The 72,089-nt window shown below is 35.4% G+C and overlaps 2 protein-coding genes across 4 annotated transcripts; one reads left to right on the forward strand and one right to left on the reverse strand.

Annotated features, from left to right (window-relative positions):
- Positions 1-27,435: 27,435 nt before the first annotated feature.
- LOC139891888 (uncharacterized) lies at positions 27,436-31,829 on the forward strand. Of its 3 annotated transcripts, none has more exons than XM_071874911.1 (8): positions 27,436-27,539; positions 27,786-28,783; positions 28,868-28,949; positions 29,076-29,142; positions 30,308-30,493; positions 30,680-30,740; positions 30,959-31,112; positions 31,751-31,829. In XM_071874911.1, the coding sequence occupies exons 2-8, from the start codon at positions 27,799-27,801 to the stop codon at positions 31,797-31,799; spliced, it is 1,584 nt and encodes a 527-aa protein (XP_071731012.1). In that variant the 5' UTR covers positions 27,436-27,539; positions 27,786-27,798; the 3' UTR covers positions 31,800-31,829. The 3 variants fall into 3 exon arrangements, with proteins under 3 accessions (XP_071731012.1, XP_071731010.1, XP_071731013.1); XM_071874909.1 differs by lacking the exon at positions 31,751-31,829 and adding an exon at positions 31,199-31,420; XM_071874912.1 differs by lacking the exon at positions 31,751-31,829 and adding an exon at positions 31,199-31,254 and having other exon boundaries at positions 30,959-31,108.
- Positions 31,830-32,976: 1,147 nt separating this feature from the next.
- LOC139891890 (uncharacterized) lies at positions 32,977-37,745 on the reverse strand. The gene is made up of 2 exons (XM_071874913.1): positions 37,301-37,745; positions 32,977-33,232 (listed from the first exon to the last, which is right to left on the reverse strand). Exon 1 carries the CDS (start codon positions 37,683-37,685, stop codon positions 37,305-37,307), a length of 381 nt encoding a protein of 126 aa, XP_071731014.1. The 5' UTR covers positions 37,686-37,745; the 3' UTR covers positions 32,977-33,232; positions 37,301-37,304.
- Positions 37,746-72,089: the final 34,344 nt, after the last annotated feature.

A 72,089-nucleotide genomic window follows, 5' to 3' on the forward strand; every position in this document is an offset into this window, starting at 1 on the left:
TTTGATTTAAAAGTTGTTATTATGAGAAAATGATTTTTATTATGAACATGAAACTATATCCAAAAATTATGGTTAAACTCAAAGTGGAAGTATGCTTTCTAAAATGGTCATCTAGACGTCGTTCTTTCGACTGAAATGACTACCTTTACAAAAACGACTTGTAACTTATTTTTCTGACTATAAACCTATACTTTTTCTGTTTAGATTCATAAAATAGAGTTCAATATGAAACCATAGCAATTTGATTCACTCAAAACGGATTTAAAATGAAGACGTTATGGGTAAAACAAGATTGGATAATTTTTCTCAATTTAGCTACGTGAAAATTGGTAACAAATCTATTCCAACCATAACTTAATCAACTTGTATTGTATATTATGTAATCTTGAGATACCATAGACACGTATACAATGTTTCGACCTATCATGTCGACACATCTATATATATTTCGGAACAACCATAGACACTCTATATGTGAATGTTGGAGTTAGCTATACAGGGTTGAGGTTGATTCCAAAATATATATAGTTTGAGTTGTGATCAATACTGAGATACGTATACACTGGGTCGTGAATTGATTCAAGATAATATTTATCGATTTATTTCTGTACACCTAACTGTGGACAACTAGTTGTAGGTTACTAACGAGGACAGCTGACTTAATAAACTTAAAACATCAAAATATATTAAAAGTGTTGTAAATATATTTTGAACATACTTTGATATATATGTATATATTGTTATAGGTTCGTGAATCAACCAGTGGCCAAGTCTTACTTCCCGACGAAGTAAAAATCTGTGAAAGTGAGTTATAGTCCCACTTTTAAAATCTAATATTTTTGGGATGAGAATACATGCAGGTTTTATAAATGATTTACAAAATAGACACAAGTACGTGAAACTACATTCTATGGTTGAATTATCGAAATCGAATATGCCCCTTTTTATTAAGTCTGGTAATCTAAGAATTAGGGAACAGACACCCTAATTGACGCGAATCCTAAAGATAGATCTATTGGGCCTAACAAACCCCATCCAAAGTACCGGATGCTTTAGTACTTCGAAATTTATATCATATCCGAAGGGTGTCCCGGAATGATGGGGATATTCTTATATATGCATCTAGTTATTGTCGGTTACCAGGTGTTCACCATATGAATGATTTTTATCTCTATGTATGGGATGTGTATTGAAATATGAAATCTTGTGGTCTATTATTATGATTTGATATATATAGGTTAAACCTATAACTCACCAACATTTTTGTTGACGTTTTAAGCATGTTTATTCTCAGGTGTTTATTAATAGCTTCCGCTGTCGCATACTTAAATAAGGACGAGATTTGGAGTCCATGCTTGTATGATATTGTGTAAAAACTGCATTCAAGAAACTTATTTTGTTGTAAAATATTTGTATTGTAAACCATTATGTAATAGTCGTGTGTAAACAGGATATTTTAAATTATCATTATTTGATAATCTACGTAAAGCTTTTTAAACCTTTATTGATGAAATAAAGGTTATGGTTTGTTTTAAATTGAATGCAGTCTTTGAAAAACGTCTCATATAGAGGTCAAAACCTCGCAACGAAATCAATTAATATGGAACGTTTTTAATCAATAAGAACGGGACATTTCAGTTGGTATCCGAGCGTTGGTCTAAGAGAACCAGAATTTTGCATTAGTGTGTCTTATCGAGTTTGTTAGGATGCATTAGTGATTCTGGACTTCGACCGTGTTTACTTGAAAAATGATTGCTTAACAAATTTTGTTGGAAACTATATATTTTTAACATGTGAATATTATGTGATATATTAATCTCTTAACGCGTTTGATATTATGTGATAGATGTCTACCTCTAGAACAAGTCCCATTGACTCACCTAATAATAATGAAGAGTCAAATGTAAATTGGAATGATTCGTGGACAGATTCACAAGTTCCCGAAGAGGAACCGGAAGAAGAGTCGGAACCGGAAGAAGAATCGGAACCGGATGAAGAAATAGAACCGGTGGGGGAAATAATAAAACGGTTAAGTAAAAGAAAATCCTCAACCAACCGACCAAGGTTAATTATGGTCAATGGTGTTTCCGCCAAGGAAGCAAAATATTGGGAGGATTACCAATTCTCCGATGAATCGGATTCCGACGAGAATTCCGATGATGTTATAGAAATTACCCCAACTGAATTTAAAAAGGCAAAAGAAAATAATAAGGGAAAGGGCATAAAAATAGAGAAATCTAATTCCAACCCCGATGAACTTTATATGTATCGTCAACCCCCGAAGCCCTTAAGTTGTAACAATGACCCGGGAACCTCTAAACCACCAGGTTTTTCTAAACCGTTGTGGAAAACGACAGCTCGTGTTAGGGGAACATCATATATCCCTAGAAACTTGGCAAAACGAACCAAAACCGAAGAAGAAGAAACGAGCGAGTCGGAATAAGATAGTTGTATTCGTGTGGTGTAATATATGTAATATAGTGTGCTTATGCTTTATGATATATGTAAAAATTGCTTGTATTAATAAGTATTTTTTTTATTATGAATCTAACTCTTGTCTATTTTACAGTATAAAAACACAAAATGGATAGACAACCCAATATTTTAAGAGACCTACCCGGAGACATGATTGATGAAATCTTGTCTAGAGTCGGTCAGAATTCCTCGGCACAACTATTTAAGGCGAGATCAGTTTGTAAGACATTCGAAGAACGTTCCAAGAATGCCTTGGTTTATAAAAGGCTTTCGTTCGAAACATGGGGGATATCACATTGGGAAATCCATAAGTTACGATGTGTTTACTTTGACGCATATATTGCGGGGAACCCAAATGCTATTTTACGCAATGGGTTAAGAAATTATTTTGACTCAATATATCCGAATATTGGACTTCGTGATTTAGAAAAAGCGGCTAACATGCAACATAAAGAAGCATGTTATGCTTACGGATTAGTAATGTTCGCTTCTCACCAAAGTGAGAACAAGAACATCGGGCTACAACTATTAAACAAAACGTTCCTACAAGTGACGGAGTCGGTAATTGGGGTAAGAAATGAGGTTTTTAGATTGTTACGGGACTGTTGGACATTACGTAACCCTCGTCCCTTTGACGACGTTACAACACGCTATCTTATCAACGGCCATAACGGTTATGTTCCACAAGACCAAGGATGGGAAGTAATCCTAGTAAAACCAGAATGCATGACTTGTTTCTGGACGTATGAATTACGTGTCTTTATTGCCTTTGCTGAACGACTTGTGTACTAGCTAGAATTATCTTCACAACCATCTTGTATCAAATTTATTGTGTGCTATATTTCATGCTATATGTAAAATAAGCGGTATTGTAAGTTTGTAAAATATTGTGTAAAAGTTTGAACGCGAAATATTATTATAATCAGTTTTTTTTATAGAATTGTAGTAGTTGAATTGTATATTAGCTACTAAGTATGAACTTAACGGGTAGGTACTACCTGAATTTAAACTTATAAAACGCTAATATGAAGAAAAAGCTTTTATAAATGAGTTCATATTATGCTACGAAATACTATTAACTACTCTTAATATTCTGTATAATTAACTTGTTCCATTTGATAATTTTGAAGGAAATGGCACCGACTACTCGACACACCGTGAATATGAATGAAGAGGAATTCCGTACTTTTCTAGCTTCAAACATAGCCGCAGTACAGGCTGCGCTACATACCAACAATAACCTTGGATCTAGCAGTACAGGAAATCGTGTAGGATGCACCTACAAAGAATTCACTGCCTGCAAACCTTTGGAATTTGATGGAACCGAAGGACCGATCAGATTGAAACGGTGGACCGAGAAGGTCGAATCGGTGTTTGCCATAAGTAAGTGTACTGAAGAGGACAAAGTGAAGTACGCTACGCATACCTTCACAGGTTCTGCGTTAACATGGTGGAATACCTATCTAGAGCAAGTGGGACAAGACGATGCGTACGCACTACCGTGGTCAGCATTCAAGCACTTGATGAACGAGAAGTACCATCCCAGAACCGAGGTCAATAAGCTCAAGACAGAACTTAGAGGGTTACGAACCCAAGGATTTGATATTACTACGTACGAAAGACGATTCACAGAATTGTGCCTATTGTGTTCGGGAGCATTCGAAGATGAGGAAGAGAAGATCGACGCGTTTGTGAAAGGATTACCGGAAAGAATCCAAGAAGATATAAGTTCACACGAGCCCGCCTCCATAAAACAGGCATGTAGAATGGCTCACAAACTAGTGAACCAGATTGAAGAAAGAATTAAAGAACAGACTGCTGAAGAGGCCAATGTGAAGCAAGTCAAAAGAAAGTGGGAGGAAAACGGTGATAAGAATCACCAATACAACAACAACAGCAATTACAACAATAATCGCAACAATTATCCCAACAATCGCAACATCAATCGCAACTACAACAAATGGCCCAACAACAACAACAACAACAGTAACTACAACAATCATCCCAACAACAATAACAACCGCAACAACAACAACAATCAGAAGCAGCTATGCCAAAGGTGTGAAAAGTATCACTCGGGGTTCTGCACCAAATTTTGCAACAAGTGTAAAAGAAATGGTCATAGCGCGGCGAAGTGTGAGGTCTACGGACCAGGGGTTAACAAAACGAAAGGAACAAATGGTGTCGGAACGAGTAATGGTGGAGCAAGTAGTGTCGGAGCAAGTTATGCCAATGTAGTTTGTTATAAATGCGGAAAACCGGGCCACATTATTAGAAATTGCCTGAACCAGGAGAACACGAATGGACAAGGCCGTGGAAGATTTTTCAATATTAATGCGGCAGAGGCACAGGAAGACCCAGAGCTTGTTACGGGTACGTTTCTTATTGACAATAAATCTGCTTACGTTTTATTTGATTCGGGTGCGGATAGAAGCTATATGAGTAGAGATTTTTGTGCTAAATTAAGTTGTCCATTGACGCCTTTGGATAGTAAATTTTTACTCGAATTAGCAAATGGTAAATTAATTTCAGCAGATAATATATGTCGGAATCGAGAAATTAAACTGGTTTGCGAAACATTTAAGATTGATTTGATACCAGTAGAGTTAGGGAGTTTTGATGTGATAATCGGTATGGACTGGTTGAAAGAAGTGAAAGCAGAGATCGTTTGTTACAAAAATGCAATTCGCATTATACGAGAAAAAGGAAAACCCTTAATGGTGTACGGAGAAAAGGGCAACATGAAGCTACATCTTATTAGTAATTTGAAGGCACAAAAACTAATAAGAAAAGGTTGCTATGATGTTCTAGCACACGTCAAGAAAGTACAAACTGAAGAAAAGAGCATCAACGATGCTCCCGTCGCAAAAGAATTTCCCGATGTATTTCCGAAAGAATTACCGGGATTACCCCCACATCGATCCGTTGAATTTCAAATAGATCTTGTACCAGGAGCTGCACCAATAGCTCGTGCTCCTTACACACTCGCACCCAGCGAGATGAAAGAACTGCAAAGCCAATTACAAGAACTTTTAGAGCGTGGTTTCATTCGACCAAGCACATCACCGTGGGGAGCTCCTATTTTGTTTGTCAAGAAGAAAGATGGTACATTCAGGTTGTGTATCGACTACCGAGAGTTGAACAAACTTACCATCAAGAACCGCTACCCACTACTGAGAATCAACGACTTATTTGATCAACTACAAGGCTCGTCTGTTTATTCAAAGATTGACTTACGTTCCGGGTATCATCAAATGCGGGTGAAAGAAGATGATATTCCAAAGACTACTTTCAGAACATGTTACGGTCATTACGAGTTTATGGTCATGCCGTTTGGTTTAACTAATGCACCAGCTGTGTTCATGGACCTTATGAACCGAGTGTGTGGACCATACCTTGACAAGTTTGTCATTGTTTTCATTGATGACATACTTATTTACTCAAAGAATGACCAAGAACACGGTGAACATTTGAGAAAGGTGTTAGAAGTATTGAGGAAGGAAGAATTGTACGCTAAGTTTTCAAAGTGTGCATTTTGGTTGGAAGAAGTTCAATTCCTCGGTCACATAGTGAACAAAGAAGGTATTAAGGTGGATCCGGCAAAGATAGAAACTGTTGAAAAGTGGGAAACCCCGAAAACTCCGAAACACATACGCCAGTTTTTAGGACTAGCTGGTTACTACAGAAGGTTCATCCAAGACTTTTCCAGAATAGCAAAACCCTTGACTGCATTAACGCATAAAGGGAAGGAATTTGAATGGAATGATGAACAAGAGAAAGTGTTTCAGTTATTGAAGAAAAAGCTAACTACGGCACCTATATTGTCATTGCCTGAAGGGAATGATGATTTTGTGATTTATTGTGACGCATCAAAGCAAGGTCTTGGTTGTGTATTAATGCAACGAACGAAGGTGATTGCTTATGCGTCTAGACAATTGAAGATTCACGAACAAAATTATACGACGCATGATTTGGAATTAGGCGCGGTTGTTTTTGCATTAAAGACTTGGAGGCACTACTTATATGGGGTCAAAAGTATTATATATACCGACCACAAAAGTCATCAACACATATTTAATCAGAAACAACTGAATATGAGGCAGCGTAGGTGGATTGAATTATTGAATGATTACGACTTTGAGATTCGTTACCACCCGGGGAAGGCAAATGTGGTAGCCGATGCCTTGAGCAGGAAGGACAGAGAACCCATTCGAGTTAAATCTATGAATATAATGATTCATAATAATCTTACTACTCAAATAAAGGAGGCGCAACAAGGAGTTTTAAAAGAGGGAAATTTAAAGGATGAAATACCCAAAGGATCGGAGAAGCATCTTAATATTCGGAAAGACGGAACCCGGTATAGGGCTGAAAGGATTTGGGTACCAAAATTTGGAGATATGAGAGAAATGGTACTTAGAGAAGCTCATAAAACCAGATACTCAATACATCCTGGAACGGGGAAGATGTACAAGGATCTTAAGAAACATTTTTGGTGGCCGAGTATGAAAGCCGATGTTGCTAAATATGTAGGAGAATGTTTGACGTGTTCTAAGGTCAAAGCTGAGCATCAGAAACCATCAGGTCTACTTCAACAACCCGAAATCCCGGAATGGAAATGGGAAAACATTACCATGGATTTCATCACTAAATTGCCAAGGACTGCAAGTGGTTTTGATACTATTTGGGTAATAGTTGATCGTCTCACCAAATTAGCACACTTCCTGCCAATAAGAGAAGATGACAAGATGGAGAAGTTAGCACGACTGTATTTGAAGGAAGTCGTCTCCAGACATGGAATACTAATCTCTATTATCTCTGATAGGGATGACAGATTTATTTCAAGATTCTGGCAGACATTACAGCAAGCATTAGGAACTCGTCTAGACATGAGTACTGCCTATCATCCACAAACTGATGGGCAGAGCGAAAGGACGATACAAATGCTTGAAGACATGCTACGAGCATGTGTTATTGATTTCGGAAACAGTTGGGATCGACATCTACCGTTAGCAGAATTTTCCTACAACAACAGCTACCATTCAAGCATTGAGATGGCGTCGTTTGAAGCACTTTATGGTAGAAAGTGCAGGTCTCCGATTTGTTGGAGTGAAGTGGGGGATAGACAGATTACGGGTTCGGAGATTATACAAGAAACTACCGAGAAGATCATCCAAATTCAACAACGGTTGAAAACCGCCCAAAGTCGACAAAAGAGCTACGCTGACATTAAAAGAAAAGATATAGAATTTGAAATTGGAGAGATGGTCATGCTTAAAGTTGCACCTTGGAAAGGCGTTGTTCGATTTGGTAAACGAGGGAAATTAAATCCAAGGTATATTGGACCATTCAAGATTATTGATCGTGTCGGACTAGTAGCTTACCGACTTGAGTTACCTCAACAACTCGCGGCTGTACATAACACTTTCCACGTCTCGAATTTGAAGAAATGTTTTGCTAAAGAAGATCTCAATATTTCCGTTAAATGAAATTCAAATCAACGAAAAACTTCAATTCATCGAAGAACCCGTCGAAATAATGGATCGTGAGGTTAAAAGACTTAAGCAAAACAAGATACCAATTGTTAAGGTTAGATGGAATGCTCGTAGAGGACCCGAGTTCACCTGGGAGCATGAAGATCAGATGAAGAAGAAATACCCGCATCTATTTCCAGAAGATTCGTCAACACCTTCAACAGCTTAAAATTTCGGGACGAAATTTATTTAACGGGTAGGTACTGTAGTGACCCGAACTTTTCCATGTTTATATATATTAATTGAGATTGATATTTACATGATTAAATGTTTCCAACATGTTAAGCAATCAAACTTGTTAAGACTTGATTAATTGAAATATGTTTCATATAGACAATTGACCACCCAAGTTGACCGGTGATTCACGAACGTTAAAACTTGTAAAAACTATATGATGACATATATATGGATATATATATATATATATATAGTTAACATGATACTATGATAAGTAAACATATCATTAAGTATATTAACAATGAACTACATATGTAAAAACAAGACTACTAACTTAATGATTTTTAAACGAGACATATATGTAACGATTATCGTTGTAAAGACATTTAATGTATATATATATCATATTAAGAGATATTCATACATGATAATATCATGATAATATAATAATTTAAAATCTCATTTGATATTATAAACATTGGGTTAACAACATTTAACAAGATCGTTAACCTAAAGGTTTCAAAACAACACTTACATGTAACGACTAACGATGACTTAACGACTCAATTAAAATGTATATACATGTAGTGTTTTAATATGTATTTATACACTTTTGAAAGACTTCAATACACTTATCAAAATACTTCTACTTAACAAAAATGCTTACAATTACATCCTCGTTCAGTTTCATCAACAATTCTACTCGTATGCACCCGTATTCGTACTCGTACAATACACAGCTTTTAGATGTATGTACTATTGGTATATACACTCCAATGATCAGCTCTTAGCAGCCCATGTGAGTCACCTAACACATGTAGGAACCATCATTTGGCAACTAGCATGAAATATCTCATAAAATTACAAAAATATAAGTAATCATTCATGACTTATTTACATGAAAACAAAATTACATATCCTTTATATCTAATCCATACACCAACGACCAAAAACACCTACAAACACTTTCATTCTTCAATTTTCTTCATCTAATTGATCTCTCTCAAGTTCTATCTTCAAGTTCTAAGTGTTCTTCATATATTCTACAAGTTCTAGTTACATAAAATCAAGAATACTTTCAAGTTTGCTAGCTCACTTCCAATCTTGTAAGGTGATCATCCAACCTCAAGAAATCTTTGTTTCTTACAGTAGGTTATCATTCTAATACAAGGTAATAATCATATTCAAACTTTGGTTCAATTTCTATAACTATAACAATCTTATTTCAAGTGATGATCTTACTTGAACTTGTTTTCGTGTCATGATTCTGCTTCAAGAACTTCGAGCCATCCAAGGATCCGTTGAAGCTAGATCCATTTTTCACTTTTCCAGTAGGTTTATCCAAGGAACTTAAGGTAGTAATGATGATCATAACATCATTTGATTCATACATATAAAGCTATCTTATTCGAAGGTTTAAACTTGTAATCACTAGAACATAGTTTAGTTAATTCTAAACTTGTTCGCAAACAAAAGTTAATCCTTCTAACTTGACTTTTAAAATCAACTAAATACATGTTCTATATCTATATGATATGCTAACTTAATGATTTAAAACCTAGAAACACGAAAAACACAGTAAAACCGAAATTACGCCGTCGTAGTAACACCGCGGGCTGTTTTGGGTTAGTTAATTAAAAACTATGATAAAATTTGATTTAAAAGTTGTTATTCTGAGAAAATGATTTTTATTATGAACATGAAACTATATCCAAAAATTATGGTTAAACTCAAAGTGGAAGTATGCTTTCTAAAATGGTCATCTAGACGTCGTTCTTTCGACTGAAATGACTACCTTTACAAAAACGACTTGTAACTTATTTTTCCGACTATAAACCTATACTTTTTCTGTTTAGATTCATAAAATAGAGTTCAATATGAAACCATAGCAATTTGATTCACTCAAAACGGATTTAAAATGAAGAAGTTATGGGTAAAACAAGATTGGATAATTTTTCTCATTTTAGCTACGTGAAAATTGGTAACAAATCTATTCCAACCATAACTTAATCAACTTATATTGTATATTATGTAATCTTGAGATACCATAGACACGTATACAATGTTTCGACCTATCATGTCGACACATCTATATATATTTCGGAACAACCATAGACACTCTATATGTGAATGTTGGAGTTAGCTATACAGGGTTGAGGTTGATTCCAAAATATATATAGTTTGAGTTGTGATCAATACTGAGATACGTATACACTGGGTCGTGGATTGATTCAAGATAATATTTATCGATTTATTTCTGTACATCTAACTGTGGACAACTAGTTGTAGGTTACTAACGAGGATAGCTGACTTAATAAACTTAAAACATCAAAATATATTAAAAGTGTTGTAAATATATTTTGAACATACTTTGATATATATGTATATATTGTTATAGGTTCGTGAATCAACCAGTGGCCAAGTCTTACTTCCCGACGAAGTAAAAATCTGTGAAAGTGAGTTATAGTCCCACTTTTAAAATCTAATATTTTTGGGATGAGAATACATGCAGGTTTTATAAATGATTTACAAAATAGACACAAGTACGTGAAACTACATTCTATGGTTGAATTATCGAAATCGAATATGCCCCTTTTTATTAAGTCTGGTAATCTAAGAATTAGGGAACAGACACCCTAATTGACGCGAATCCTAAAGATAGATCTATTGGGCCTAACAAACCCCATCCAAAGTACCGGATGCTTTAGTACTTCAAAATTTATGTCATATCCGAAGGGTGTCCCGGAATGATGGGGATATTTTTATATATGCATCTAGTTATTGTCGGTTACCAGGTGTTCACCATATGAATGATTTTTATCTCTATGTATGGGATGTGTATTGAAATATGAAATCTTGTGGTCTATTATTATGATTTGATATATATAGGTTAAACCTATAACTCACCAACATTTTTGTTGACGTTTTAAGCATGTTTATTCTCAGGTGTTTATTAAGAGCTTCCGCTGTCGCATACTTAAATAAGGACGAGATTTGGAGTCCATGCTTGTATGATATTGTGTAAAAACTGCATTCAAGAAACTTATTTTGTTGTAACATATTTGTATTGTAAACCATTATGTAATGGTCGTGTGTAAACAGGATATTTTAGATTATCATTATTTGATAATCTACGTAAAGCTTTTTAAACCTTTATTGATGAAATAAAGGTTATGGTTTGTTTTAAAATGAATGCAGTCTTTGAAAAACGTCTCATATAGAGGTCAAAACCTCGCAACGAAAAATCAATTAATATGGAACGTTTTTAATCAATAAGAACGGGACATTTCACAGGAATCTGATCAGATCCTGAAAAACAGTTAAACAAGTGCTCCGGTGGGGTTCTTGGTGCTTGATGCTCATCACGGTTCTCATCCTTGATGTTTGTAAGCTTCAAGTGTACAAATCGTTGATGGGTTAGCATCACCTTGACCAAGATTCAACCATAAACACACAATATGTTAAGGCCAAGTAAGAACACAATTCATTTAAGAGTCTTAGATGGATGATGAACCAAGGTTACATCATATCCTTAATCTTAACACAATTACAAGTTCTATTTACAACTAAAGCTACAAACTTCACTTTAATCAAACAAGTATGAACACAATCTTAATCAATTAAAGTGATGGAACCCTAAGCTAGAGAGCTTGGATCCTTTTCACACAAGTTATGAGATTACAAAGCTAGAAAGCTTGAATCTTTGGTGTCCTTGAAGACCTTGAAGCATAAAGCTTAGATCTTTAAGTTACATGAACACCATAAACACAAGTTTTGATCTTTATAACAAAGTAATGAGATCATAAGTTAGAAAACTTAGATCCAACAAAAGATATGAAGATTCAAAGCTAGAAAGCTTGAATCTTGGTTGTTCTTGAAGATCTTGAAGCATAAAGCTTGGATCTTTAAGTTACATGAAGATTACAAACACAAGTTTGAATCTTTATAACAAAATAACAAGATTAAAGTTAAAAGATTTAGATCTACAAAGTAGGTGAAGATTCAAAGCTAGAAAGCTTGAATCTTCCATGTTCTTGAATGATTCAAATCCATGTTTGAATCTACAAGATGTAATCAAGATCAAAGCTAGAAAGTTAGACCCTTAGATGATGATGATGATTTCGTGAAAGGCAAGGGAAGAAGAAGAAGAAGAAGAATAAAAATCAAATACTTACACTTTTTAGAGAGAGAAAGACTAGAGAAAGAATTGGAGAGTAAGTGTGTGTGAAATGCAAATGAGAGCAAGTGTAAAATGGATGGAATAAGGCTTGTATTTATAGGTGGTGAGGATGTGGGGAGGGGTACATGGCCATGGGTTATGGGGGGACAAGGAGGGACACGTTTTTGCATTTTGGTTAATGGTTGTCTAAAGTTGGTGCTTATGTTAGAATCCCATGCAACATTAAGGATAATACTTGACAAAAATGCTAGTATGTTCCCTCTAATAAATGGGCATTTGTCTTACTTATTAATGGGTCACTAGTTAATTATAATTGGGCTAATTTAATAGTCCACTAGCTAGTGTAGGGTGGGCTAAAGTCCAACAAGGTAGAAAGTCCAACAAGACTAACTAGTGTGTTCTAGTAATTTACTAAGCGTAATTAAGCATCCAAATACTCAAGTAATTGTTATTATAAAATAACAATTAGTATTACGTAGTCATAATATTTCGATTATGACCAAAGTTACACGTGTACCAAGTACATAGCTCGTTTTAAATGTCAAGTGACACCAACAGTCGTAAAAGTATTCGGGGATCAAGTTAAGTGATTACACATTTAATAGCACGTTGTAAGGTATTAATGAAAGTAATTAATCATTATTAAGATCCCAGAGCATAAACTAGCTCAGTACACACATATACGCAGTTTCGTGAAAGCACAAAGCACAAAAGCAAGTCAAAAAAAGCCGGGTCGTTACACGATGTAACACCATTCATCATCAGATCATACAGCTATGATCTTTGCTTGAATAACATAGAAACCCGACTGAAAATTTAATTCATGCATAAGTAAGTAATTAGTAATAACGTGGTAGGGATATCAAATGTTATGAATTTTGTATAGGATAAGAATGGGTTAGAGTATACGAAGAGAGCTTACATCACAAATGATTAAGTCATTACAACCAACGCAACTGACATTTTTAAACCAACCATCTAGTTGATGAGTGGGTGGAGTCAAAGAAGGAGCCAATGATGTCATCAAGTCATCGTTTGCATGAATTTGTAGAAGACTGTAAGATATGTAATGTAATTTGTTTCAATATATAAAACAATGTATTATTAGTAGAGTTGTATACCGTATCCTGAAGTCTTCAACATTTGGTAAAGCAACATCAATTAGTATGTTAGTGAAGTTCCAGTCTGTAGTTACAGTAAGTTGGTCTACAAATTGAAGGTCGTGAAATTTATGAGTTACTATATAGTTGGCATGGATTGAAAAATACACGGAAATAGTGTGCAAAAAATGTTGTTTGATGGTATATGTAACGACCCTAGAATTTCCAACATTTATTTATTAATAATTACTATTATTAATACGTATGATTAAACGAATGTATGTTATTACATTTACATTTTGCATTGATTGCCCGTACTTGACTTTTAAGAGCCCGAAACGTCTTTGTGACACCCGGAACTTTCACGAATAATATTTTTAGATATTATTTACATTCATGATTAAATTTATTAATAATTTTAATTAACTAAGGCTATTAGTTAGTTACTTGGGCTTTAATTGGTTTAACTTGTGATTTATTTGAACTTGGGCTTTGTTAGTGTAATGGACTCATGTTATTGGACTTCCAAGCCCACCCTACATTATTAATGGACTTAGTTAGCCCATGTCCTACACTTGTAAGTATCAATTAGATGGAGACTACTTAGTTTAATACTTGAAAAAATCTAGTTAGCTTGTTATCCCCATGCATGACCATTCATTAACCACCTTTATGAAGCTTTACATTCTAGTGACCACAAAACTTCTCCTTTCCCCCCATTTTCTGCTGAAAAACTGCAGCCCCTAAGCTCCCTTTAGGAGTGTTTTGTTTCATTTTCTTGTTTACTACTTCACTCACAAATCCTCTCAAAAACACACACAAAATCCTCTCAACTTTTCCTCTCTTTTTCTCTCTAGATTGTAAGCATTATGAACTTCTTTTCTTCCTTTTCTTTTCTTACAAAACTGAATTTATACACCTTAAATCATCATCATCTTTGTTGTTTGATTACTTGTTAGTTATAGTTGTTTACTTGTTGTTGTTACATACTTGTTACAAGAATCAACTTTCTAGTTAGATTCTTCTTTTATCTTGTAATTGCAAGAACACTCAAGAACATAGCTTACTAGTTATGATTCTACATATACTTTCTTAAAAGATTGCAAGTTCATGTGTTGATTAAACTCATACTTGAAGTTCATGAAGTAAACTTTAAAGTTTACTTTCTAAAGATCAAACTTTGGTTTGAATCTTTAAAGTATGAACAACCATGAACAAACTACATGTTTACTTAGTTACTTCTTCATTTATTGCACTTTAATTTCATGTAGTTAGTTTATTTTCAAGTTTAGAGTTCAATATTTCTATTATAGTTCATGTAAGTGTCAAACCTAAGACTTTGATGTAACTTTGGTTCATCAAACTACATGCAACTCTTAAGTGAGTTGTGCTTCATGTCTTAGACTTGCACTAGGGTTATGATGGTCAATACTTGGTTAAGATGATGTATATACATCAATGAGTTATACACTTGAAGCTATATGCATCAAGGATGAGAACCATGATGAACATCAAGCACCAAGACCACCGGAACCCCTTTTAAACTCACTGTTCTGTCCAAAACCTACTGACCTGATGATTCTGGAACAGACCAGTAGACCTGGGCTGTTCTAACCTTGATTTTTAGATAGAACTTTTCTAGTAGATAACTTTTCATATAAGACTCATCTTAATCCGAGTTACGGTTTAGAGTCTACGGCCCTCCGAGCGTCACTATGTCCATTTACTTTTCTGTTTTCTGTGTACAGTTTCTGTTTTTCTGGTTTCTGTAACAGACCAGTACACCTGGGCTACTGTAACCTTGATTTTCAGATAGCTCAGTTCGTGTAGATAACTTTTCATATAGGACTCATCTTAATCCGAGTTACGGTTTAGGATTTATGGCCCTCCGATCGTCACTATGTCCTTTAATGTTGTGCAGAAATTTCTGACCTACTCGCACTTAGACCGTCGCCACGGTCAAACCAAGACGAGTTTGCTTCTGTAAATTTTACCACACTTAAGGAACTCATAGACGGAGCCATGGCCACTGGTCTCACCTTAATTCAGTAAGGGTAGAGGCCGTGGTGACTGACTGAATTCAGACTTTGTTGAAAACTACTTTCATAAACGAAACTTACTTTACGCCTTTTGTTTAATGATGATTGATGATGACCCTTAAGACCTTAAATACATACTTTTAAACCTATTAAGACGATTTACTGACTTAGTACTATTTGACTTAGATTGAGGACTTCGGACCATTTACTTGCACACCTTTCCCGACTACTACTTTACCGCTACATATCATTGTGAGTTATAGCATTCCCTTTTTACTTTAACTTATTTTGGGAACTGAGAAAACATGCGGATTTTATGTTTTACATACTAGGCACGAGTACTTAAACTTAGATATGTGTGGGTTATATAACGGCAGAAACATTCCCTTTAGCTCGGTAACGTTTAATCATTGGTTTATGAACCGGTGAACGCGAATCTTAGATATGGATCCATAGGGTTTGACATCCCCACTCGGGCTAGTCGCGCTAGCAGTCAACGAGTGTTTAATACTTCGTAAACATACGCACTCGCCAAGTGTACTTTCAGGGGGTATTTTAAACGTTAAGTTAGTTACCAAGTGCCCACGGTTAACATATACTTTATCATACTGTTTTGAAACGCTCTTTGTAGCACTGAAATCTCGTGGCCTACCTTACATACTGTTATACTTAAACTATAGCTCACCAACCGTTGTGTTGACATTTTTAAGCATGTATTTCTCAGGTGCTTGAGGTTGCTTCCGCTATGTACTAGTCGTGCTGTAGAACCCGCTGCTTAGAGTTGTCCACGCATGAACTACTTTACTTTGCATTCAAGCATTCGTACTTTTGAACTTTGACTTGTAACGACCATTGTGGTCACATACACTTATTATTTGCTTCTACTTAGTGAAGCATGCTTTTGAAATGTAAAACATTTGATGTCGGTTATGACATCACCTTTTTATCATGAATGCAACTTCTTTAATTACAGCATATAGTACTTAACCTTGTAATGATCCTGTTGTTGATGATTCGTACACGATGGTTTTGTGCGGGGCATCACATTTGGTATCAGAGCATTGGTTGTAGGGAATTAGGTTGCATTAGTGAGTCTAAGACCGACCCGAGTAGGATTCACTAATAGGACTAATCTACAACTTGCTAGTTTACGTGTTTCTGCGGAACTTGCTGCATGCTGCTGCTTACTGTTACTGCTATATGCCATATGCTATTACATGATTTCACTACTGCATGATGCTACTTGCTTTCGATTGCATGCTACTTTCATACGAATTACTGTTATTGCCATGCTAGTTACTGTTATACATGATTTAAACTGTTGGCCTATTATTTGCTTGCTTTATGACATACTGACATGGAAAATTTATTTTTCCTTGTTCAGATGTCGGATGTTCCACCTGCTGGCATTTCGGGCAGTACAGACTCAGACCCCGTTGCCCTACCTACTTCTACACCTGCTGCTGCTACTGCCGATACACCGGCCCCGACACCCACTAGTGATCCCGGCGCTTCTACTTCCGGAGTTGGTACTAGTGCACCTGCCCCAGTGTCTGCTCCCGGACCCTCGAGGTCACAGCCCCGCATTGGTGGTATTGAGATCCCCGTGGAGTTCGGGGAAGGGCCGTTTCGTAACCACATGCGCACGCCTTACCGACGCACTCCCGACGGACGTTTAGTCGTGATTCCGCCAGGCAGACACAGACAGATATTGGCCGCCTTCGAACGCTTCGGATTACCAGCTCAGCCACCAGTGTCACCGCCACACGATTCGGATGACTCATCATCCGCCGATTCTTCATCATCAGACGACTCCAGCGATGATGAGGATCCTGCTGATAGACCTATTCAGGCACCCTCCACCCCGCCGAGGAAGCGGTACCGTTTTGACGGCACCGTCATTCCAGGGGTGAATGGAGGTCGTGCTTTTACTGACGCATTTGTCCATCGTCGTAGGGTTACTGCTCGTAAACGAGTTGTGCCATACCCTGCCGACCCACAGATACGTAAAGTTCCCCGTTACGTATTGACTATTCCTGGAACCGTACCACCTAGATTTAGATACGGACCACTTACATCTAGGGACGTACCGTCTACATCCGGAGCCGGACCATCTACATCAGCACCACCCGCACCACCCGCACCACCCGCCCCACCCGCACCGCCTGCCCCACCAGCTCCCTCTAACGAGGAACTGATGAGGGAGACTGAGACTCTCCGAGCTCGAGTCACTGAGCTCGAGGAGCAGTTGGCTCGAGGAGCAGTTCACCCGCCTTCACCATAGGACCTTGTATTTAGATTTCATGATGTAATCTAGATATAGTTTCATGTATTTCACATGTATTGTACGAACTTATTCAGATGTATGAAACTTATTATTATTAATGAATGGAACTTTGCATTATTTAATTCTTGCACGGTGTTCTATTTACATTACTGTACGATGATTCTGTGGTATTTGTACCTAGATGCATTATTTAATAACATGTGATGTTTTGATTTCATGTTGGTTACAATGTACTATATTACTACATATCGAATGCTGGATTTTGACTTGGGTCAAAATTTTTGTTTAGAATATCATGGCTAACGGAAGATCCACACCTACCGCCGCCCAGATTGAGGACATGATCAACGAACGGGTCACTGCAGCCCTAGCAGAAAGAAATCTCGAAGCTCCACCGCCACCACCACCTGTTATTCCACCCGTTCGAAATGGGTGTACATACAAGGAATTCCAGAGATGCAAACCGCATAACTTCAGCGGCACCGAGGGACCAGTTGGTCTCACCAGATGGTTCGAAAAACTTGAATCAGTATTCCGAGTTAGCAACTGTTCGGAGGACAATAAGACCAAGTTTGCATCTTGCACGCTATCAGACGGCGCGCTAACGTGGTGGAACACGTTAGCTCAAGCGAAAGGTATCGATGAGGCGTATGCTACGCCATGGGAGGAATTCAAGGCGGCTATGATTGATGAGTATTGTCCGAGAACCGAAATTCAGAAGATGGAAATTGAATTCATGCAGTTGAAGGCCGTAGGGAACGACCTTAACAGTTACAATCGTAGGTTTTTGGAGTTAGCACTGATGTGTCCGACCATGGTCACCCCCGAATTCAAGCGCATGGAGAAATACTTCTCGGGACTTCCTAAGTCCATCAAAGGAAATGTCACCTCATCCAAACCACCGAATGTTCCCGAAGCAATGCGCATGGCGCATACTCTCCTGAATCAAATCATCCTTGACGAGCCGGAGAAGGCTAAGTTTGAAGCCGGTAGTAGTGAAAAGAGAAAATGGGACAACAACCATAACAACCACAACAACCACAACAACAATAACAACAACAGGGGTAGAAACTATGATCAAAACCCGGCGAAGCGACATGAAGGGTTCAAGCAAAACAACAACAACCTCAACCCCAACAACAACAACTCCAACCCGAACTACAAGGGCACGCTACCACAATGCAAGAGGTGCTACAAGCACCACACCGGATATTGTAATGCAGTTTGTGAGAAGTGCAAGAAGAGCGGGCACATCGGTAGAGACTGCAAGACTACCACAATGACAGGGAGGCCGAACACCAACGAGTCGAAAAAGTGTTACGAATGCGGACAGACGGGCCATTTCAGAAACGAGTGCCCGAACAAATGAAAGGATGGCGGACCACCGCATGCTAGAGCTTTTAATGTTAATGCAAGGGATGCACGCGATAACCCCGACTTGGTGACAGGTATATTCAAAATCAACAATCTTTTAGCTTCTGTCTTGTTTGATACTGGTGCGGATAGAAGTTATGTATGTAGACATTTTTGCGATAAGATTAATTGGTCATTAGTCCCGTTAAAAGAAAGTATGCTTGTCGAGGTCGCCAATGGAAAACTTGAAAAGGTTGACCATATTAGTCGTGGAGCTATTATCAACATAGCTGGTGCAGATTTCGAAATTGATTTGATACCTATCAAACTGGGAAGTTTTGACGTGATCGTCGGTATGGATTGGTTGAGCAAGGTAAAGGCCGATGTTATTTGTGGAGATAAAGCACTTCGCATACCACAAGGAGATGGCGAACCACTGGTTATCTATGGAGAGAGATGTACCTCGAAGTTGAACCTCATTAGTTGCGTGAAAGCGCAAAAGATTATGAAGAAGGGACGCTTTGCTGTCCTAGCACATGTGAAAGCGGTATAAACTGAGGTGAAGAGCGTGAACGACGTTCGAATTGTGAACGAATTTTCTGATGTCTTCCCAGAGGAATTGCCTGGATTACCACCGCCGAGAGTCGTAGAATTTCAGATTGATTTAGTGCCAGGAGCTGCACCTGTAGCTCGCGCACCTTATAGACTCGCACCTTCCGAGATGCAAGAATTACAGAGTCAACTACAAGAGCTGTTAGATCGAGGGTTTATCCAACCAAGTTTCTCGCCTTGGGGCGCACCTGTTCTATTTGTGAAGAAGAAGGATGGATCCTTTCGTATGTGTATCGACTACCGTGAGCTCAACAAATTGACTATCAAGAATCGGTATCCTCTTCCACGAATTGACGATCTTTTTGATCAACTACAAGGATCGAGTGTCTACTCAAAGATCGATTTGCGATCCGGCTATCACCAGTTGAGGGTGAAGGAAAGTGATGTGATGAAAACTGTATTCAGGACCCGTTATGGTCATTATGAGTTTCTCGTAATGCCATTCGGCTTAACAAATGCACCTGCCGTGTTCATGGACCTCATGAATCGTGTCTGCAAGCCTTACTTGGACAAGTTTGTTATCGTCTTCATAGATGATATCCTCATATACTCTAAGAGCGAAGAAGAACATGAGCAACACCTCCGATTAGTGCTTGAACTCTTAAGACAAGAGCAACTTTACGCCAAATTCTCCAAGTGTGAATTTTGGTTGAAGGAAGTACAATTTTTGGGTCATGTTGTAAGCGACCAGGGTATCAAAGTTGATCCCGCCAAGATTGAAGCCATCAGCAAGTGGGAGACCCCTACTACTCCGACGCATATTCGCCAATTCCTAGGTCTCGCCGGTTACTATTGAAGATTCATCGAAGGATTTTCTCTGATTGCGCGTCCTTTGACCGCGCTGACTCACAAGGGCAAGAAGTTCATTTGGGAACCCGCACACGAATCAGCATTTCAAACTTTGAAGAAGAAGTTAACCTCCACACCTATCCTATCACTTCCTGAAGGCAGTGACGACTTTGTTGTTTATTGTGATGCATCGAAGAGTGGTTTTGGTTGTGTACTGATGCAACGATCAAAGGTTATTGCCTATGCCTCCCGCCAATTGAAGATTCACGAGCGGAACTACACTACACATGATCTTGAACTTGGAGCCGTTGTCTTTGCGCTCAAATTGTGGAGACATTATTTGTATGGAACTAAGAGCACTATTTTCACCGATCACAAGAGTCTCCAGCACATCTTCGATCAGAAGCAACTGAATATGAGACAGCGTCGATGGATTGAGACGCTCAACGACTACGATTGTGAACTCCGTTATCACCCTGGCAAGGCCAATGTTGTAGCTGACGCTTTAAGCCAAAAGGAGAGGACGTCACCTCTTCGTGTTAGGGCTCTGAACATCACCATTCATTCGAACCTCAACAACCAGATCAGAGTAGCCTAAGTTGAGGCTCTCAAGGAGGAGAACATATCTCACGAACATCTGAACATACTTGTCTCTCGATTCGAGGTTAGGGAGTCTGGACTCCGATGTTATGCCGGAAGAATTTGGGTACCTTATTATGGAGATCTACGAAAACTGATACTTGATGAAGCACACAAATCGAGATATTCGATTCATCCTGGAGCGGGCAAAATGTACCACGACCTTAAAGAACAGTATTGGTGGCCGAATCTTAAGAAAGACGTTGCAACTTATGTTGGGAAGTGTTTGACTTGTTCAAAAGTTAAGGCCGAACATCAGAGACCTTCTGGGTTACTTCAACAGCCGGAAATCCCACAATGGAAGTGGGAAAGGATCACAATGGATTTCATTACTAAGCTGCCGAAGACAGTGGGCGGATGCGATACTATTTGGGTTATTGTTGACCGCCTTACCAAATCTGCACACTTCCTAGCGATGAAGGAAACTGATACAATGGAAAGACTTGCTCAGCTGTACATCAAGGAGGTTATATCTCGTCACGGTATACCTTTATCGATCATCTCCGATCGCGATCCCCGTTTTGCTTCCAGATTTTGGCGTTCTTTGCAAGAAGCCATGGGAACTCGTCTTGACATGAGTACTGCTTATCATCCTCAGACTGACGGGCAAAGTGAATGAACGATTCAGACCTTGGAGGACATGCTGCGTGCATGTGTCATTGATTTTGGAAAGGCCTGGGAAAGACATTTGCCACTCGCCGAATTCTCGTACAACAGCAGTTATCACTCTAGCATTAATGCTGCACCTTTTGAAGCATTGTATGGCCGTAAGTGCCGATCTCCTATTTGTTGGGCCGAAGTAGGCGAAAAGCAAATCACCGGACCCGAGGTAGTCCACGAAACCACGGAGAAGATTGCTCAGATCCAAGCTAGACTTAAGACTGCCCGTGATCGTCAGAAGAGTTATGCCGATCTTAAACGTAAAGACTTTGAATTCAACGTTGGTGATCGTGTAATGTTAAAGGTTGCACCTTGGAAAGGTGTGATTCGTTTTGGAAAACGTGGAAAGTTAAACCCACGATACATTGGTCCTTTTGAGATCTTGGAACGTGTTGGACCCGTTGCTTACCGAATAGATCTACCAGCACAATTGAGCTCAGTTCATCCTACCTTCCATGTGTCAAACTTGAAGAAGTGTCCTGCTGCACCTGAACTTATCATACCACTTGAGGAACTTACGATTGACGACAAACTCCACTTTGTGGAAGAACTAGTTGAGATTATGGATCGTGAGATCAAAACTTTGAAACGCAACAAGATTCCGATCGTTCGAGTACGATGGAATGCCAAACAAGGACCTGAGTTTACTTGGGAACGAGAGGATCAAATGATGCAGAAGTATCCTCATCTTTTCCCGACTCTTCCATCTACCTCAGCTTAAATTTCGGGACGAAATTTTCTTTAACAGGTGGGTAATGTAACGACCCTAGAATTTCTAACATTTATTTATTAATAATTACTATTATTAATACGTATGATTAAACGAATGTATGTTATTACATTTACATTTTGCATTGATTGCCCGTACTTGACTTTTAAGAGCCCGAAACGTCTTTGTGACACCCGGAACTTTCACGAATAATATTTTTAGATATTATTTACATTCATGATTAAATTTATTAATAATTTTAATTAACTAAGGCTATTAGTTAGTTACTTGGGCTTTAATTGGTTTAACTTGTGATTTATTTGAACTTGGGCTTTGTTAGTGTAATGGACTCATGTTATTGGACTTCCAAGCCCACCCTACATTATTAATGGACTTAGTTAGCCCATGTCCTACACTTGTAAGTATCAATTAGATGGAGACTACTTAGTTTAATACTTGAAAGAATCTAGTTAGCTTGTTATCCCCATGCATGACCATTCATTAACCACCTTTATGAAGCTTTACATTCTAGTGACCACAAAACTTCTCCTTTCCCCCCATTTTCTGCTGAAAAATTGCAGCCCCTAAGCTCCCTTTAGGAGTGTTTTGTTTCATTTTCTTGTTTACTACTTCACTCACAAATCCTCTCAAAAACACACACAAAATCCTCTCAACTTTTCCTCTCTTTTTCTCTCTAGATTGTAAGCATTATGAACTTCTTTTCTTCCTTTTCTTTTCTTACAAAACTGAATTTATACACCTTAAATCATCATCATCTTTGTTGTTTGATTACTTGTTAGTTATAGTTGTTTACTTGTTGTTGTTACATACTTGTTACAAGAATCAACTTTCTAGTTAGATTCTTCTTTTATCTTGTAATTGCAAGAACACTCAAGAACATAGCTTACTAGTTATGATTCTACATATACTTTCTTAAAAGATTGCAAGTTCATGTGTTGATTAAACTCATACTTGAAGTTCATGAAGTAAACTTTAAAGTTTACTTTCTAAAGATCAAACTTTGGTTTGAATCTTTAAAGTATGAACAACCATGAACAAACTACATGTTTACTTAGTTACTTCTTCATTTATTGCACTTTAATTTCATGTAGTTAGTTTATTTTCAAGTTTAGAGTTCAATATTTCTATTATAGTTCATGTAAGTGTCAAACCTAAGACTTTGATGTAACTTTGGTTCATCAAACTACATGCAACTCTTAAGTGAGTTGTGCTTCATGTCTTAGACTTGCACTAGGGTTATGATGGTCAAGACTTGGTTAAGATGATGTATATACATCAATGAGTTGTACACTTGAAGCTATATGCATCAAGGATGAGAACCATGATGAACATCAAGCACCAAGACCACCGGAACCCCTTTTAAACTCACTGTTCTGTCCAAAACCTACTGACCTGATGATTCTGGAACAGACCAGTAGACCTGGGCTGTTCTAACCTTGATTTTTAGATAGAACTTTTCTAGTAGATAACTTTTCATATAAGACTCATCTTAATCCGAGTTACGGTTTAGAGTCTACGGCCCTCCGAGCGTCACTATGTCCATTTACTTTTCTGTTTTCTGTGTACAGTTTCTGTTTTTCTGGTTTCTGTAACAGAACAGTACACCTGGGCTACTGTAACCTTGATTTTCAGATAGCTCAGTTCGTGTAGATAACTTTTCATATAGGACTCATCTTAATCCGAGTTACGGTTTAGGATTTATGGCCCTCCGATCGTCACTATGTCCTTTAATGTTGTGCAGAAATTTCTGACCTACTCGCACTTAGACCGTCGCCACGGTCAAACCAAGACGAGTTTGCTTCTGTAAATTTTACCACACTTAAGGAACTCATAGACGGAGCCATGGCCACTGGTCTCACCTTAATTCAGTAAGGGTAGAGGCCGTGGTGACTGACTGAATTCAGACTTTGTTGAAAACTACTTTCATAAACGAAACTTACTTTACGCCTTTTGTTTAATGATGATTGATGATGACCCTTAAGACCTTAAATACATACTTTTAAACCTATTAAGACGATTTACTGACTTAGTACTATTTGACTTAGATTGAGGACTTCGGACCATTTACTTGCACACCTTTCCCGACTACTACTTTACCGCTACATATCATTGTGAGTTATAGCATTCCCTTTTTACTTTAACTTATTTTGGGAACTGAGAAGACATGCGGATTTTATGTTTTACATACTAGGCACGAGTACTTAAACTTAGATATGTGTGGGTTATATAACGGCAGAAACATTCCCTTTAGCTCGGTAACGTTTAATCATTGGTTTATGAACCGGTGAACGCGAATCTTAGATATGGATCCATAGGGTTTGACATCCCCACTCGGGCTAGTCGCGCTAGCAGTCAACGAGTGTTTAATACTTCGTAAACATACGCACTCGCCAAGTGTACTTTCAGGGGGTATTTTAAACGTTAAGTTAGTTACCAAGTGCCCACGGTTAACATATACTTTATCATACTGTTTTGAAACGCTCTTTGTAGCACTGAAATCTCGTGGCCTACCTTACATACTGTTATACTTAAACTATAGCTCACCAACCGTTGTGTTGACGTTTTTAAGCATGTATTTCTCAGGTGCTTGAGGTTGCTTCCGCTATGTACTAGTCGTGCTGTAGAACCCGCTGCTTAGAGTTGTCCACGCATGAACTACTTTACTTTGCATTCAAGCATTCGTACTTTTGAACTTTGACTTGTAACGACCATTGTGGTCACATACACTTATTATTTGCTTCTACTTAGTGAAGCATGCTTTTGAAATGTAAAACATTTGATGTCGGTTATGACATCACCTTTTTATCATGAATGCAACTTCTTTAATTACAGCATATAGTACTTAACCTTGTAATGATCCTGTTGTTGATGATTCGTACACGATGGTTTTGTACGGGGCATCACAGTATAACTTACCGCCTAACTTCTTTGTTTTACCAAACTGAATTATCAAAACAACAGATCCATTTTCCTTTGTTGTTTTAATATAATCCAAAAAATACAGCATATGGCTTGCCCACAAAGTGCAAGACAACAGATTACCACTGACAATTTAAAAAGTTTAACAATAACGATAACTACATTTATAGGAGGCAGCCTATTATTAAAGTTGGTGATAAAAGAGGTATTCAAAATAGTTAGGTTAGAAATTACTCCAAATCCTTCATATCCAAAGTGATATACTTTTTTTAGGATCATCCTTGTTTCTATACTGTTTGATTTCACTGTATTGCACAACTCTATTAATGACATCTGGTTCAATGTTATACTAAAAATGAATTAATAACTGGCAGGTGAATATATAATTGATAGATTGATATTTACTTGTGGTATGATTGCATTACCTGCCGTAACTCCTTCTTCTAATTGGCAGGTGATTAAATCAATGAATGGTATGAATCTGAAACCATCATTGCCATTCCACTCATTTGAATCAAGACAGGTGATTTATGATTGATCATCAATTTAGCATCATGGGAAAAATGTATAGTCTTACCCTTAAATAGATTATTTATGACAAATCCATTTTTAAGGATGTAGTGATCTTGCTTCTTCAAAAAATTCTAATACCTAGATTTCTGAGCATTCTTGATTGTCAGACATATTCTTTCACCATGTTGTTTATTTAGAGTTAGTTTTAAGTAATGTATTATAAACATAAACATTAAACGTAAAAGAAAGATGAAGTTAAGCATGATTACCTCCTCGTCTGAGATTATTAGATCCCAATAAGGTTTTCCACCATCAAAGTTTTTTGTGGTCATGGTCTCCTTTTTGAGTAACTTAAAACGTAAGTTAATGTTTACCTTTAGTGGATTGATACCTCTAACCAAAATCATGTTTGAAGTCATTTAAGGAAAAAAAAAAAAAAACAGGTTTAGAAACACAGTTTAGGGAGAATAGAGAGAAATGATGTATATGATATTTTCAATCGTGGATGCATCTGTATATACAGGTAAAAAAATCACAGGATAAAACGGAATCAGTTATTTAAGGATAATTTAAATTTGATTGAAAATCAGCGGGAAAACAGTTGTGAGTAAGCAAGATATTAGGTGAAAAACGTTGTATACACGTTTTAATTGAACGTGATTACCAATCTTATCCAAATTTAAAAGATTGAAAATATAGTTGTTGTATTTACCTATTATTTGGGGTTTAATAACATTGAATAATTTCATTATTATACATAAATGATATGATTTAACAGAGCATAAAAATAAACAAATATACAGAAAACATCCATTATTATTTGGGTTACATAAAAATACAAACATATTTGATTTTCAATAGTACCGAATACTAAACATTATTTGTAATATCATAAATTTGATGGAAATTGATACAGCGTTCCTTTAATTTCATGATTTTGGACCAAATAATCGAACTTGAATCATCAATTTAGGTATTTTGTCGATAACATGGGACTTTTTTGTTTTTTTAATGAATGAATCCCAAATTAGATTGTGTTTGGTTTTTTCCGACAGTATCATTTGCGATTTAGGGTTTGTATCAATGGGTAAAAGAGACGAAGAACATAGGGATTTAGGGTTTGAGTCGACGAAGATATGGATTTAGGTTTTGCGTTAGGTTTGGTTTGAACAAAGCACGAAGGAGAGTTCTGATTGAGGAAGGTTTTTTTTCTTTTGTTTGTCCAGCGTGGCATACTTATTTGTTAATGATAATTAGTCTATGATTAACATGTCAGCATCTTAGATTAGATTAGGATTAACTTAATGACTGCCACGTAGGATTTTTTTTTTTTTTTGGATTTATAAGACGTAATAGATATATTTGGGATAGAAAGAACATATTATGTAAAAATGAAGGACCTACATGAAACAATACTTTTGCAGGCTACACAACCTTCGGCCTGCCTGGTTTCTAAGCCCTAAACAGTAAACACCATTGTTCCCTGAGCTCCGCCATAACAAGGTTGCCGGAAATCAAAAAATTGAAATTAGGTATGCTCTCACTAGTTTTACAATCCTAACTTTAACAAATTTCAAATAATTTATCGTTTTCATTTACATTTATTATTTACCTTCGTTAGCTTGTTTGTTTACTTGCTACATTGATAGATTAAATTTTACTCTAATTTACGGTTTCTTATGTTAAAACATACATTAATACGTTTGTTTTAACTTTTATTTTAAATAAATGTTGCATTGTATGTATAATTTGTGACCTTTGTAAATTGTTGGTATCAGAATTGTAGATAGAATGGAAGCAAACATATCATCTTCCGTTAACGAGTGTTTAAGGGTGCAAAATGATGTAGCTGATACTGCTGTTGCTGTTGTTGTTAAGCTCACTAAATCACAAAAAAAGAATAGGAGAAAAAAGCTAAAGAAAAAACTTAAAGCCGATCTTGAACCAATCGACAAACCGAAAGATAAGGAAAGTCCATTAAATGATAGTTTAGCTACTGCTGCAACTTGTGTTGATCAGAAGATTACGGTTTCAAGTACAGCTGCTATCGGTGACACAAAGAGTTTGATTTTGGGGACCGAAAGTGATAAAGGTAATGGTGCTACTAAGCTCAGTAAATCACAGAAACAGAGAATGAGAAAAAAGTTAAAGAAAATGGAAAACAATGGGGCGACTACTAATCGTAGCGTGAATGGGACGAAAGAAAAGGAAAATAAGCCGAACTTAAGTCAAAGTTTGAATCCTCAATACTTGGAGAACTCGAAAGCTGCTGCAGGATTAAAAAAGAGAAAGAGGAAGAAAGATGACGATAAAGATCCAGATGTGAGTGATGTTATGAAAACTTGTGAGAACACGCTGGCTAACGTAGTTGCAAATACAAATCTTAATGGTCTTGTCACCGAAAATAAGAAAGGAAATCAGGAATCGATGAACGATAGGACAAATTTAGGTGAATTTTTGAATCCTCAAGAGTCGCAGGGCTTAATTTGTGAAAATAGTGAGACGGGTTCAGCTACAAATGCAACAGATACCACAGTATCAAAAAAGAGGAAGAGGAAGAAGATGAAGAAAAAGGATGTAGTCACAGGTTGTATTTTGAGTACCAGCGAGGGCCCACATGATACCGTTGTTACTAACAAAGGCTCAAGTGGAACAGTTGGGTTGGATACATTGGGAAAAAAGCTTCTTATTATTGATGTGAATGGGTTGCTTGCAGACATTGTTTACGGCCCACCAAAGGATATAAAAGCTGATAAATATATCTTAAGACGAGCAAGTACGACTAGGGGTGATAGTTTCAAACTTAGTTTTGTTATGTATAACCATGAATTATTGTTTAACAAGCTTAATTTTGGTGCAGTTTTTAAGAGACCCTTCTTGGATGATTTTCTCAGATTTTGTTTTGAGAGGTTTAACGTTGGCATTTGGTCTTCAAGAACCAAGTACCGTTTTCTTTTTTCTTTTCTTTTTTTTTTTTCTTTTTTTTCATTTTTTAATATATTTGTCTCTTGCTCATTCTCTCATTTTCTCATGTGTATGAACCCTGTTCTCTTTTTATATATTTGCAGAAAAATTTTGGACCCTGTGGTTGACTTTCTTTTGGGGGATTTTAAAAAGAAGCTGCTTTTTTGCTGGGTAAGTTCTTTTACTTATGTATGGTCAAAGTTAAAAAAAAAAAACGTGATTACTGGAAGGAGTTATAATGATCATACACATTTAGGTTTGTTGCCACATTGTTTCAGTTATCTTATATATGGTTTATATTTAGGGTGAAAGGATCTAGAGAGAACTTGACATAGGAGAGAACCCATAGCACCATGTTATTTCACTTCCATGCCGAGCCTTTCTTAGCACCATGTTATTTCACTCATATTAGTAAGGGTATTTTCATCCTATCGCATCAATTCATTCCTAAACATAAATTAGGGTTTAGAAATTAGGGTTTAGGGTTTAGAAATTAGGGTTTAGGGTTTAGATTGAGTTTTTAACACGAACTGTTTAGAGTTTAGGGTTTAGGGTTTAGGGCTTAGGGACTAAACCCAAAACAATAAACCCTAAACCCTAAGCCCTAAACCCTAAACTCTAAATCGGGCTAAATTTTGAAAAAAATTCGGAGAAAAAAAAATTTGCGAATTTTTTTTTTGTTTGAAAAAGTTTAATTTTTCCACGTCAGCATGCCACATCAGCAGGCTGATGCCACGTCAGCACAGACTGACTGCCACGTCAGCACAGACTGAGCCACGTGTCAGTCTGTGCTGACATGGCAGTCAGAGCCTGGCTGATGTGGCAGTCGGCCTGATGACGTGGCATGCTGACGTGGAATTAAAAATAATTTTGGAATTTTTTTTTCTAGAAAAAAAAATTCCTGGAATTTTTTTTTTTATATAGGTGCATATGGTAGGTGCTTGTACATAAATATGTGAGTTCTCTAGGTTCTCTCCCTACCCAAGTTCTTCATGGATCCTCACCCTATAGTTAGGTTTACTTGCCTATATTAGGAGAAAACAAGGTCGATAGTGATATTTCATTAAGTTATATATTATATATGACAGTTTAGACCCATCATAAATGAGTGGGTTGGTTTGGGCGGTGTTTGATATCGCAGAGTTAAATCGAAAACTTTAGATAAAAGAAAGAACGGGTCGAATGGCTTGGACAAAAAGTAGACAAAAAGTATGTATTTGTCAACCCAAACTGACCCTGCCCATGACATGGGTCAGCTCAAATGACATATTTCAACCTGATTCTGTTTTGACTGGTTAGCCAAACTATCGTAATATGAGACATGTATGGAATTTAGGATGCTTCCAAATGCACCAACTCAGGGTTTCGAACGCTTGAAGATAAACATAAGTGCATAGTCTTCAAGGATCTAAGTAAGATTTGGAACCAAAATGGTCCTGGTAATTCTTGGGTCAAAGGATCTTTTCATGAATCAAATAGATTGTTGTTGGATGATTCTCCATACAAGGCGTTGCTCAATAATGTAAGACTATCTATCACTTTGTATTAAGCTCATTATTTTACTCATCTTACAAAATTTGAAATTCATGTACCTGTATCGTTTTTGTCACAATATAAAACAGGACAATGTTGTGTTCAACTAACAACATATCGTATAAGTTATAACCTCTATTTTTGTTGTTTAATTAATATTTTTTTTATCTTGCAGAAGCATACAGGAATATTCCCTGCTTCTTACAGCTACAAGGATAAGGACGATGACTTGTTAGGTGAGAATAAAAGTAGATGTTTCAATTCTAAAGCATTAATATTAGAACGGGTCAAGTTGTATTTTGTTTGATAAGATGTCAAACGGCTAAAAAAATTTAACTGGCCCAACTCATTTTGACCCCTTAGTAAACCTTCATGACCTGCATGATTTGCCATTCTCTAAGTGGAAGTGAATTGCATATCACAATTGTGAATGGTGTTATACTTGTTACTGCAGGTCCTAAAGGCAAACTACGATCGTTTCTTGAAGGTTTGGCAGCTGCTGATGACGTGAAGACGTACGTAGAGCAACATCCGTTAGGTCAAGGTGCTATAGATCAAAATAGCCAAAATTGGGCTTTTTACTCGCGTGTTCTCAAGAGTCAATGTAGGTAATTCTTGTTATCAAGCTAAAGCAGCATGCTGTATAAGTCAGAACTGAGGGTTATTTATTATTTTCTTTTACATGCGGCTATAGCATCCACATGAGTAGGAAACAAAATCAGAAAAACAAGAACTTTTGCGAAATTTCAGCTTTCAAGAAACTTCAGATTAAGCTTTCTAGTTGTAGTTTTAGGAATCTCAAGTATTTATAGTATCCTGTGAAATGAACTTGATGTACCATGGTTTCTACTATGGAAAGAAGTACGGAATTTTTTGTAAAGAAGGATGAACATGTAACATGTAGATGTTGCACATTCCAAACTCTATGACTGCTTGAAGCATGTTTTTTTAGTTTTTTCTTTCTTTTTTTTTTTTTTTCTTTGATTAATTTATCAACAAGTGGGACGTACTTTACTTAATTTTTTTTTTTTTTTAATTTTTTTTTTTTTGGCTAAAGTAACGGATACTATTAAAAATTACGTTTAAGATTGAGTTTGTGGTTAAAAGAATATTATTAAAATCCTGCATTATCACTTTGATTAGTTCTGCATGTTTGCCGGAAATCAAAGTTTAACTAAAAATTTCAATCCGAACTGAGGATGGGTTTAGGAGCATCCTTATTGGCTAATCACCATTGTTATTTCAGTGGTTGCGGCCGACATCTTTGCAAGAGGTCTCAGGTTCGAATGAATTGAATCTTGGGGTGCTAGGGAAGGATTAGAAACAGTGAGTAATCCTTCTTAATCCTGATGGGCTGTGTACAATAGAGTATGGAGTTGAATTAATCGTCCTTTCAGGTAACCTGAATAGGGAAAATCTTAGAACGTTAGAACTTCTAGTTTACTTTTATGATACCTTGCGGCATCAACCACACTTGGTGATCTGTGGTGATCTGTTCTGAGGATTCGGCTCCACTGAATGGGCTTCAAGTGAGGGCTACATTCTTGAATAGAGTATCAACGTATGCTTACTTGTAGACATAAGATCATCACTCTCTTTTGTGACTGAACCATACTTTTGAGAATCAAGTCTTAGAACCATGTTACTAAGAGCAATAGGATCTCAATAATCACCTTTCATGCACTTGTTTTCCTTAGTCGAGTGTGCAGTATACTTGGGTCGCAGACACTCTTTTCTTCCCTATCCTCAATGCTTCGTCAACGTTTAACTGTTTCAGAAACAAACATGTATACCAAACAGAAGTTGGTGAAAACTCACCAAACAGAATATGGTGAAAACTCCTGCATCTCAATCTAAAACTGAAAATAATGCAAAAAACTATTACCCTGTCATATTTGTTTAGTCCAAAATTTTGCTCCAATAGTGAAATTTCAGTTCACCAGATATTTCCTTTTCATTAGGACTATATATACCTACCATCGGACGACATGAACCATGAACATCGATCCGACTGCTACACCAATTGAATATTACAGATGATAGCAATCAATTCGCTTAGCAAGGCTTCATTACTACTGCTTAAAATATTGAAGATTACTTAAAAATATTGATGATATTCACTTAATTCAAAAAATTGTATCGCACCTTAAATACTCAAATATATTGATGATTACTTTCTCAATAACAAATTATCTCCGTTTATAAAGAGAGAACAATTCTCCACACGAATTCACAATGACATCAGCCAAGAAACATCATAAAGAGAGAAGATGAGCAACCCTTTTATTATCGATGATTGTTGACAATACGAATATTTACGACTTTGCAGAAATGCAATTGCATGGAGCTCACTTGGTGAATAAACTTCTAGAGTCGTCCCTAAGGGTGCGTTTGATTGGATTTTAATTGAATTGAATGGTAAATGATGTATTGTTCAACATTCATTCAATGTGTTTATTTGTGACATCCAAATGATAAATGTAAATGATGTTGGTTATTTCAAGGAGTATTAGGATACAATCATTGTACATTCAAGTTTCAACAACAGCGTTTAAAAACAGAGGTATCAAGAGATAATTTCTTGCATAAGTTGTATGAAGACATCGAACCACATACAAATGAACAGGGTAAAATAAATAAACAGAGCAAGTACACAAAACAAACACTACTCCACCAGAAACATTTCAGGGGTGAATCGGCATGTGGATCCATAGTACCGCAAGATTACCTGGCAAGACAACATATAATGATATAAATAAATACAAGTATATGATTATAGAGAAAACATAGATGGTTGAATGTTGAACATTGAACAGTTACATCACCAATTTATGATAAAATTATACTCCGTAACAATGTTATGCCATATATAAGCCAAGAGGAGTGAACACGCCTGCTTGGTTCTAGACTTCTAGTATCTGCATATGGTTTTCCCGACCGCAATAACTTGGTTCTTACGGCTCAATGACACTTAATAGAAGATAATAAACTAACTCTCTATAACTGTAATTATAAGTCAGGACGAAAAAAAATAGTGAGTTCAAATATACTGAAACAGCATTTATAGGTTTAGTTGACGTGATGCCATAATGGTATTACTTACTTAACATCAACTCCTTCACGATCGAGCTTCATAAGTGTATGTTCCTAACAATTTAACCAATGAATTCCCGAATCCTCGATGGTAAAAGGAACTCAATCCTTGCCGAAACAAATAACATACACATACATCTAAATCTTAATACTTAAGGGGTTGTTTACTTTTTTCTGAATTTGCCTTTTTTTTCAATTTAGCTCTTTATGGGAAGGGGTGTCTGATTCTATGTCTCTTAAAAACGAGATCAATTTTCAGATTAAGTAACAGATTAAGTGACAAGGAAAGATCAATTTTACCTACTGAATTAAACAAACAGATCATTAAGTGGAAAGTAAACAGACCCTATACGTATGCAGTACACCTTGTCCAAGTAATACATCCTCCAGGCTTAAATTGCAATTAAACATCAAAAATTGTATTACAAACTATTGTCCTTCGGGACATCTAAAGATGCCACATGAAATATAAAGTATGAGCCTCACCCCCATTGCAGACTTTGACCCCATTATCTTATTTATTGTGTACATATACGTAATTTCCATCACAATATTTTTCTTATTATTGAAGGGCAATCATCAAATCTCATGAAAAAGAACAAAACAGAAACCTGAAGAGAAAAAGGGAAAATGAAACCCTCCATACCATAATAATTTAAAACCTGAGTCAGAGGTAAGTTTTATACATTTTGGTAAAGGTTATTGATCATTTAAGTCGATGGGATGATGATCCATGTATAACAGAATTAATACCAGTGGGTGCCTAAAAGCTAGAACTATAGATATGCAAATTTAAAGGTCTGAAAAGCAAGTTTAGTTTAATTGATAAGAGCCAGTCTATTAAAAAAATTGAAATACTATGTTCCGCTAATATACATGATAACATACATAAAACAAAATACCATGTTTCACTAATATGATATTGCATTCATAGTACAGACGATACTAGTGTCAATATTACAATGGTCTATTTCAATTCCTAAGCAGAATAGTGTTGCAGAAATCAGGATCAATCAGTTTATGAGAAGGGGTCCAATGCCATTAAACAAAATCGGTCCAAAATTTGGTCAACACTGATTAATAGGTAAAACTATCGATTAATCGCTCAAAGAAGGTGTGCCTTTAAGAAGGATATTAAGATCTAAAAAGAAGATAGAGAACTCATCTACATATATTAATATTTACAAAATTTATTATTTATATGTAAAAAGTAAAATACAACTAATCCCTGATTAATTCTTGATTTGACCGATTAATCCATCCAAGGTACTGACCGATTAAAACTCAATTAGAGATGTTTTCAACCTTGGCAGAATTATTTTATCTAAAAGAACTTAACAAAAATACTACTGAGACTATTGAAGATAAAAACATTGTTCATTTCACAAAATTCACGACATAAACTTACAGTTAATAGAAGGAAAAAAAAATAGAACATGGTCATTAAACTTCTATTTTGACAAGATGACACCCTCGGTCCCCCACTATACCAATCATTTAGAAAATGGAGATAAAGCAAGACTGCTACATTTGCTTTCGGCATTTGTCAAAGGGGTAATTATGTAGCTTAATCAGTTTATTGAGAACGCACTGCATCCTCTAATGAAGCACAGGACGGTTAACAATGGAAAGGGGATCCTAATATTGCTACATGTGACATTAGTTAATTACTTCTCCGACAACCAACAATGATTGAATGGAAACATACAACTTTATTAAAAATATATATATATATATATATATATATATATATATATATATATATATATATATATATATATATATATATATATATATATATATATTTGACATAATATAGTGAACCAATAGCCAGTTCACCAGCTCAGGCCCAAACCTATGTATACATTGTGATACAAAAAACTTAGACAACTGAATTTGTATAAAGTGAGTTGTGTGGGTCTGCTAATTCAAACCTCTGACAAATAACTGAGGTATAACACGGTAATATCAATACAAACTCCGCCCGCACCTCTGTTTCCTTTCTAAATTTATCCTAATTATTCACATAACACTATGTTTGACACTAAGATACTTCCTGTACAAAGTTTCATACAGTAATATATTACGTTCATATTCTGTCCTTCAATGATTTTATATAACGAGACAGGTCTGGGAACTTGATTAATGGAGGGTCTATGATCAACATTCAATTACCTAAACTGTTATCTACATGATAAAACAAGGTTGTAAAAGTCGCTAGTCGGTGACTAGTTGGTCCTGACATGTCAGGAACTAGTCGGTCAGGACATGTTGGTAAGGACCTATTGCGGACTAGCTGGAGACTATTCGGACATTGTCCAACTTTGACTTTGACTGTATTTGATCGACTTTTTCCGATGTTCACCAAATAAATTCATCCTTTAAATAATAAATCCCACTTTGACAGACTTAATTGGACTTTTGACCAACTTAATTAGGCTCTTAACCGAATAAAACTAATAAATATGACTTTGACCAACAAAATTAAACTTTTGACCGACTAAATTAAACATTTAACCAAATAAATCCCACTTTGAACTAATAAATCTGACTTTTACCGACTAAATTGAACTTTTGAAAACTTTGACAGAAGAATCTACCAAGTCGGAGACTAGTCAAGGACTCGTCAGAATACTTCAAAACCCCGAATAGTCGGGGACTAGTCGGGAGACTTTTACAACCATGATTCAAAATTACAAAAAACTTGTCAGGCTTGCTAATAGACAAGTAGGTAGATGTGGACTCGAATCTTAGCCAAAAAAGATTGTGTTTTTGACAAAAATATGTTAAAAATGATGTATTCTATTGGGATTTGAGTAAATAAAAATTGTACATCTCAAACCATGTGCATATGCCACTCATATTTCAAACATTATACAAGGATTCAATTGCCATCATTTCTAAGGTTTAGAATTGATAGTTAAGATAACCACAAGCAGTGGCGAAACTACTAGGGGGAAGGGGGCGCCTGCCCCAATGGAAATTTTTTTTTTTTCAGTGTAAAAATTTTGGGTTTTTCGACTTTGCCCCAGTAGAGTTTTTTTTTTTTGCCGCAAAACCTACATATTTTGCCACAAAACCTTCAAATTATACCCAAAAACCTTCAACTTTTGCCCAAAAACCTTCATAATTTGCCTAAAAACCTCATATTTTTGCCCCAAAACCTCCATATTTTGTCCCAAAAAATGCTACGGTTTTAAATATTTTTTTTACCTGGTGAAAAAAATCCTAGTTCCGCCACCAACCACAAGAACCTAATCCTTTACAAAATACACTTCCATAAGCCATATTAGCTATCGGTGACAAACACATAATTTCATCAATTCCCTTTTAGCCCATCTTTAGACAAATAACATGTTGCTCGATGGACATATTAAGTTGTATCACATCCAAGCAATGTCTATATTAGGGTTGTTAGTACTGTAAATCTCTACCGAACCAAATAAAAGTTCATTCTAACAAAGCTTATTATTGAGATAAATGTAAAATAGCTTTAACTATCCTTCCTTTCAACAATTCACTACCTAATATTCGATGTACTTAGCCTCAATTTTGCTTGTAGCAACTATAACTACAAATGATTCAATGGCCATTGCAGCAACCAATCCAGATATGTTCAGAATTAGTCAGAATACCTAATTACATACCAAACCCTAACTAAACTCAATTAATTAATTAAAAAGAATAGGGTCGAAATACTGACCATATTACTTAACATAACCGCCGCCACAAGCATTATAATCTTGTTCATGAGCATCAACCAAATAAACCGGCGGAAAATCAGAAACATCAAATGATTTCTCTTTCATCGCTTGAACGACGTCGTTCTTCTTCAGAATAGTACGCCGGATGGGCGGGCGGTTACGTCGTTGATCTCGAGGGAAATATTTGATATCGAACACGGTTTCTGGATCGGAGGTTGGAACGATTGCCTTCGCCGGTTCGGTGGCCGGACAAAACGGACGGTAATCGGCGACGAGAGGTAGTGCAGATTTATATTCTGGATCGGCACACGGACCTGTGATCTCCCAGGGTTTTTTGATGTAACGCCTTAGATTTTGAACCACGGATTTAACTTTTGAAGCCATGAAATACGATGTGCAGGAAATGATAGTGATAGAATGATGATGTTAGGTTTTAGTTTATGGATGGAAGAAATTGCATAAAACAGGTGGTTATGAAAGTTTGAGGGTGTAAAATATTGTTTACTAAAACTAAAGGGTGTGTACCGAAAACTAGTAAGCTCGAACAACTAGTTAGACCATCCGTTATGATGGTATGAATTGATAGTCTTCGGCGTTTATAATGTGAACGTTAACATTCTTCATCTTGGTCTCAATTTATTTTCTTCTCCAACATTTTGGGATCACACATGTGGATTACACTACCCATGTGATGATCGTGTCTCACAGTTGTATAACTCACTTTCAACTGCTGTCTTAGATGAAACTCGAACTAATTCGAGATTATGCCCGATAAAACATCTCTCGCTGCTATCCCGCAATGCGATGTGCGAAAAGCGACTTTGAGTGGATTTCAAAATCAAGAGAATATTCTTGTATGCAATGTTGACACTCCAGAGAATCGAAGTTCCAACCTCTAACAAAGAGGTATTTCTTGAGTCTCGATCATCCCAAAAAAAAAAAACACAAATAAAAAACGATTGAATGTAACGAAACAAGTCATACCGATAACTCGATAAGGTTATGGATAAAATTTAGAATACATATTGGATGGCTCAGAAAGCATTAATCAATTAGAATTTAATTTAATTGGTTAATAAAAGGAAAATGCTAAACATAGCCTTAAGGGAAGGCTACGTTTAAGCATTAATTACAAAGTTAATATTTTTATTATAAAACTACATATTTTTATAAATAAACTGACCCCCTAAATTTAAGTATGGAAAGTAAATACAATAACAACAACAACACGCAATCTCATATGTGTAGGGTATGGGGGAGGTGAGACGTAGACAATCCTTCCTCTACCCTAGAATAAAGAGAAGTCGGTTCTCCTCCCGAGTGAAACACTCCAGTACGATATAATATAGAAAATTAACACTTCGTAATAAATGCTTAAAGGTAAACCCTAGGGCTACGTTTATCATAACCCAAATGGCAAGCTAATGATGTGGGGAAAGAAAATGAACATTTACCATGTTAAATGTTACGAAATTAACGAAATTAGCTAATGTTAGTAGTGGGTTTAAAGTTGTGTATTATGTATATAAAGTCATAGACAATCAATATAAATACGAATGGATATAAATATTAATGGAGGTGGAGGTCGGTGTTTGGAGTTTCAATTGATAACAGTTGAATGTTTATGTCTGTTTGTGTTGTTTTTCTTTAGTGATTGCTTAAGATTTCGAAGACGAAAGTTTTGGGATTTTTAAAATTTTGTTGTTTGTTGTGTTTATTGTTTGTAATAGTATCATTTGTTGGTCAGGTTCAATTATTGTTATAATTGTTTTCAAATACATCGTATGCATTTAAGGATATTTATTCGACATGTCTGTTGACAATCCGATTCTTCATATCTTTTTAATTTTATTATACATTTGTTAATTTAATCACTTTTTCATACAAGATAACTTTACATCTATTTTTTATACGAAAGAGGTGAACCTCAAAGGTTTTAAACTATTGAGTAGAAAGATAAGCAACAACATCAACAACAAAATAAAGATGTGAATAACAATTCAAAACAAGATGGAAAATCATTTGTTGAAGTCCTTATGACGATAAAAACAAGTCAATGATTCAAGATCTGACTCTAAACCCCTCTGAAATTAACCATGATAAGATAAATAGATGCTTAGTTTTGGATGTAATAAGAAATTAGATATCCCCCAAAACTCTCGCTCCATATGCAGTGTAGAAGGCATTGGAGACTGCAAAATAAGTAAACTTGGCGGTGTGTCGGTTCAATGGAATGGGAGTCTACCACAGTTGTGAGTAATGTCGTCTCCGACTGTTCAATTGTCGATTTTGAATTGTTAGACAAACTATACCCATGGAACGACAACATAAACTCATTTGGAAGCCTTATATGGATCCACTTGGAAGGGTTATCAATCACACTAAAGGATGACAGAGCTCATGATGAATTAGTGAAAGCTTGGGGAAAGCTATTAGAATCAGATGACACATCTACGGTATATCGAAGGTTCCTAGTACAAACCTACATTATGGAAGATGTAGATTGTTTGATGTCCATTTTGATTGGTTAAAAAATATAGAAAGTGAAGATCTCAGAAATTCAATTGGTCCAAACGATGTTTTGTTCCATGGCAAAGATCACAGCGTATGCAATGATGACTTCCAGGAAAATTCCTGCTAGACTAAAAAATTCTCAAATGAAGAGACATCCAAGATAGATGAATCGTTCTTTTGTGACTTCTCGATTCCTGGTGAGGATAATATTTCTGAGGCAAATATCTGTGATTCTGTCACGGTAATTGAGGATATGTTGGAAAATAACAATAATAGTTACGGATCAGCTGGTGTTGACGACGCACATTCCATGCAGGACCATTCTCTTCTCTCATGTAGATGATAGGTTCAGGGCCCAATCGCCTCCAATCAGCCCCATCTTTTCAAAGATGGATATTTCAAAGGATAACATGACTTAGGCCATGACGTACCTAGTGAGCCTCAAGATCAAACATGCATGGAGGTTAATATTGAAAAGAGCCGATAAAATTGGAAACCATCATACACTCATCGAGCCCAAATCAGGAGGATGTAAATTTAGGCACAAAACCAAAGCCACATCATGGGGATTGCAATGTATCAAATGACAATGGCTCAAAGCAAATCATGTTAATAAGGCTCACCCTAAATTCTAAAAATACCTATTAAATAGATAACTATCCATTTCTATCGTCAAAATCACAAATCTAAAAATTAAAGAAGGTAATGTAGTTCTGGAAGAACTGGTATTAACAGAATAAAATATACAAAAAGTAAAAAAAAAAAAAAAAAAAAAAAAAGCAGTTCAAGTGGATCTTTGGATCGTATCTCCTTATCTTCAGAGCTACATAAATCAAGAATGGTTCGAGTAGCTCTGTTGGGCTTTCATTACTATAACCAAGCTTGTCGCTAAGAATGGAACCTGGGGATCCAAAACTACATTAGCTTTGCATCCTTACAATAAAGGTGTCTGAATGGATATGGTGATTTTATCAACAAACGTTAATGGGTTAAATGCCCTTTTAAAAGGAAGTTGGGTGATGGAGTTAATATATGGTAATTCTTTAATATATTCGGAACTTAGGATTCAAAAATGGCATCTATCAATCATTAATTAATTCGTGAGCTATGAGGTCCAAAAACGTTTATTATGCCTTTAGCTCGCACGTGGAGCTTCAAGTGGAATAGTTACAACTAGTTGTGGAGCCCTCGCTTCGCGCCGGGGGCTCCGTTTTGAATGCGAGTTAAAAAAAAGTCTTGATCTATTTTGTAAAAAAGAATTTTTTTCGACATAACATTGAAGGGTTGTTCCTTTTGTGAAAGTTGCTTCTTTTAGCGTTCGGGTTTTATTTTAAAAAGAAAAAGTTAGTAAAGTGGGAGTTCGATTTGTATTTTAATAAAAGTTAGTGGGTTAAGTTTGTGAAATTTGAAAAAACTTTACGTATAAAGTGGGGGTTCGATTTGTATTTTAATAAAAGTTAGGGGGTTAAGTTTGTGAAAATTGAATATTAGTAAAAAAAAAAGTTAGTAAAGTGGGGGTTCGATTTGTATTTTAATAAAAGGTGGGGGGTTAAGCTTGTGAAATTTGGAGAGAAATAAACGTATAAAGTGAGGGGTTCGATTTGTATTTTAATTAAAAGTTAAGGGGTTAAGTTTGTTGAAAGTGGAAAAATGAATAGGACTATTCATTTCCACTATACCATTTAGATATAGGTATAATATGGAACTCGGATGCTTTCAAAATGGAATCCGTAAGGAACTAGTCAGAGGTGAATAGTTACTTGGATTTAATGTTTACATCGGGCATATGACAATTAGAGTACGATACTGCCACTGATTCATTTAATAAGTATTTATAAATGGGTGAACAAACACAATATGATTGTTTGGATAAATTTAGCAAACATGTGTTTGAGTTTTATCCGCCAGTGTATTTGCAGAAACCGAATGCCACAAGATATGCAAGGCTTGATATCTAATCATAAAGAGATATATGTTTTTCCAGGGATGCTAGGAAGCCTCGTTTGTATTCACTGGGGTTGGAGAAACCCCTACTGGTTGGTAAGGACATTATACATGAGGTGATAAAGGTTATCCGAGCTTTATGGTAGAAGTGGTGACCTCATATGATATGTGGATTTGGTACGTTTCTTTAGCCCCGTAGGTTCGAACAACGACATCAATGTACTTAATATATCTGATTTATTTAACGATTTACTACGAGATAGAGCTCCAACTTGTGATTTTACGGTTAGTGGGTGTACCTTCAACAAAGGATATTATTTGGGCGATGGAATTTTGTTGATTCCCCAAAATGATTAAGGAATTAATTATGATTAAACATCATTTTATACACTAAAATGTTATGTGCGACCAGAATATGTTTATTTATGTTTAGACAACATTTGTTGTTGTGTCTAGTGTCCTAGTATGCTGTATGGTCTATCAGCACAAGATAGACAGTATTCTTCAACCAGCACAAAATGTGTGCCCAGTAAATTAAGAAGATCAAGTGAAACAGTAAAAGAACCAGCATGTCTGGTAGCAGCATACAACACTTAGAAAATTATGCTCCATTACAAGCATAATAGTATTCTGTGTGGTCTACATCAATTGTACTATTCAACAGAAGTCGAAGACAAATTGAACAGAAAAGGACACGCGTCGGCTGACAAGTGATATTACAAGACTACGTGGGAATGCAGAAGTTTAACCCATATGCAGACATGGATTATTACTTTGTCAACGCCTAGGGAACCCAACATTCTAAAAAAAGATACATGTGACTGGAACTTTTTTCTTAAACTGTATGTTTTTTGTCTGGATTTGAGAAGGAGAGAGTAAAATTTTAACTTAATACTAAATTAACCAACCTTAAAATTTTTAATATGTTAATCTTTTTTGTTTTTTTGTTTTTAGTAAGCGATTTAACACCCCGTTTTTCTGTTACATGTTATTTTGGACGTCATTTGAGTTACAAGGTATGTAATCGTATCTTTTGACCCCAGATAAAGTTTGAGTTAATGTTTTAAAGCCTTACCATTGGAAATTAGACCTTATTACGTTTCCAACGATATTTGATTCATCAAAAACGGAGTTACGGTCTGAAAGTTACGACCAAATCAAGTTACCAGTTCTGGAGGCTAATCGCGGTCGCGATTAAGGCAGTGCGGTCGCGATGCGATGCCCGACAGCAACCCTTTTTAGCTTGTTTTTGGGAGTTTTAAAGGGATGTTTTGGTCCTTTCACTTTGAGGTCGGGTTTTTTGCCACAAAACTGAGCCCAAACTCAGCTAAAGCTCATTTCTTATCCACAAACACTCTCATCTACCTTAGAGAGAGAAAGAGAGTTTTAGAGTGAGAGAGCTTCATTTAGGGAAGAAGAAGTGGGAATCTCTTCAAAGTGCTAGAGTTAAGGTTGTTCATCTTGTTCTTAGCTACATTTTGGTAGTGGTGGTTAGTTCTAACTTCGAATTTCATTTGTTATATTGTTATTCAATTTAGGGTTTGAACTTTGGGTTGTTAGAAACTCATGGATGATCTTGAAATGGGTTTGTTGTAGCTAGTAATTGGGTTTAAAACCTATTGTTGGTGGGTTTTGGGTTGGAAGACTACTTGGCCATGTTAGGGCTTGTAATTTGAGTATAATCACTATGGTTAGTGATTATGTTAATGTTGGAACCCAAATGGGTGTGTTTAGAAGCTTGATTTTGAAATGAGTCAAAATTAGGGTTTGTGAGTTAATTTGGGAATACAAGTGTTTAACACTTGTGTTTTGGTTTAGTTGGCGTTATAGGACAATTTTCACTAGTGTTAAGTGGTTATTGGTTAGTTTTGGCATTGGTTGTGCTTGGAAGTGTAACTGGGTCAAAATTTGTAACAACCCTGCTTTTTCCGTTACTTTAGTTAACCTTCCGATAGGTTATTTAACGACGATTATTTGACGTTTATGTGTTTATATATAATAAATGCGTACTTGATCCTTGGTGGGTTACAATAATTAATATGGGTTGATATTAATTCGAATAAATATTTCGGATAATGAAATACGATAAAAATGTTACGGTTTTGATAACGGCTTTTTGAACAACGAAACGCTCGGGTTTATTGTAATAATTAAATTATGAATTATTAACTTTTAAAAATATTTAATTTATTGGATTTTTAATAAATTAAACGATTAGTTGCGTTTTAACGATCGGCTTAGCGTTCTGGGCCTTCGGTACGACTAAACAACACTTGAAATGGACCACGAGTACAAGGAATTGGACAACACGAGCCCGGGCACTCCCCTTGGGCCCCATTCAGTCGAAATCCCCCACCCCACCCCTTTATTTTTAATTTTTGCTTACTTGAGGGACTTAAGTGCTAATTATCAAATTTAGGGTTTGATATAAATGTAAAGTGTTAACCTAATTTAGTCATAATCCCCAACACCAAAAATTGTGCAGTCGATCTCCCTCTCCCTCCCCAAAACCGTCGACCATCATCACCATCACCATACCTTCAATTTTTATTTTTTGATCAAACCTCAAGAACAAACGTTGCAATTCTCGATCTCCTCTACGCGTTGATATAAATCTTTTCTTGATCTAAGGTATATTTACATGAACCCTAATCTTAAAAATCTGTTTTTTAATAAAGTTTCATAGTTATGTTGTCAATTGCTCAAGTCTATACGCGTACGTGTTAATTGTTATCGTTATTTTGATTATTTGATGCGCTAGGGTTTAAAAACGAATTGGTTTATGCATGATCAGAAAAATTAAGTTTTTAAAATGTTAATTATTATATTATATTCAGATTCCTTGCGAAAAACTATTGAGTTTAGGCTTTGGATTCGCTTGATTTCGTGTCCGGATGATCAAGTTATGCTTAATTGAAATTAACGTTGTGTTTTTTGTGATTGATCAGAAATCTGGATTTGATAGACCATGAATTGGCATGTGAAACTTATACCACTGGAAAGATAATTTAAAAACACTCAAGTTAGACTAGGATATCATGTCGTTTGCTTATGTATAACTCGAGTTATGCTTGAATTAGTGTAAAAGTGGATGTACACAGCACTTGCATGAAAACAGCCTTGTATGATAAAATGTGTTAACTTATGTAATTAAAGCTTTGAATTTTTGAAATTTACACAAAAATTAATTCACCTTTCATATAGATATCATAGGCTAATTATACCTAGATCTTCGGATAATCGCGTGCGAATGTGACTAGCTAAACTAGAATCGAATCTTTAAATTGCTCTCTGTTTTATACTCTGTGGATTGTGTTTATTGAATGAGCATGTAAGCTTCTGGAATATGAATTTTGACATGATATGTGACTTATGTTTAGTTTATTGCAAACTCCGAAACTTTATGCATTGGACACACTAGTGTCATACTTTGTGTGACTTCTGAATTGAGCTGAAAAACTGAACATTCAACTTGCATGAATAAACTGTACAAATTGGCTAAACAAAAATTACTCAACTTTTGATATGTGTTAGTTTGACTTGTCCTTGAACTATGGTCACTGGTCTTGTATCAATTTCATTTTCCTAACTCCGGTTATAGCCAAAACGAAATCAGTGCGTGGTCAGAAACTGACTTGGCAAACCCCAAATGTACCCCTTCTGATTCCTGACTTTTAATTATCGTATGAGACCCTGGCAGGACTTTTTGGAATTTATTTTGAGTATACTTATGATCTGGAGGTTTCTGTAGTGACCCGAACTTTTCCATGTTTATATATATTAATTGAGATTGATGTTTACATGATTAAATGTTTCCAACATGTTAAGCAATCAAACTTGTTAAGACTTGATTAATTGAAATAGGTTTCATATAGACAATTGACCACCCAAGTTGACCGGTGATTCACGAACGTTAAAACTTGTAAAAAAACTATATGATGACATATATATGGTTATATATATAGTTAACATGATATTATGATAAGTAAACATATCATTAATTATATTAACAATGAACTACATATGTAAAAACAAGACTACTAACTTAATGATTTTGAAACGAGACATATATGTAACGTTTATCGTTGTAACGACATTTAATGTATATATATCATATTAAGAGATATTCGTACATCATAATATCATGATAATATAATAATTTAAAATCTCTTTTGTTATTATAAACATTGGGTTAACAACATTTAACAAGATCGTTAACCTAAAGGTTTCAAAACAACACTTACATGTAACGACTAACGATGACTTAACGACTCAGTTAAAATGTATATACATGTAGTGTTTTAATATGTATTTATACACTTTTGAAATACTTCAATACACTTATCAAAATACTTCTACTTAACAAAAATGCTTACAATTACATTCTCGTTCAGTTTCATCAACAATTCTACTCGTATGCACCCGTATTCGTACTCGTACAATACACAGCTTTTAGATGTATGTACTATTGGTATATACACTCCAATGATCAGCTCTTAGCAGCCCATGTGAGTCACCTAACACATGTGGGAACCATCATTTGGCAACTAGCATGAAATATCTCATAAGATTACAAAAATATGAGTAATCATTCATGACTTATTTACATGAAAACAAAATTACATATCCTTTATATCTAATCCATACACCAACGACCAAAAACAGCTACAAACACTTTCATTCTTCAATTTTCTTCATCTAATTGAACTCTCTCAAGTTCTATCTTCAAGTTCTAAGTGTTCTTCATAAATTCCAAAAGTTCTAGTTTCATAAAATCAAGAATACTTTCAAGTTTGCTAGCTCACTTCCAATCTTGTAAGGTGATCATCCAACCTCAAGAAATCTTTGTTTCTTACAGTAGGTTATCATTCTAATACAAGGTAATAATCATATTCAAACTTTGGTTCAATTTCTATAACTATAACAATCTTATTTCAAGTGATGATCTTACTTGAACTTGTTTCCGTGTCATGATTTTGCTTCAAGAACTTTGAGCCATCCAAGGATCCATTGAAGCTAGATCCATTTTTCTCTTTTCCAGTAGGTTCATCCAAGGAACTTAAGGTAGTAATGATGTTCATAACATCATTCGATTCATACATATAAAGCTATCTTATTCGAAGGTTTAAACTTGTAATCACTAGAACATAGTTTAGTTAATTCTAAACTTGTTCGCAAACAAAAGTTAATCCTTCTAACTTGACTTTTAAAATCAACTAAACACATGTTCTATATCTATATGATATGCTAACTTAATGATTTAAAACCTGGAAACACGAAAAACACCGTAAAACCGGATTTACGCCGTCGTAGTAACACCGCGGGCTGTTTTGGGTTAGTTAATTAAAAACTATGATAAACTTTGATTTAAAAGTTGTTATTCTGAGAAAATGATTTTTATTATGAACATGAAACTATATCCAAAAATTATGGTTAAACTCAAAGTGGAAGTATGTTTTCTAAAATGGTCATCTAGACGTCGTTCTTTCGACTGAAATGACTACCTTTACAAAAACGACTTGTAACTTATTTTTCCGACTAGAAACCTATACTTTTTTTGTTTAGATTCATAAAATAGAGTTCAATATGAAACCATAGCAATTTGATTCACTCAAAACGGATTTAAAATGAAGAAGTTATGGGTAAAACAAGATTGGATAATTTTTCTCATTTTAGCTACGTGAAAATTGGTAACAAATCTATTCCAACCATAACTTAATCAACTTGTATTATATATTATGTAATCTTGAGATACCATAGACACGTATACAATGTTTCGACCTATCATGTCGACACATCTATATATATTTCGGAACAACCATAGACACTCTATATGTGAATGTTGGAGTTAGCTATACAGGGTTGAGGTTGATTCCAAAATATATATAGTTTGAGTTGTGATCAATACTGAGATACGTATACACTGGGTCGTGGATTGATTCAAGATAATATTTATCGATTTATTTCTGTACATCTAACTGTGGACAACTAGTTGTAGGTTACTAACGAGGACAGCTGACTTAATAAACTTAAAACATCAAAATATATTAAAAGTGTTGTAAATATATTTTGAACATACTTTGATATATATGTATATATTGTTATAGGTTCGTGAATCAACCAGTGGCCAAGTCTTACTTCCCGACGAAGTAAAAATCTGTGAAAGTGAGTTATAGTCCCACTTTTAAAATCTAATATTTTTGGGATGAGAATACATGCAGGTTTTATAAATGATTTACAAAATAGACACAAGTACGTGAAACTACATTCTATGGTTGAATTATCGAAATCGAATATGCCCCTTTTTATTAAGTCTGGTAATCTAAGAATTAGGGAACAGACACCCTAATTGACGCGAATCCTAAAGATAGATCTATTGGGCCTAACAAACCCCATCCAAAGTACCGGATGCTTTAGTACTTCGAAATTTATATCATATCCGAAGGGTGTCCCGGAATGATGGGGATATTCTTATATATGCATCTTGTTATTGTCGGTTACCAGGTGTTCACCATATGAATGATTTTTATCTCTATGTATGGGATGTGTATTGAAATATGAAATCTTGTGGTCTATTGTTACGATTTGATATATATAGGTTAAACCTATAACTCACCAACATTTTTGTTGACGTTTTAAGCATGTTTATTCTCAGGTGATTATTAAGAGCTTCCGCTGTCGCATACTTAAATAAGGACAAGATTTGGAGTCCATGCTTGTATGATATTGTGTAAAAACTGCATTCAAGAAACTTATTTTGTTGTAACATATTTGTATTGTAAACCATTATGTAATGGTCGTGTGTAAACAGGATATATTAGATTATCATTATTTGATAATCTACGTAAAGCTTTTTAAACCTTTATTGATGAAATAAAGGTTATGGTTTGTTTAAAAATGAATGCAGTCTTTGAAAAACGTCTCATATAGAGGTCAAAACCTCGCAACGAAATCAATTAATATGGAACGTTTTTAATCAATAAGAACGGGACATTTCAGTTGGTATCAGAGCGTTGGTCTTAGAGAACCAGAAAATTTGCATTAGTGTGTCTTATCGAGTTTGTTAGGATGCATTAGTGAGTCTGGACTTCGACCGTGTTTTCTTTAAAAATGATTGCTTAACATTTTTGTTGGAAACTATATATTTTTAACATATGAATATTATGTGATATATTAATCTCTTAACGTGTTTGATATTATGTGATAGATGTCTACCTCTAGAACAAGTCCCATTGACTCACCTAATAATAATGAAGAGTCAAATGTAAATTGGAATAATTTGTGGACTGATTCACAAGTTCCCGAAGAGGAACCGGAAGAAGAGTCGGAACCGGAAGAAGAATCGGAACCGGAAGAAGAATCGGAACCGGATGAAGAAATAGAACCGGTGGGGGAAATAATAAAACGGTTAAGTAAAAGAAAATCCTCAACCAACCGACCAAAGTTAATTATGGTCAATGGTGTTTCCGCCAAGGAAGCAAAATATTGGGAGGATTACCAATTCTCCGATGAATCGGATTCCGACGAGAATTCCGATGATGTTATAGAAATTACCCCAACTGAATTTAAAAAGGCAAAAGAAAATAATAAGGGAAAGGGCATAAAAATAGAGAAATCTAATTCCAACCCCGATGAACTTTATATGTATCGTCAACCCCCGAAGTCCTTAAGTTGTAACAATGACCCGGGAACCTCTAAACCACCAGGTTTTTCTAAACCAATGTGGACAACGACGGTTCGTATTAGGGGAACATCATATATCCCTAGAAACTTGGCAAAACGAACCAAAACCGAAGAAGAAGAAACGAGCGAGTCGGAATAAGATAGTTGTATTCGTGTGGTGTAATATATGGAATATAGTGTTCTTATGCTTTATGATATATGTAAAAATTGCTTGTATTAATAAGTATTTTTTTATGAATCTAACTCTTGTCTATTTTACAGTTTAAAAATACAAAATGGATAGACAACCCAATATTTTAAGAGACCTACCCGGAGACATGATTGATGAAATCTTGTCTAGAGTCGGCCAGAATTCTTCGGCACAACTATTTAAGGCGAGATCAGTTTGTAAGACATTCGAAGAACGTTCCAAGAATGTCTTGGTTTATAAGAGACTTTCGTTTGAAAGATGGGGGATATCACATTGGGAAACCCATAAGTTACGATGTGTTTACTTTGACGCATATATTGCGGGGAACCCAAATGCTATTTTACGCAACGGGTTAAGAAATTATTTTGACTCAATATATCCGAATATTGGACTTCGTGATTTAGAAAAAGCGGCTAACATGCAACATAAAGAAGCATGTTATGCTTACGGATTAGTAATGTTCGCTTCTCACCAAAGTGAGAACAAGAACATCGGGCTACAACTATTAAACAAAACGTTTCCACAAGTGACGGAGTCGGTAATTGGGGTAAGAAATGAGGTTTTTAGATTATTACGGGACTGTTGGACATTACGTAACCCTCGTCCCTTTGATGACGTTACAACACGCTGTCTTATCAACGGCCATAACGGTTATGTTGCACAAGACCAAGGATGGGAAGTAGTCCTAGTAAAACCAGAATGCATGACTTGTTTCTGGACGTATGAATTACGTGTATTTATTGCCTTTGCTGAACGACTTGTGTACTAGCTAGAATTGTCTTCACAACTATCTTGTATCAAAGTTATTGTGTGCTATATTTCATGCTTTATGTAAAATAAGCGGTATTGTAAGTTTGTAAAATATTGTATAAAAGTTTGAACGCGAAATATTATTATAATCAGTTTTTCATATAGAATTGTAGTAGTTGAATTGTATATTAGCTACTAAGTATGAACTTAACGGGTAGGTACTACCCGAATTTAAACTTATAAAACGCTAATATGAAGAAAAAGCTTTTATAAATGAGTTCATATTATGCTACGAAATACTATTAACTACTCTTAATATTCTGTATGATTAACTTGTTCCATTTAACTATTTTGAAGGAAATGGCACCGACTACTCGACACACCGTGAATATGAATGAAGAGGAATTCCGTACTTTTCTAGCTTCAAACATAGCCGCAGTACAGGCTGCGCTACATACCAACAATAACCTTGGATCTAGCAGTACAGGAAATCGTGTAGGATGCACCTACAAAGAATTCACTGCCTGCAAACCTTTGGAATTTGATGGAACCGAAGGACCGATCGGATTGAAACGGTGGACCGAGAAGGTTGAATCGGTGTTTGCCATAAGTAAGTGTACTGAAGAGGACAAAGTGAAGTACGCTACGCATACCTTCACAGGTTCTGCGTTAACATGGTGGAATACCTATCTAGAGCAAGTGGGACAAGATGATGCGTACGCACTACCGTGGTCAGCATTCAAGCACTTGATGAACGAGAAGTACCGTCCCAGAACCGAGGTCAATAAGCTCAAGACAGAACTTAGAGGGTTACGAACCCAAGGATTTGATATTACCACGTACGAAATACGATTCACAGAATTGTGCCTATTGTGTCCGGGAGCATTCGAAGATGAGGAAGAGAAGATCGACGCGTTTGTGAAAGGATTACCGGAAAGAATCCAAGAAGATATAAGTTCACACGAGCCCGCCTCCATACAACAGGCATGTAGAATGGCTCACAAACTAGTGAACCAGATTGAAGAAAGAATTAAAGAACAGACTGCTGAAGAGGCCAATGTGAAGCAAGTCAAAAGAAAGTGGGAGGAAAACGGTGATAAGAATCACCAATACAACAACAACAGCAATTACAACAATAATCGCAACAATTATCCCAACAATCGCAACATCAATCGCAACTACAACAAACGGCCCAACAACAACAACAACAACAACAACAACAACAGCAACTACAACAATCATCCCAACAACAATAATAACCGCAACAACAACAACAATCAGAAGCAACTATGCCAAAGGTGTGAAAAGAATCACTCGGGGTTCTGCACCAAATTTTGCAACAAGTGTAAAAGAAATGGTCATAGCGCGGCGAAGTGTGAGGTCTACGGACCAGGGGTTAATAGAACGAAAGGAACAAATGGTGTCGGAACGAGTAATGGCGGAGCAAGTAGTGTCGGAGCAAGTTATGCCAATGTAGTTTGTTATAAATGTGGAAAACCAGGCCACATTATTAGAAATTGCCCGAACCAGGAGAACACGAATGGACAAGGCCGTGGAAGAGTTTTCAATATTAATGCGGTAGAGGCACAGGAAGACCCGGAGCTTGTTACGGGTACGTTTCTTATTGACAATAAATCTGCTTACGTTTTATTTGATTCGGGTGCGGATAGAAGCTATATGAGTAGAGATTTTTGTGCTAAATTAAGTTGTCCATTGACGCCTTTGGATAATAAATTTTTACTCGAATTAGCAAATGGTAAATTAATTTCAGCAGATAATATATGTCGGAATCGAGAAATTAAACTGGTTAGCGAAACATTTAAGATTGATTTGATACCAGTAGAGTTAGGGAGTTTTGATGTGATAATCGGTATGGACTGGTTGAAAGAAGTGAAAGCGGAGATCGTTTGTTACAAAAATGCAATTCGCATTATACGAGAAGAAGGAAAAACCCTTAATGGTGTACGGAGAAAAGGGCAACACGAAGCTACATCTTATTAGTAATTTGAAGGCACAAAAACTAATAAGAAAAGGTTGCTATGCTGTTCTAGCACACGTCGATAAAGTACAAACTGAAGAAAAGAGCATCAATGATGTTCCCATTGCAAAAGAATTTCCCGATGTATTTCCGAAAGAATTACCGGGATTACCCCCACATCGATCCGTTGAATTTCAAATAGATCTTGTACCAGGAGCTGCACCAATAGCTCGTGCTCCTTACAGACTCGCACCCAGCGAGATAAAAGAACTGCAAAGCCAATTACAAGAACTTTTAGAGCGTGGTTTCATTCGACCAAGCACATCACCGTGGGGAGCTCCTGTTTTGTTTGTCAAGAAGAAAGATGGTACATTCAGGTTGTGTATCGACTACCGAGAGTTGAACAAACTTACCATCAAGAACCGCTACCCACTACCGAGAATCGACGACTTATTTGATCAACTACAAGGCTCGTCTGTTTATTCAAAGATTGACTTACGTTCCGGGTATCATCAAATGCGGGTGAAAGAAGATGATATTCCAAAGACTGCTTTCAGAACACGTTACGGTCATTACGAGTTTATGGTCATGCCGTTTGGTTTAACTAATGCACCAGCTGTGTTCATGGACCTTATGAACCGAGTGTGTGGACCATACCTTGACAAGTTTGTCATTGTTTTCATTGATGACATACTTATTTACTCAAAGAATGACCAAGAACACGGTGAACATTTGAGAAAAGTGTTAGAAGTATTGAGGAAGGAAGAATTGTACGCTAAGTTTTCAAAGTGTGCATTTTGGTTGGAAGAAGTTCAATTCCTCGGTCACATAGTGAACAAAGAAGGTATTAAGGTGGATCCGGCAAAGATAGAAACTGTTGAAAAGTGGGAAACCCCGAAAACTCCGAAACACATACGCCAGTTTTTAGGACTAGCTGGTTACTACAGAAGGTTCATCCAAGACTTTTCCAGAATAGCAAAACCCTTGACTGCATTAACGCATAAAGGGAAGAAATTTGAATGGAATGATGAACAAGAGAAAGCGTTTTAGTTTTTGAAGAAAAAGCTAACTACGGCACCTATATTGTCATTGCCTGAAGGGAATGATGATTTTGTGATTTATTGTGACGCATCAAAGCAAGGTCTCGGTTGTGTATTAATGCAACGAACGAAGGTGATTGCTTATGCGTCTAGACAATTGAAGATTCACGAACAAAATTATACGACGCATGATTTGGAATTAGGCGCGGTTGTTTTTGCATTAAAGACTTGGAGGCACTACTTATATGGGGTCAAAAGTATTATATATACCGACCACAAAAGTCTTCAACACATATTTAATCAGAAACAACTGAATATGAGGCAGCGTAGGTGGATTGAATTATTGAATGATTACAATTTTGAGATTCGTTACCACCCGGGGAAGGCAAATGTGGTAGCCGATGCCTTGAGCAGGAAGGATAGAGAACCCATTCGAGTAAAATCTATGAATATAATGATTCATAATAACATTACTACTCAAATAAAGGAGGCGCAACAAGGAGTTTTAAAAGAGGGAAATTTAAAGGATGAAATACCCAAAGGATCGGAGAAACATCTTAATATTCGGGAAGACGGAACCCGGTATAGGGCTGAAAGGATTTGGGTACCAAAATTTGGAGATATGAGAGAAATGGTACTTAGAGAAGCTCATAAAACCAGATACTCAATACATCCTGGAACGGGGAAGATGTACAAGGATCTCAAGAAACATTTTTGGTGGCCGGGTATGAAAGCCGATGTTGCTAAATACGTAGGAGAATGTTTGACGTGTTCTAAGGTCAAAGCTGAGCATCAGAAACCATCAGGTCTACTTCAACAACCCGAAATCCCGGAATGGAAATGGGAAAACATTACCATGGATTTCATCACTAAATTGCCAAGGACTGCAAGTGGTTTTGATACTATTTGGGTAATAGTTGATCGTCTCACCAAATCAGCACACTTCCTACCAATAAGAGAAGATGACAAGATGGAGAAGTTAGCACGACTGTATTTGAAGGAAGTCGTCTCCAGACATGGAATACCAATCTCTATTATCTCTGATAGGGATGGCAGATTTATTTCAAGATTCTGGCAGACATTACAGCAAGCATTAGGAACTCGTCTAGACATGAGTACTGCCTATCATCCACAAACTGATGGGCAGAGCGAAAGGACGATACAAACGCTTGAAGACATGCTACGAGCATGTGTTATTGATTTCGGAAACAGTTGGGATCGACATCTACCGTTAGCAGAATTTTCCTACAACAACAGCTACCATTCAAGCATTGAGATGGCGCCGTTTGAAGCACTTTATGGTAGAAAGTGCAGGTCTCCGATTTGTTGGAGTGAGGTGGGGGATAGACAGATTACGGGTCCGGAGATTATACAAGAAACTACCGAGAAGATCATCCAAATTCAACAACGGTTGAAAACCGCTCAAAGTCGACAAAAGAGCTACGCTGACATTAAAAGAAAAGATATAGAATTTGAAATTGGAGAGATGGTCATGCTTAAAGTTTCACCTTGGAAAGGCGTTGTTCGATTTGGTAAACGAGGGAAATTAAATCCAAGGTATATTGGACCATTCAAGATTATTGATCGTGTCGGACCAGTAGCTTACCGACTTGAGTTACCTCAACAACTCGCGGCTGTACATAACACTTTCCACGTCTCGAATTTGAAGAAATGTTTTGCTAAAGAAGATCTCACTATTCCGTTAGATGAAATCCAAATCAACGAAAAACTCCAATTCATCGAAGAACCCGTCGAAATAATGGATCGTGAGGTTAAAAGACTTAAGCAAAACAAGATACCAATTGTTAAGGTTCGATGGAATGCTCGTAGAGGACCCGAGTTCACCTGGGAGCGTGAAGATCAGATGAAGAAGAAATACCCGCATCTATTTCCAGAAGATTCGTCAACACCTTCAACAGCTTAAAATTTCGGGACGAAATTTATTTAACGGGTAGGTACTGTAGTGACCCGAACTTTTCCATGTTTATATATATTAATTGAGATTGATGTTTACATGATTAAATGTTTCCAACATGTTAAGCAATCAAACTTGTTAAGACTTGATTAATTGAAATAGGTTTCATATAGACAATTGACCACCCAAGTTGACCGGTGATTCACGAACGTTAAAACTTGTAAAAAAACTATATGATGACATATATATGGTTATATATATAGTTAACATGATATTATGATAAGTAAACATATCATTAATTATATTAACAATGAACTACATATGTAAAAACAAGACTACTAACTTAATGATTTTGAAACGAGACATATATGTAACGTTTATCGTTGTAACGACATTTAATGTATATATATCATATTAAGAGATATTCGTACATCATAATATCATGATAATATAATAATTTAAAATCTCTTTTGTTATTATAAACATTGGGTTAACAACATTTAACAAGATCGTTAACCTAAAGGTTTCAAAACAACACTTACATGTAACGACTAACGATGACTTAACGACTCAGTTAAAATGTATATACATGTAGTGTTTTAATATGTATTTATACACTTTTGAAAGACTTCAATACACTTATCAAAATACTTCTACTTAACAAAAATGCTTACAATTACATTCTCGTTCAGTTTCATCAACAATTCTACTCGTATGCACCCGTATTCGTACTCGTACAATACACAGCTTTTAGATGTATGTACTATTGGTATATACACTCCAATGATCAGCTCTTAGCAGCCCATGTGAGTCACCTAACACATGTGGGAACCATCATTGGGCAACTAGCATGAAATATCTCATAAGATTACAAAAATATGAGTAATCATTCATGACTTATTTACATGAAAACAAAATTACATATCCTTTATATCTAATCCATACACCAACGACCAAAAACACCTACAAACACTTTCATTCTTCAATTTTCTTCATATAATTGAACTCTCTCAAGTTCTATCTTCAAGTTCTAAGTGTTCTTCATAAATTCCAAAAGTTCTAGTTTCATAAAATCAAGAATACTTTCAAGTTTGCTAGCTCACTTCCAATCTTGTAAGGTGATCATCCAACCTCAAGAAATCTTTGTTTCTTACAGTAGGTTATCATTCTAATACAAGGTAATAATCATATTCAAACTTTGGTTCAATTTCTATAACTATAACAATCTTATTTCAAGTGATGATCTTACTTGAACTTGTTTCCGTGTCATGATTTTGCTTCAAGAACTTTGAGCCATCCAAGGATCCATTGAAGCTAGATCCATTTTTCTCTTTTCCAGTAGGTTCATCCAAGGAACTTAAGGTAGTAATGATGTTCATAACATCATTCGATTCATACATATAAAGCTATCTTATTCGAAGGTTTAAACTTGTAATCACTAGAACATAGTTTAGTTAATTCTAAACTTGTTTGCAAACAAAAGTTAATCCTTCTAACTTGACTTTTAAAATCAACTAAACACATGTTCTATATCTATATGATATGCTAACTTAATGATTTAAAACCTGGAAACACGAAAAACACCGTAAAACCGGATTTACGCCGTCGTAGTAACACCGCGGGCTGTTTTGGGTTAGTTAATTAAAAACTATGATAAACTTTGATTTAAAAGTTGTTATTCTGAGAAAATGATTTTTATTATGAACATGAAACTATATCCAAAAATTATGGTTAAACTCAAAGTGGAAGTATGTTTTCTAAAATGGTCATCTAGACGTCGTTCTTTCGACTGAAATGACTACCTTTACAAAAATGACTTGTAACTTATTTTTCCGACTAGAAACCTATACTTTTTTTGTTTAGATTCATAAAATAGAGTTCAATATGAAACCATAGCAATTTGATTCACTCAAAACGGATTTAAAATGAAGAAGTTATGGGTAAAACAAGATTGGATAATTTTTCTCATTTTAGCTACGTGAAAATTGGTAACAAATCTATTCCAACCATAACTTAATCAACTTGTATTATATATTATGTAATCTTGAGATACCATAGACACGTATACAATGTTTCGACCTATCATGTCGACACATCTATATATATTTCGGAACAACCATAGACACTCTATATGTGAATGTTGGAGTTAGCTATACAGGGTTGAGGTTGATTCCAAAATATATATAGTTTGAGTTGTGATCAATACTGAGATACGTATACACTGGGTCGTGGATTGATTCAAGATAATATTTATCGATTTATTTCTGTACATCTAACTGTGGACAACTAGTTGTAGGTTACTAACGAGGACAGCTGACTTAATAAACTTAAAACATCAAAATATATTAAAAGTGTTGTAAATATATTTTGAACATACTTTGATATATATGTATATATTGTTATAGGTTCGTGAATCAACCAGTGGCCAAGTCTTACTTCCCGACGAAGTAAAAATCTGTGAAAGTGAGTTATAGTCCCACTTTTAAAATCTAATATTTTTGGGATGAGAATACATGCAGGTTTTATAAATGATTTACAAAATAGACACAAGTACGTGAAACTACATTCTATGGTTGAATTATCGAAATCGAATATGCCCCTTTTTATTAAGTCTGGTAATCTAAGAATTAGGGAACAGACACCCTAATTGACGCGAATCCTAAAGATAGATCTATTGGGCCTAACAAACCCCATCCAAAGTACCGGATGCTTTAGTACTTCGAAATTTATATCATATCCGAAGGGTGTCCCGGAATGATGGGGATATTCTTATATATGCATCTTGTTATTGTCGGTTACCAGGTGTTCACCATATGAATGATTTTTATCTCTATGTATGGGATGTGTATTGAAATATGAAATCTTGTGGTCTATTGTTACGATTTGATATATATAGGTTAAACCTATAACTCACCAACATTTTTGTTGACGTTTTAAGCATGTTTATTCTCAGGTGATTATTAAGAGCTTCCGCTGTCGCATACTTAAATAAGGACAAGATTTGGAGTCCATGCTTGTATGATATTGTGTAAAAACTGCATTCAAGAAACTTATTTTGTTGTAACATATTTGTATTGTAAACCATTATGTAATGGTCGTGTGTAAACAGGATATATTAGATTATCATTATTTGATAATCTACGTAAAGCTTTTTAAACCTTTATTGATGAAATAAAGGTTATGGTTTGTTTAAAAATGAATGCAGTCTTTGAAAAACGTCTCATATAGAGGTCAAAACCTCGCAACGAAATCAATTAATATGGAACGTTTTTAATCAATAAGAACGGGACATTTCAGTTTCCATGTTTACTTGAATTTTGTACTATTAGATAATGTGCTAAGTATGCTACGTGTTCATGAACTTTGTGCACAACGATAAACTGAAATTGTGAAAATGATCATTTATGACCTGAAACGTGTTGTTTGACTTAGGATTAATATGTTGACCAACATTTGACATGAAACTACTGATGTTGACTTTAGTTGACCACATTGACCAAGTTTGACTTTTGGTTTGACTTCGGTTGACTTTGTTTGACTTGCATGATATAATTGACTTTTACTTTGAAACACGTCGAGTCGAGCAATAAGATAACTTATACTATGAAACCACCCTTATTTAAGATACATATATTGACCAACCTAAATACGTATACTTAGGTTGCATTATTCAGCTGTAAACCGTACAAGTTTTGTCTTTCAATCCGAGCTTTATTCAAAGGTGAATCTACAGTCCCGCTTTTTACATGTTTTCAGGGATGAGAATACCCGCTGTTATACTTACATTATCAAATGCTTTTTGTATTGACACGAGTACTATATATGTATATTAAGTTTGTTCACAAAGCCTCTAGCTTGAATACTTTTAATACCATCGGTGTAAGCACAATTTAGATGGACGGATCCGTCAGGTTGACAACCTCACCCTGCAATATTAACTGTGGTGCATTTATTTTGAACATTAGATACGCTCGAACAAGTGTATAACATTTTACGAGGTAAGGGCGGGTATAGTGGTTTCTATACTCGGGTCATTGCTAGTTTTCAGGTGCTCAGATTATGCAAACGTTTTGCAACTTGGGGTTGTACTTGTAAAATCTCGTGGTCAAGGAAACTAAACTATTTTTATGATAACTGTTTTTCAGATACTATACATGGTTATTTAAAACTGTGGTTTATGAAAAAATGAGATAAAACTTGACATGGTATTGTCTACGAATATTTGAAACTTGATATGGTATTGTCTACAAATGATTGAAACTTGACATGGTAGTGTCAACAAACTTTTGAAACGGGAAACGGTGTTTTCTACAAACTATAACATTAAACCTTGGTGGCCTTCCACTAATAAACATTTTCAAAATATTATTTCTTAAACATACTCTATTGTTTACCTAAAACCTGTAGATTCACTCAACATTATTGTTGATCCGTTTTGCGTGTTTTATTCTCAGGTATTAATTGCTTCCGCTGTAGAATATTGCTGTTACGTAGAAGTCAAGCCAAGCACTGGGACCAGAGTTAACATTCCGTTAAAGGGATTTTTGACGGGGTGTTACATATGGTATCAGAGCTGTGGCTATAGGGAACTAGGATACATTAGTGTGTCTAATCGTAGGGCGCATTAGTGAAGTCTAGTCTATAGTCGTGTGTCTTGGACGACTTTTATACACCATACCTGCACTATTTGCTTCACAATGCTACATGTAGGGCTACACATTACACCACATACATATACGCCTTATACCATACAACATGGACTTGGACTAAATATACTATATCACGAAACACATACGTACACACGAAGCTAGATTTAACTAAATTAAGTTGACTACGCCATCTTGAACTTATGGAGTGATGTCGAATGGAAATGCGAGATAGCATAATGTAATGACCGGGATTACATTACGGTAACTCATATAGAAGTTCCGACATCGCAAAATAAGGAATTGGGGCTGAGTCAAGTAGGTTACTTGGGTAAACAACGTTTAGAAAACAAACCGTGTAATCTTAAATGTGAATAGAAACTTACACTGTGCAAATTAATTGTATTATAACTTGTAATCTTGACACAACTCATCAATGCTCGACACTGTCTGCCACCACCGATCACTACTTATTACCGCAAGGACACTACTTGAACACACTCGTCATTTCATACCACTATTCAGTACTGTTTATCGCTGTTAACTACTACTCAACACCGCCTCTCGCTGCTAGTCACAACTGAACACTACTTCTCACTGCTTGTCATTACTAAATATTACTTACTACTACCCCTTGCTACTTGCTACTACTCAATACTACTCATTACTGCTTACCACTACTAAGTAATACTCGACACTACCAACACCTCCACGTTTTACTACCCGCTAATGTGCATCACAACTCATTTTTGATACGTCTTTAGAGGAGGAATTCCTGATAACCACCCGCACAATACGTAGTAGATATTGTCTACCCAACTTCCAACTTACCAATCATTCAGCCACCCGCCGTTCATGATTTTGTTTTCCAACACGAGTCTACCAACTGATAACTATTATGCCTTATTGGGTACAATTGGTATACATGTGTATATATACTTATGATGCGAGCATGTGATCTAACAACTTATACATCACTACTATCATCACTGCTTATCGCAACCCATCGCTACTTATCGCTAACGTCATCACTCAATTCTACTAGTAATACTACTTTTTACCGTATCCCTTCTCATTCTTTTCCAACGTACTTTTATTAAGCGACAATCATTTTCATTATACCCACATACATTACCAACCAACTTTGAACACATCGACGCGAACTACACTTCATCTATTTTCCGCGAGGCACATACATCTGGAAGTTTGTACCAACCCTTTTCGATTAAATACCAGATTTTGTTTGAGTCACCATTACACCTTGTTCATTTTCGTTTTCCATGAAATTCGTCACGTTCTCACTCATCAATCATAATGTGTATATATACTGTCAACACCGATACTGAGAGAAGCCTTACGCTAGAGAAGTTTGGTCGAAACGTTTATAACCCTGTACCTTCCTCGGACAACGTGTACTCTATAGAACTATTAAACTAGGAAGTTTTAACCGCGTGGTAGAAACAAACTGGTCATCTGACGATACAACCGAGGCAACTACGACCTGAAGGCTATTCGAATTCCTTTCACCGAAGGTAATGGTGTACGGAGAGGAGATCAGTACGCCGTCATGTTACACTAATTACTCGAAGGTCCAGAAATACATGAGATGAGAATGTCTCGCAATTCTGGCACATGTGAGTGGAGATGGATCGACGCTTAAGAGACCCGAATATGTCCCGACTATTAGAGATTGTTATGTGTTTACACATCCACCCCACCGTGAAGTCGAATTTCGAATTGATTTGGTGCCAATAGCTGCACCCGTTACGCGTACAATATACGCATTTGCACCTTTAGAACTACAAGAGCTTTCCATAGTGAAGAACATTAAGGTTGTATTGCCCTAATTTATGACATGTACTAGAAGGTGTGTCACATAACCACGAATTCCCGAGTTGGAGCTCCGATCCTGTTGTTAAAAAGAAGGATGGGTCGATGAGATTTTGTATCGACTATAGAGAATTGAACAAGTTGACAATCAAGAATCGGTATCCGCTACCGAGGATTGATGACTTATTTGATCAACTACAGGGATCTAGTTGTTATTCGAAGATTGATTTGAGATCCGGGTATCACCAATTGAGAGTCAAAGAAGCTGATGTCCCGAAGACGGCGTTTAGAACACGTTATGGACATTATGAGTTTACAGTGATGCCGTTTGGTTTGACGAATGCACCAGCAGTGTTCATGGACCTCATGAACCGTTTGTGTAAGCCATACCTAGATAAATTTTTCATTGTGTTTATTGATGATATATTGGTGTACTCTAAGAACAAGGAAGAGCACGAACAACATCTACGATCGATATTGACCATGCTTAGAAAAGAGCAGTTGTATGCAAAGTTCTCTAAGTGTGACTTTTGGTTACCGGAGGTACAATTTCTTGGCCATGTTGTAGGGGCAAAAGGAATACATGTCAATCCAGCAAAGATTGATTCGGTTAAGAATTGGGAAACTCCAAAGATGCCAACTCAGATCCGACAATTTTTTGGTCTAGCTGGTTACTACAGAAGATTCATTGAAGGATTCTCTAAGATTGCCCGACCATTAATCGCGTTGACTCATAAGGGCAAGAAGTATGAGTGGTCTGAATCGCAAGAAGCTGCATTTCAGTTGTTGAAAGAGAAGTTAACAAATGCACCAGTATTGTCTCTACCCGAGGGAAGTGAAGATTTTGTTATTTATTGTGATACCTCACGTCAAGGAATGGGTTGCGTGCTTATGCAATGAAATAAGGTTATTGCTTATGGATCACGACAGTTAAAGATTCGCGAGCAGACCTACACTATGCACGACCCTGAACTAGGAGCTTTTGTCTTTGCACTTAAAATGTGGAGACACTACCTGTACGGAACCAAGTTTACTATCTTCACCGACCATAAGAGCCTACAGCACATATTTGATCAAAAACATCTCAACATGAGACAACGACGTTGGATGGAACTACTTAACGATTATAACTGCGAACTTCAATACCATCTGGGCAAGGCGAATGTTGTGGCAGATGCTTTAAGAAGAAAGGAGCGAGAGAAACCTCTTAGGGTTAAAGCTCTTAACATTGTTGTCCGTACGAATCTCACATCACAGATTCGTGAAGCACAACAAGAAGCAGTGAAGCAAGAAAATGTCGATGTTGAATTTCTCAGAGGAATGGATAAGGAATTTGACATCAAGGAGGACGTAACACGGTACTTTGCTAATCGAATCTGGGTACCAAAGTTTGGTGGATTGAGAGAACTAGTGTTAGAGGAAGCACACAAGTTAAGATACTCAATTCATCAGGGATCAGATAAAATGTACCAAGATTTGAAGGCATTTTATTGGTGGCCAAATTTGAAAGTTGACATTGTTACCTATGTCGGAAAGTGCTTGACTTGCGCTAAAGTCAAGGCTGAGCATAATAAGCCATCAGGATTATTAACTCAACCAGAGATTCCCCAGTGGAAGTGGGAAGGTATTACCATGGACTTCATCACGAAACTGCAGAGAATAGCGGGAGGTTACGATACTATTTGGGTTATCGTGGATTGTCTCACAAAGTCTGCACACTTCTTACTGATAAGAGAAACTGATAAAATGTAGAAGTTGGCTCAGATCTACATTAAGGAAGTCGTCTCTAGGCATGGAGTGCCTATATCTATTATATCCGATCACGACAACAGATTCACCTCCAGATTTTGGCAGTCATTACAGAAAGCAATGGGGACTCGTTTAGATATGAGTACATCATATCACCCCCAGACAGATGGCCAGAGCGAACGAACTATTCAGACTTTTGAGGACATGTTGCGAGCATGCGTTATTGATTTCAGAAATGGATGGGTAAGTACTTACCACTAGCTGAGTTCTCATACAATAACAGCTACCATGCGAGCATTAAGGCTGCACCTTTCGAAGCATTGTACGGAAGGAAGTGTAGATCTCCCGTTTGTTGGAGCGAATTGGGAGATAGTCAATTGACAGGCCCTGAGATTATTCAGGAGACAACGGAGAAAGTTCTACAGATTCAGGAATGATTGAGAATGGCTCGGAGTCATCAAAAGAGTTATGTCGATGTTAGACGGAAGGACATAGAATTCCAAGTTGGTGACAAAGTTATGCTTAAAGTATCACCTTGGAAGGGTGTTGTACGATTTGGGAAACGAGGTAAATTGAGTCCTAGATATGTTGGACCATTCGAGATAACCGAAAGAGTTGGACCGGTAGCTTACAGGTTGGAACTGCCATAAGCACTCAGTGGTATACATGACGTTTTTCATGTATCCAACTTGAAGAGGTGCTTAGCTGTGACAACCCGGAAATTTCCAACCAAATTTAAACTTTATCTTTATATTATTCCGACATGATAAGCAAAGTTTGTTAAGTTAAATCTCAAGAATTTTAAACTGTGTTCATACATTCATTATAACCTAGACCAAATTCCGACGATTCACGAACCGTTATATATAAATAGATATGTATATATATGTATATATATATTATAACTTGAGAATATTACTAAAGTATTAAACGTATAATACTTTACATGAACGTATTTGTTTCAATATGTTTATCGATGGAATTAGAAGATAATATCAAATGATTGATTTATCAGATACATTGTGATATGATTACGGGTCCATGTTATTAGGTCCACTGTGATTTAAGAAATCTATTCTTTTTGACAACATTCGGAAAATGGTAAAGTGATTTATAAGTAAGAACGTGGAGTGTAAATAACTTAGATGTTGGATATCGACAAGTTAAGTAACTCGACATTTTTCATTAAGATGATTTCATACGTCTATTTAACCTTTGGACTTTATCCCATGCTTCACCAACAGACTGTAATTTAAAAACTTGAAACCTATTATGAATATATATGATTCTACTTTTCTAAAACGTTTTATGATATAACGATTTCCATTATTTTAACCATTAAACAAAATGATTCTTAAATATATTTAGTTTTGGAAAACAAAATTATCATATTTATTTGATTTAGTTTCAAACGTACAAAAACGTTTTCAGTTTAAAAAGAACTTTATTATTAAAATGTATATAACTTTTATAAATACCTAGAACCACTTTTGACAACTCATTACTTAACCAGTATGATAAAGATAACGATATTTATATTTTATTTTATTAAATATATATAACGATTTAAATTAATATTATATATATTTATACGCATATTATACGTACATAGTTTTATACTTTTACTATACTTAAACTTTACCTTTACTTTATTTTTACTTTACTTTAACTTTAATAATTCACTTTAATAATTCATACTTTAATAATTCATGATAGTTAAAGCTAAGGGGTACGTGATAGTACTATATTTTACTACGAAATACGTTACAAATTACACAAGTTTTAATTATTTATTTACAAATGGGATATACCTAAACCTTACTACAACACTATAGGCAGTGTACCTAATCGTACAGTAGTGTAGTTTTTAGTAAGTCCGGTTCGTTCCACAGGGAGCGGGCTTATTGCACACTATATTTTTAAACAATTATATTTGTACAAAATATATTATATTAATAATATATAAAAGGGAGTTTTTACCGTTTAATGACCGGTTTGTTGATTTTAAAACTTTAGTCGCAGTTAAAACTGAATGTAAAATAAATATAACTTAATTTAAAACATAAAATAAATAACGATAATGAAATTTCGATAAATAAAAGTGGAATAATTAAAAAGTACGATAATTAAAAGTGCAATTAAATACAATAACAATAAATAAAAGTGCAATAATTAGAAGTGCAATTAAATATGAAAATAAAGGAATTATGCTTATTTAAACTTCCATAATCATGATGTTTGACGTGTTGATTTTAGTTTTATGCCCATGGGTTAATTGTCCTTTGTCCTGGATTATTTAATATGTCCGTCTGGTTTTTGTCCATAACAGTCCATCGGTCATAAATTTAAAGTGCGAGTGTCCTCGTCAAATTATCCTTTTACCCGAAGTCAAATATTCCAACTAATTGGGGACTTAAACTGTAACAAGGTTTTAATACTTTGTTTAATAATTACACCAGGATATCGACTGTGTGTAACCCAAGGTTTTAATACTTTGTTATCAATTATGCCAAGTGTCCTTGTACATAATTTCATCCATGTTTTAATAATTCCATAGACTATTAATCCATTCCTGTGTCCGATTAAATGAACGATTATTCGTACATATAAATATCCCGCCCATCGTGTCCGATCGAGTGTATATGGTTATTTATAGGGACGTCCAATTGTAAATCTTTATATTAAAATTAACAAACTATCATTTAGTTAAACAAATATAAAGCCCATTAATAGCCCATAGTCTAATTTCCACAAGTGTCGTTCTTTTGTCCAAACCCCAATTATGGTACAAAGCCCAATTACCCAATTTTAGTAATTAGTCCAACATCATGATTACTTCGTTTTAAATAAGCATAATAATAACTTAGCTACGAGACATTAAATTAAAAAGGTTGAACATAACTTACAATGATTAAAAATAGCGTAGCGTTACACGGACAGAATTTCGACTTACACCCTTACAACATTCGCTAACATACCCTTATTATTAGAATTAAAATTAAAATTAAAATTAAAATATAAATATATATATATATATTACGGATATATTGAGAGAGAGATAGATTATATGATATTAAAACTCGTCGAACTGCGTTGGCTTTTATAGGGAATTGAGTCCAGGGGAACTCCGCGACTCGCGGCATTTTCCTTCTTCAAACTCCGCAACTCGCGGAGTTTGATTTTACAGCTCACCCAGCTTTGGCTCTTTGTTTGCCGACGGATTTTTAATATAAATATAATATATAAATAATTTTAAGAATTATTTAAATATTATATTATATTTATGTGCATAGTTGACTCATAATTTTTAGTCCGTTGCGTCGAGCGTTGAGAGTTGACTCATGTCCCGGTTCCGGATTTTCGAACGTCCTTGCGTACAATTTAATATCTTGTACTTTGCGTTTTGAATCTTGTACTCTTGTAATTTCGAGATGTTTCTTATCAATAATTGGAACCTCTTTGATTGTACTTTGTACTTTTGAGCTTTTTGGTCGTTTGCGTCTTCAATTCGTCGAGTCTGTCTTTTGTCTTCACCTTTTATTATTTAAACGAATATCACTTGTAAATAGAACAATTACAACTAAAAGCTTGTCTTTCTTGAGGAATAATGCTATGAAATATATGTTCGTTTTTAGCATTATTATTATTATTATTATTATTATTATTATTATTATTATTATTATTATTATTATTATTATTATTATTATTATTATTATTATTATTATTATTATTATTATTATTATCATTCAAATAGTTATTAGTATTATCATTAATATTATTATTATTAGTATTATTATAATTAAAACTAATATTAGTAACATCTAATTATTATGATTACTATTATTATTATTAATATGAACGCGATATAAAAGACGATTAAAAGCTATTAAACGAAGCGATTAGGAAATAATGAGTATGAGTATCATGATGAAATTAAGATATTATAAGATATTGATTTAAAGGAAAAATATCGTTTTTATTATTTTACTATTATTGTTATTAAAAGTATTATTAATATTAAAACTATCATTTTTACTAAAATTATTATTTTTAATAAAAATATAATTATTAATATGAAACATCATTATTATTATTATCATTTTAGTACTATTATTAATAAAAATTATCATATTATCATTTTTTAGAAAATATAATTATTGTTATTTTTATTAGTAGAATAATAATAATTATTATAAAATAGTACAACTTTTACTTATTATTATTATTATTATCAATATTATTTTATCAAATAAATATGTGATACAAAGATATTTTACTACGTATAATATAATTATATTAATAATACCTATCATATTATTTTTATGATATTAAATGAACTTTATAAATTTTATTACTTAAGATATATAAAAGTATATTTTTATTATATAAATTTTAATATAAAATTTTATTTATTAATAAAAGAACTATATTATTTACTTGAATAAAATCTGTTAAAAATATTTAAATATATAAAACGACTATATTTAAACTATATATAATAATCATGTATAAATTTTGGAAGACATTTTGGTTAATATGACTTTTGTTGACTTTTGCATATTTAGTCTCGAGCATTAGGATTGTGATACACTACGACTTAACCTAAATTTTTAGACAGATATTGATCAAACATATAAATATATATATAATTAATATAGGTTCGTGAATCCAAGGCCAACCTTGCACTTGTTCAATGACGTCATATGTATTTTTACTACAAAATACAGTATTGTGAGTTTTATTTGCTCCCTTTTTAAATGCTTTTGCAATATATATTTTTAAGACTGAGAATACATGCGCTGCTTTTATAAATGTTTTACGAAATAGACACAAGCACTTGAAACTACATTGTATGGTTGGATTACTATACCGAATATTGCCCCTTCAAGTCTGGTAACCTAAGAATTAGGGAAATGGCCCCTAATTGACGCGAATCCTAAAGATAGATCTATGGGCCTAACAAACCCCATTCTGGAATTTGGAATGATTTAGTACTTCGATTTAAATGGTGATTGCGATTGCCAATATTATGGCATACTTGCGAGTATGCGGGGGATATTCTATATGCATTATGTTAATGTCGGTTACCAGGTGTTCATCATATGAATGGATTTTATACACTTGATAGTGTAATGATATTTATGAGAAATGATGATCTTGTGGTCTATTAAAATTATGGAATTGATGAATTATGATAAACTAATGAACTCACTAACCTTTTGGTTGACACTTTAAAGCATGTTTATTCTCAGGTATTAAAGAAATCTTTTACTGTGCATTAGCTCATTTTAAGGATATTACTTGGAGTCATTCATGGCATATTTCGAAAGACATTGCATTCGAGTCATTGAGTTCATCAAGATTATTATTAAGTCAATTATAGTTGGATGTATTATGAAATGGTATGCATGCCGTCAACTTTAGATGAAAAGAAAGTTTGTCTTTTAAAAATGAATGCAATGTTTGTAAAATGTATCATAGAGAGGTCAAATACCTCGCGATGTAATCAGCTATTGTGAATCGTTTATAATGTATATGAACGGGTCATTTCATTAGCCGACGAGAATTTGATTATTCTTTTAGAGGAACTGCGTATCGACAACAAACTTCATTTCATCGAGGAACCTGTCGAAATCTTGGGCCGTGAGGTCAAACAGTTGAAACAAAGCATAATTCCTATTGTTAAAGTTCGGTGAAACGTGAGAAGAGGACCAGAGTTCACATGGGAGCGTGAAGATCAGATGAGACTGAAATACCAGCAGCTGTTTCCCGAGGAAACTACTTCAGAGGATGATCACTAAAATTGCGGGATGAAATTTTCAATAACAGGTGGGTAATGTAACAACCCTGCTTTTTTCGTTACTTTTGTTAACCTTCCGTTAGGTTATTTAATGACGATTATTTGACGTTTATGTGTTTATATGTAATAAATACGTACTTGATCCTTGGTGGGTTACAATAATTAATATGGGTTGATATTAATTCGAATAAATATTTCGGATAATGAAATACGATAAAAATGTTACGGTTTTGATAACGGCTTTTTGAACAACGAAACGCTCGGGTTTATTGTAATAATTAAATTATGAATTATTAACTTTTAAAAATATTTTATTTATTGGGTTTTTAATAAATTAAATGATTGGTTGCGTTTTAACGATCGGTTTAGCGTTCCGGACCTTCGATACGACTAAACGACACTTGAAACGGACCACGAGTACAAGGAATTGGACAACACGAGCCCGGGCACTCCCCTTGGGCCCCATTCGGCCAAAACCCCCCACCCCACCCCTTTATTTTTAATTTTTGCTTACTTGAGGGACTTAAATGCTAATTATCAAATTTAGGGTTTGATATAAATGTAAAGTGTTAACCTAATTTAGTCATAATCCCCTACACCAAAAATTGTGCAGTCGATCTCCCTCTCCCTCCCCAAAACCGTCGACCATCATCACCATCACCATACCTTCAATTTTTATTTTTTGATCAAACCTCAAGAACAAACGTTGCAATTCTCGATCTCCTCTACGCGTTGATATAAATATTTTCTTGATCTAAGGTATATTTACATGAACCCTAATCTTAAAAATCTGATTTTTAATAAAGTTTCATAGTTATGTTGTCAATTGCTCAAGTCTATACGCGTACGTGTTAATTGTTATCATTATTTTGATTGTTTGATGCGCTAGGGTTTAAAAACGAATTGGTTTATGCATGATCAGAAAAATTAAGTTTTTCAAATGTTAATTATTATGTTATATTCAGATTCCTTGAGAAAAACTATTGAGTTTAGGCTTTGGATTCGCTTGATTTCGTGTCCGGATGATCAAGTTATGCTTAATTGAAATTAACGTTGTGTTTTTTGTGATTGATCAGAAATCTGAATTTGATAGAACAAGAATTGGCATGTGAAACTTATACCACTGGAAAGATAATTTAAAAATACTCAAGTTAGACTAGGATATCATGTCGTTTGCTTATGTATAACTCGAGTTATGCTTGAATTAGTGTAAAAGTGGATGTACACAGCACTTGCATGAAAACAGCCTTGAATAATAAAATGTGTTAACTTCTGTGATTAAAGCTTTACATATTTGAAATTTAGACAAAAAGTACTTCACCTTTCATGTAGATATCATAGGCTAATTGTACCTAGATCTTCGGATAATCGCGTGCGAATGTGACTAGCTAAACTAGAATTGAATCTGTAAATTGCTCTCTGTTTTATACTCTGTGGATTGTGTTTATTGAATGAGCATGTAAGCTTCTGGAATATGAATTTTGACATGATATGTGACTTATGGTTAGTTTATTGCAAACTCTGAAACTTTATGCATTGGACACACTAGTGTTATTCTTTGTGTGACTTCTGAATTGAGCTGAAAAACTGAACATTCAACTTGCATGAATAAACTGTACAAATTGGCTAAACAAAAATTGCTCAACTTTTTATATGTGTTAGTTTGAATTTTCTTTGAACTATGGCCACTGGTCTTGTATCAATTGCATGTTAGCTCCAGTTATAGCCAAAACGAAATCAGTGCGCGGTCAGAAACTGATTTGGTAAACCCCAAATGTACCCCTTCTGATTCCTGACTTTTAATTATCGTATGAGACCCTGGCCAGACTTTTTGGAATTTATTTTGAGTATAATTATGATCTGGAGGTTGCCATGTTTACTTGAATTTTTTACTATTAGATAACGTGCTAAGTATGCTACGTGTTCATGAACTTTGTGCACAACGATAAACTAAAATTGTGAAAATGATCATTTATGATCTGAAATGTGTTGTTTGACTTAGGATTGATATGTTGACCAACATTTGACATGAACCTACTGATGTTTACTTTATTTGACCACATTGACCAAGTTTGACTTTCGGTTTGACTTCGGTTGACTTTGTTTGACTTGCATGATATAGTTGACTTTTACTTTGAAACGCGTCGAGTCGAGCAATAAGACAACTTGTACTATGAAACTACCCTTATTTAAGATACATATATTGACCAACCTAAATACGTATACTTAGGTTGCATTATTCGGCTGTAAACCGTACAAGTTTTGTCTTTCAATCCGAGCTTTATTCAAAGGTGAGTCTACAGTCCCGCTTTTTACATGTTTTCAGTAATGAGAATACACGCCGTTATACTTACATTATCAAATGCTTTTTGTATTGACACGAGTACTATATATGCATATTGAGTTTGTTCACAAAGCCTCTAGGTTGAATACTTTTAATACCATCGGTGTAAGCACAATTTAGATGTGCGAATCCGTTAGGTTGACAACCTCACCCTGCAATATTAACTGTGGTGCATTTATTTTGAACATTAGATACACTCGAACAAGTATATAACATTTTACGAGGTAAGGGAGGGTATAGTGGTTTCTATACTCGGGTCATTGCTAGTATTCAGGTGCTCAGATTATGCAAACGTTTTGCAACTTGGGGTTGTACTTGTAAAATCTCGTGGTTACGGAAACTAAACTATTTTTCTGATAACTGTTTTTCAGATACTATACATGGTTATTTAAAACTGTGGTTTAC

Source organism: Rutidosis leptorrhynchoides, chromosome 2 (assembly GCF_046630445.1).
Source record: "Rutidosis leptorrhynchoides isolate AG116_Rl617_1_P2 chromosome 2, CSIRO_AGI_Rlap_v1, whole genome shotgun sequence".
In the NCBI taxonomy this organism is placed as follows: Eukaryota; Viridiplantae; Streptophyta; class Magnoliopsida; order Asterales; family Asteraceae; genus Rutidosis; species Rutidosis leptorrhynchoides.

Excerpts from the sequence above, each read along its gene's own strand:
- LOC139891888 (XM_071874909.1), top strand. The coding sequence starts at position 27,799 with ATGGAAGCAAACATATCATCTTCCGTTAACGAGTGTTTAAGGGTGCAA. Across the intron at positions 30,494-30,679 it reads ACAAGGCGTTGCTCAATAAT|AAGCATACAGGAATATTCCC; the intron begins GTAAGACTATCT and ends TTTATCTTGCAG. Across the intron at positions 31,113-31,198 it reads GTTCTCAAGAGTCAATGTAG|CATCCACATGAGTAGGAAAC; the intron begins GTAATTCTTGTT and ends ATGCGGCTATAG.
- LOC139891890 (XM_071874913.1), bottom strand. The coding sequence starts at position 37,685 with ATGGCTTCAAAAGTTAAATCCGTGGTTCAAAATCTAAGGCGTTACATC.